This window comes from Papaver somniferum, chromosome 3 (assembly GCF_003573695.1).
Source record: "Papaver somniferum cultivar HN1 chromosome 3, ASM357369v1, whole genome shotgun sequence".
Lineage (NCBI taxonomy): Eukaryota > Viridiplantae > Streptophyta > Magnoliopsida > Ranunculales > Papaveraceae > Papaver > Papaver somniferum.
In genome coordinates this window covers 37,157,024-37,229,112 of record NC_039360.1, presented here as the reverse complement: position 1 = coordinate 37,229,112, position 72,089 = coordinate 37,157,024, and the positions used below count along the sequence as shown (strand labels likewise).

General features: G+C 39.4%; 4 protein-coding genes across 4 annotated transcripts; 2 read left to right on the top strand and 2 right to left on the bottom strand.

Annotated features, from left to right (window-relative positions):
• The first annotated feature begins 36,366 nt into the window (after positions 1-36,366).
• LOC113361149 (VQ motif-containing protein 11-like) lies at positions 36,367-37,599 on the top strand. The gene has a single exon (XM_026604489.1). It carries the CDS (start codon positions 36,507-36,509, stop codon positions 37,194-37,196), a length of 690 nt encoding a protein of 229 aa, XP_026460274.1. The 5' UTR covers positions 36,367-36,506; the 3' UTR covers positions 37,197-37,599.
• A 23,479-nt stretch (positions 37,600-61,078) lies between these two features.
• Positions 61,079-64,757, top strand: LOC113355883 (translocase of chloroplast 90, chloroplastic-like). The gene is made up of 3 exons (XM_026598857.1): positions 61,079-61,239; positions 61,397-61,518; positions 62,207-64,757. The coding sequence occupies exons 1-3, from the start codon at positions 61,232-61,234 to the stop codon at positions 64,456-64,458; spliced, it is 2,382 nt and encodes a 793-aa protein (XP_026454642.1). The 5' UTR covers positions 61,079-61,231; the 3' UTR covers positions 64,459-64,757.
• Positions 64,758-64,840: 83 nt separating this feature from the next.
• On the bottom strand, positions 64,841-66,504 carry LOC113355884 (7-deoxyloganetin glucosyltransferase-like). Its single transcript, XM_026598858.1, has 2 exons — positions 65,927-66,504; positions 64,841-65,814 (listed from the first exon to the last, which is right to left on the bottom strand). Exons 1-2 carry the CDS (start codon positions 66,432-66,434, stop codon positions 64,862-64,864), a joined length of 1,461 nt encoding a protein of 486 aa, XP_026454643.1. The 5' UTR covers positions 66,435-66,504; the 3' UTR covers positions 64,841-64,861.
• A 1,562-nt stretch (positions 66,505-68,066) lies between these two features.
• LOC113359308 lies at positions 68,067-68,588 on the bottom strand. The gene has a single exon (XM_026602965.1). The coding sequence runs from the start codon at positions 68,586-68,588 to the stop codon at positions 68,067-68,069; it is 522 nt and encodes a 173-aa protein (XP_026458750.1).
• Between the last annotated feature and the right edge of the window lie 3,501 nt (positions 68,589-72,089).

Below are 72,089 nucleotides of genomic sequence, written 5' to 3'. Positions count from 1 at the left end.
GTTATCGACCACTGGTACCCTTGTATATGCCAGTGTGTTGATATTAGTCAGACTAGTATCTCAATCCATTAGGATAGGTTCATTTTGGCGGAGGCCTTCAGACAGATATGGGAAACGTCGTTCACTTAGTAAACATCAAAACCATACATGTTTTTCTATATCCATCTTCTTGATCTATCCATGTGATTAGTTTTGACTCCGAATATGATGTCCATAGTGCAACTATCTGAGTAGAGCTCTGTCACTTTATATGAATTTTAGTATGCTTGAGTGCAAACTCGTGTACAGCAATTGGAATTTCGCATCAGGGTACTTCTTCCTGTAGTCAATAAGTATGCCAACCAAGGAGATTCTGTAGTGCCTTCCAAGGTTCTGCGTAGATAGCTAAGGTCTGGAGCACAGGTTTTGTGGGTATATCTCTGGTAAGCCCTCCCGAGACTATAACTCGGCCACTAGGGCCACCTAGGGGTTTAAAGGCTTATTGCATACGCTAAATGCAATCGACGATGCCTGCGACAGTGAGTTAGGATTTTATTTTGTAGTTTTGATTTGCTCGAGACTAGCAAATAATAAGTTTGGGGGTTTTGATAGACGCATTTATGTGTCTAATATAGCTCATTTGTATATATTGTTAGTACTCGATATTGTACTTATTCGGTTATTTTATGTATTTGTAGGTGTTTTTGGAAGAATAAAGCTTTTGCGGCGAAATTGGCTAAAAGATGGGTTTTGCGCCCGTGGGAGAAAATTACTATACGGACTCTCATTTTGGATAAGGGTTAACCTAATTACTAAGGGGTGACCCATTTCCAGGCATCTGCTAAAGGGAGACCGGAACTGGATAGGGGGAGGTCATCTTCAAAGTTTCAAAACTGGATTTTGGCGGGAAAAAAGGCAGCAGCGTCAACAGTTTTGGATCAAGGATTTGAGCGACCTAGCAGGCGATTCAATGGGCAAATTTGGTACCCACGGACTCTACAAGACATAAGGGACCTGTTAGAAGCGATTAGACCCATCTAATTGGGCTGGATAAGTCAGAAAATCCACACAAAGTCAAGACAGTGCACACGGTCCCTGTTTAGGGTTTTGAATTGGTTTGAAAGATTTGGGAGAGATTCTTGCGTGGGATATACTTCAAAACAGTTGAGTTCAAGTCAGAGAAGATTTTGGGAGCAATAGAATAGCTAACAGACGCATACAAAGATCGACAGATGGAATTATTGTTAAAACTGCACGTGAAGAATAAGAGATTTATTCTCGAATTTGATCGAGTTTCTAGGGAATATGAAGGCTATATATAGTTGGGTTTTTGTCATAGAAGGGTTAGAAACCCTGAGGAGAGAATTAGGAGAGAGTTCAGAGCCGAGACGAAGAACAGAAATCATACCTGCTGCTGCTGCTGCTGCTGCTCGAGGAGGAAGACGAAGAAGGAAGAACGGACTCGCAGAGTCAGTCGTTTTTCCACAGTGCTTACAGCGAAATCAAACTGTCGTTTCTCTACAGCATATCATTATTATCGTATATAAACAGCATCATCTGTTTTGTAACAGCGACGCTGTAACACTTCTCCAGCGTTGCGAATTTCTGTTTCATCTTATTTCTTCAATAAAAACACCTATTCAGCCATGAGTGATTATTTTGTGTGTGTTTTTACCATGAAGAGCTAAACCCATTAGCCAAGGCGACGGAGGAAGCCATTGTTCCACATTAATTGGTATAATTCTAATTTTATTATTTATTTGCAATATTATTATTTGATTATTTGCATGGGATTGAATTGAAATATTAGTTCTTATTGAATAGTTGTGAATTAATTTGATGAAGCATGCTGGGTTTTAAATACTTTTGATGTTTTATACTCTTTGATTACAACTATTACTTCAAGAATATACTTGAGGCAAATATTAGAATTATTTTTAAAGATAAAATTGCATGAATATTATTTAGAGTTTACTATTTATTTGGTCAATGGTGGAATCCTAGTCTTGGTATTTTTCTCCAAAACTTTGAATTATTTTATTTAGTTGCATGTTTAATTTAAATGTATAAAAATTGTTTTCTTCACAAGTCTGAAAAGACCCAGTTTTTACCACTACTACAATCACTATTTGAAAACCATCAGTATGTTCTATTTTACTCATGAAGTATCTCTTTGAGAATTTCATTATGATTTCACTAGTTTTCGTACCTTTTGTTAGAGCACTGCTCGATCGAACTCGCAAGTGTTGCTATCTCAAGCTTGTTTGTCAAGTTTAGTTTCCAAAACTATAAGTCTTGATTTCTAGTCTACTTATAGCTAAGTCTCGAATTAGGATAGAAAGTGTAGTTGAGCATTAGACTTCACGGCGTTCATCGATTGAGTACGAAGAACTACAAAGGGGAGCTTGTTGTTAGGTCTCTAAACAGTACCTACAATGATAATTGCAAGTGCACAGTGTCGATATGCAACACAGGGCAAGCACAGGTCGATCCACAGGAACAAGGTGGGTGTAAGTCGAAGCTACGTTCTTACTATAACTGATTCCAAACAAGAGTAACACGAAGATGGGGTTTGCGTCGATACGACAAAGTTTATGAATGATTATACTACACAAACAAGATTAAAATGCAATTAGAAGGCACTAGGGCAGTCGAATCCACTGCTTAACCTGCGGTACATAATTCAGTTATCGAAATTACTCTTGTCCTTTTAACGAACAACGGTGAAGATTCGAGTCTGCCGCATGTTCAAAGTGATTTGAAGATGGATAATTAATCACAACCAAAGTATTCATCCTAAGCATTAATTGTCTAATTAAAGCACAACTAATCAAAAGATAAATCGATTCATTTAAGCATGAGTTGCAGCACCACAACATATAATTGTTCCAACTACCTAGGTTGCATATAAAAAATAAGGTGAAAGTAATATGTTGTAGTACAAAGATTAAATATACCCTTAAGCAATTAAGAACAACAAGAACAAATTCATAACCAAAATTATCTGATGTTAGATTAAGAGTTTCATCAAAACCGTAGCAAAGATGTTTAGAACGTAATACAAAATGAAATTAAACCTAATTTACTACTGCAAGTTGCACCGGCTACTCCGGGATTGGCTTCAAAATACAAACCCCTCCTCCATTTATACAAGAACCCATACTCATAATTCCCTATATCAAGAAATACCCAAGCATAAATTTAGGATTTGATAGATTACAACTCACCAGTGCATCAGAACTGAAAGTACACAACCACCTTACAACGCCGCTGAATTTGTCTCCATGTCTCCAAACATTGATTTGGACTCCATATGATGCTTCTAACAATAGAGGAGGGGTGATAAAGTTGAATGTTGTAGACTACTATAAATTCAGACCTTGATTGACAACCCATGTTGCTTATATCCACCACAGTCACCTTACAATGCCGCCTGACTTTGTTGGTGTTGCAGAGATAAAATTCAGACCACTCGCTTGTCAATTATGTCGCCTTGAAACCAATCAACCTTGTATTCTTGCACAATTCATAGCCTAGGGTTAGGTTGAAATGGGTATAACAATAAGAGTACGAATTGGTCAACTGATTGATTAGGGAAATATGTAAATATGGCATGGTTTCAACAGAGAGAAATAGAGAGGATACAGCCTTTTAGGGTTAGCCTCTGGATATGGATGGTGATGTTTCTCAGGGAGGTGGCGTCGGGTGTGAGAGACGGTTTTGACATATTGAAAGAGAGGGGGACAGAGGTGGTCGGTTTAGGTATAAAACATGAATACCTTGTTTTTGGTATTTGAGAGTGAAACTTGGACCTGGTTCTCTTCTTTTCCAAAACATGTATAGCATCTGATACTTGAGGTTAGGCCCATTAAGTTGTCATCATCGTTCCTTAGCCCAGCAGCACAATTGCAAACGCTTTCACTCACTGCTAATATTTCTTGTCTTCGCAGCATCTTTATCCATCGACCATACCACTTATTCTCCTACAAATACAAACACAAATTATCAAAATTTATGAACAAAAGGGATTATTGATACCGGACACGCAAAATGCATATTTTGACTTAAAATAAGACATTAAAGCATTTGAGATGTGACAAAAGACAACAGAATGACCAAGAAATATGCATTATTAGGCACTGATCACTTGTGGAACTTCATCAACAAAAGGTATGTGAATACTTGAACTCATCTATCACTCAAAAGTATATCTACTCTATCTCCTATTTGAGACAAAAGTCGTATAGCTATATATACTTCAATTATGCACATTTGATATTACGAGCTGAGTTTAACTCGCTTACATATTTCTCAAAATATGTGCTGGTAAGCTTTAGGTTTAACCAAGTTCATATTATATTCTTGACGAAAGTCAAAAGATGATCATGTGAAAATCGCCTGGTAACATCTTACATGGTTTATGTGAGACAGTCATTTGATGTAGACTCGGAATGTTTCGTATTGATCATTCGATCACTTGAAAATTTCTTTGAAGCTAATAGTTTGCGTGAGACAGTTATTGTCGTCTTCCGAGAATGTTTCAATGGTTTAAATGAGAGTTTATAAAAATTGGATAAAGCATAGTATGCGTACTTGCATATACGTAGTCCAAGTCCGGGAACCATGGTATGCATACCCGTATGCGTACTGGTTGGTTTAGTGAAAGTCCATGAACTAAGCACGCATACCAGTACGCGTACTGGCGTGAGGTTCAAGTTTCGGGACTTTAGTGAGTTTGGCGGTATGCATGTACCCGTTCGCATACTGGCGAACCCAAACTTATTCCGGCCACTAAGGTATGCGTACCCGTTTGCATACTTGAGTGAATTATGTTCTAAAATTGGTTTGTTCATGAACTAATACATTTTTATATATAATAAGGAATGCAATCTTTTGCAAACCGTGGCTATGATGTTCATGACTTGATTCGAGTGAATCAAAATCGATTTTTCTTCAATTGTGTCTTGTATAATATATAGAACTAGTTTCATTTGAGTCATTTGAACTAGTTATGGCTAAGATGAATGAGGTTGATATGAAAGTGTTCATATGGCTAACTTCGGTTAACTATTGTTGAGCCAACAAAGGTGTACACGTTTAGGTATGGTTACTCATATCTAAATGAAGTCACTTTTCATTTATGTGTAACAATCTAAGTTCGATCTAACAGTTGAAAGATATTAGCTTGAGTCTAATCAGGTTTTCATCTAACGGTGAATATTGAATGCTTGCTACCAAGGTAGCATTGATTGCAAAACCTGATTTAAAGACTATATAAAGAAAAACTCTAGCAACTGGGAAACCTAATCCCCACACCTCATGTGTGATACTAGTTGAGACTAGAGTCGATTCTCCTTTAACCTTAGGTTTTTCCAAAACTCGGTTAACGACTTGAAGACTTCATTGGGATTTTGAATCCAGACCCAACTTTTTTCTCTGTAGTTGCATGTTCTGATCTTGTTGTTTTCTATCGTGATTGAGTACTATCTTCTCTAAGATTTGCTCGAGATTTCATCTCCGATAGGCAAGATAAAAAGTAGTCACAAACATCTTCGTCCCATCGTTTGTGATTCCACAATATCTTTTTTTTTGCTAGCATACGATTAATATTATTGTGAGGTGGTTGATATTTCTAGGTTGGTCTTCGGGAATATAAGTCCGGTACATCAATTGATTCATGTTCATCTTGATTTATCAAAAGATGGAACAAAACTCAAAGGTTTATTTGTGGGAGACATATCTATCTATTCAATAGACTTTTCAGTGTGAGACAGGTTGGTTTATCAAGTCTTCGACTTTGGGTCGTAGCAACTATTAGTTTTGGGTGAGATCAGTTAAGGGAATCGAGTGCGCAGAATCCGACGTGGTTCTAGAGGCGTAAGGAACGTGAATGTACCTTGATTAGTGTGAGATTGGTTAGGACTCAACTACATTCCAGTCCGAAGTTAAATTGGAGTAGGCTAGTGTCTGTAGCGGCTTAATACAGTGTGGTGTTCAAATCTGGATTAGGTCCCTGGGTTTTCTGCATCTGTGGTTTCCTCGTTAACAAAACTTCTGGTGTCTGTGTTATTTCTTTTCCGCATTATATTTGTTTATATAATTGAAATATGATAGGTTGTGCGTGAGTTCAATCAATTGTGAATCCAACCTCTGGTTGTTGATTAAATTGATTAACACTTGGATATTGGTTTTTGACACCATCCAAGTTATTTCTTATATTCAATCGGGCTCGCAAATTCCTATTTGTTTGATTGCAGATTGAATTGGGAAATTGAGATATAACTCTTTAATATACTTTTCTTAAGATTGAGTCTGACTGTGTAGTTGATTCTCTTGAAAGTATATTGGAGTTAGTCCATACAGATTGCTAAGCGAAATATTGGGTGTGGTTGTTAGAGCCCCGCTTTTTCAATTGGTATCAGAGCAGGAAAACAAGTTTAAGACCTTATAAGTCTGTGTTTGTAGCGATCTGACTCTATGGACAGTAGTGTTATCTCTGACAACGCAACACTAGTTCAGAAGCTCTCTGATTTGGTTCAAAGTCTTGAGTCTCCTGAGAAATCTCTCATATCTTCTCTATTAACTGAAACTATGTTCAACTGCGAAAACTTCCTAGATAAACAGTTGAATGATCTTTCAGATGAAAGTGATTCCAAATGGGGACAAGATCTTGATGAGGAAGACTCACAATATATCAAGCTTTTTGACCATCTCATAAAGAAAAATAAGTCAACAACTTGCTTGGCTGAATATCTGACTCCTCTCTGTCAAGAAAACAGGAAATTGAGAAAACTCTTTAAGGGATATGATTGTGGTTACAAACTCTTACAATCTGTACTTAAAGATCATGAAGAAGATGTGCGTTCAAAGAATTCTGAATATGATAATCTTCGTCGAAATTACTTTGTGTTGAAAGAAAGACTTGCAGAAACTTAAGAAAGATATGACTCTCAACAAAAATGTTTTAACGACAGAGAAATCGTCCTTCTCGCCAGAGAAAAACAATTGGAGGATGATCTTGCAGCTTCTCTTGATAAAGTCAAATCACTAGAAGAGAATCTGAAAATATTCAGTGCTAGCTCTATAAAATTATCCACTATGCTGGGAGCATGTAAAGAACATCGTGATACATGTGGTCTGGGCTATAAAGGAATAGATGCTCCAGGTACTAGTAATATAAATTTTGTATGTGCTAATGACAAGTTCCAAAGTGAAAAACCTCCTTCAGCAGCTGATGTTCCTATGAACAAACATTGTCCACCTTTGAAAACAGCTCATATGAGAACAGTCAAAAACATTCCCTATAACTGTTATTATTGCGGGAACAAAGGTCACCTTGAAAAGAGATGTCGTTTTCGAATGCGGAATGAAAAACTTCATAACATTCTCGTATGGATATCTAAAGAAGTAATCAAACCTGCCTCTCATTTTGGTGGAGTACAAGGTCTTGTCTGCAATCAAGAAAAGTGTTGTGATGAGCCAATTCTTGATTGTAAATATGATACAATACCTATTTACAATTGTAAAGGGAAGAATGTGATATGGGCAACTGACTCTTCGGGTTACTCTGTGAAGAGAAAAAATCATTGAAGGAAGAAGAAGAGTTCAAACTCCTTGCCTCTCACAGAAGAAAGTCTTGAATCTAAATTGTCTACTCCTGAATACATTCACATCAACAATCATGTCTCGGAGCTCAAGACAAGTATAATTAGACTCAAACGCAGCATTAAGAAGGCAAGGAAGGCGGCAGATTCAGGTATCTCTTTCCCTCCTCTTGTTAATTCTCTTTTGACTAACCATTTCATTTCTTCTGAAAATCTTCAAGAAAGTAAAGGGAAAATGTCAATATCATTAATGAGGAACATGCTCATCAAAATACAACTTCACTGACCGAAAAGAGCATCCTCTTTGAAACTGTGTGAGGATGCTCATAACTCTCAAGAAGTTCTTTTGTCTTGAGAAAGTGATATTTGTTACATTATTTTTGTTATTTTTCTTGTTAAAATGATCATCTTATTGTTCAGCCATGCTCCAGTATATTATTACGTAGAGTAATATTTTGGATAAATAACTCTTGAGAATATTCTCTTTGTTGCTTACCTTGAAAAACTCTTGTTTTCTTCTCATTGACGGGTGAGTTGTTGTTGTTCATCAACAATTATCTTATGTTCTTTTGAGATAAGATCGTCTGTCAATATGTTTAGAATCTGTCTTTGATTCAAAACTACTTCCAAATTAGGCTCCACTTCTCTATTGGTTTAGAACCTGGTTCGCAACCATAAGCATACGTGCACCCGACCCTTACCGAAAGTAAACGAGTAAGCCTTGGGTTTCCCTATTATACACTCATATATATGTATCATGGTTTTTTTCTCCTGATACATACACGTTCCGTAACGTCAAAAGTTCTATGACTCTTTGTGGCGCACACGATGGATGGATGCAAAAAAGAAAACAAAGTTGAACAGGGCAAGGTTATTGAGTTTCACGAGAACCCTGTTTTCATAACTTGCTATCATGTCGTTGATCATGAAAACAAATCACAGTTCAGATGTCATCTCAACTAGCAGTAAATATTCTTCGAGATTTTGAGATCGTACGTGAACAACTTGGAATTGCAACAAAGAATCTTGAATTTCTGAAAAACGAAGTGAAGAAAACAACTGATGAACTTGTTTATGTTCGATCTCTGGTTGCTGGTCATGTATGGTGACTCTTGGTTGCGTTCTTTCTAGGAGTTATTTTTTATTGTCTTTATTTTGTCTAGGAAACTTCTTATGTGAATTTATTCTGTGTTTAAGAAGGATAACTAGGGTTTGGAATAGCAATTATTGTGAGTACACATATCTATTTCCAACGATTTTCATCTTGCAATGTTTTTAGATTTAATTATTTAAATTTTAAGGTTTACTTGGAAGATGATTTTGCAGTATTAATATTTATGGTTTTATATATTGCAACTTGTTATGGGATATGTGTGTTTGTGTCCATGAACTGTGATTGTCCCATATTTTCTCAAAAACTATGTCTATCATATGTCTTTATGCAAATATCGATAAAAGATAGAATGGACTTTTGACAACAAAATTTAAGCATATTATGTCATTATGAAAATATTTATGGAAGATAGGATGAACTTTGTTTTACAAAAATTAAGTATATTACATGTCTTTATGCAAATATTGATGAAAAATGGAATGAATTTTTGAATATTCCGCAGTATTGGTCTTTCCATGATCCACATTGCTAGAGCATAGCTCGGTTGAACCCACCAGGCGTTGGTATGTCAAGTTTGGTTGTCATATTATAGTGAATGAAAACTCATTTTAAGAGTCGCTTCGCATAGGTTAGCTTGAAAGTATTAGGATATGAGACATTACAAGTATTGCGAAGACTTGAAGAAGTGAAGAAGTAAGAAGCTACAACGACAACATCATCCTTCCACTTGATGTTAGTGATATTTGACTTTAACTGTTTCATTCCCTAACGTATCTTTCAAGTCGTGCATATTGAAAACGAAACTGCGAAGCATGAACAATCTAGATAGACATAGTATTAAGGAGTACAATATGAAGTTTATTGCTTAACCATTAAACTTTGTAGATAAGACATCAACATAATCGTTTAAATGCTATCGTGACTATGTATGGGTATGAGGTGAGGATTTCATCCTAGGAAACAATGTTTTTACATGTGTTTTAAGTAAGTAAGTTCATAAACTTGTTTATGAATCGAAAAGGAAATCGCCAGGCGTTATTGGGATTATTATTTATTGCATATCTTGTGAACATCCAATATGTGTGATTTAGTATAACCGCTCACGACTTGTTTGTGTTCTTGGTAAAAAAATTCACAAAGGCCTGAGTTATGTATTGGTATGACTTCTATTAGTGAAACCGATCTTAAGTAATCACCTGAGATGGTATGATCGAGTTTGTGGTTTGTTGAACCGAATCTGGGTAAAGGGGAACCGATCCTATGAAGAGGTGCAACACATCGCAAAGGGGAATCGATCCTTGTATGAGGTGCAGCAAGTTTGTAACAGAAAGGGGAACCGATCCTATGGACATGTGCAACACGTTTTTAGCCAAAGGGGAACCGATCTTATGGACATGTGCAACACATATAAGTTAGATACCATATATATGTGGCGAACCGATCCTAGTACCTAGTCAACCAAATTTTGGAAAGCTAGTGTGACTATGCACAGTTCTCACACGGAGGTAGAACCGAAACTTGTTTTGGTAGAACCGTTAAAACCATGATTTTTGATTGACTTTTTCTTGATCAATCACATAGTTCTTGAAATTCAGATGAACCGATTATAAACTTGTTTGGAAATGTGGCAAATCGGTTTCAAGGTTGTAAGTATGAAAGAGGACTTACAAAGTAAGGATGTCGACATACTTTGAATACGTACAGTAATGTTTATCTTTTATTGTTCAAAGTTATTTCTTAATGGCTACAGGAAGAAAATCCCAGGATCGAAATATAAATAAGTTAAGAATCTTTAAATTAAGGTTGTTAATTTTATTTTAGGAAAATGAGAATTAGTAATGTGCATTTACTAGTTGAGATTTTCCAAAGAGATTTTCGGTCATTATTTTGGACAGAGCATTTCCAGGAATTATGGAAATCGAATTGGAATATATTGAATATCTTTGAGAATATTTTCGGTTTTGGAAATTCCTTGGTGTCCAAACTTCCTTGTCTATAAATACTTGAAGTTTGCATTTCTAGCAAACTAATCCTTCGTGACAGCAAACTTCCTCGGTTGTGTTGTTACTGGTGTAGCCTCCTATTCAGAGAGGAGAGTAGCCTAATTAGGCGAAATGTCTTACGGCCGCTCATTTTAAAGTCTTCTTTGGGATTGAGAAGCTCTACGAGTACCATTGGTGGGAAACTAGATAATTTCGGTTTATCTTGTGTTTTCGATTGATTTGATTAACTAACGGTGGTTGAACTTTGATTGCACCTAGTTTGTTTATGCTTGAGAATCTTCTCTTCTGATATAAGATTCACTCAAACTAGATCGAAGTTTCGACAGGGATCTTTAGACTGTTGTTAGTGCTAAAGACGATCTTGTGATAGTCCATTGTTAACAGACTCAGTTCTGTGCGTGATTGATAACAAGAGATTCAAGTTATTGTGTGCAGTGTTTATTGAAGATCTAAGAAGATTTAAAGACAAAGAAGATATTGAGGATTTCTGATTTGGGGTTCATAATCTTTGGTGTGCACAATACTTGTTTCGGTATAAGAGTATCCAATTATAATCGGTTTATCCTTGTAGTAGATTGGATTGATTAGTTATGTAGATCGGCATCAATATAATTCTTTGTGATTAAAAGTATTGATTGTAAAATCTTAACAACTACTTGGGTGATTGAACATAAGATAGATCTAAGAACCTGACGAAGGAGTTTATGTTAAGATAAACAGAAGAGCCTTTGTCCGACTCATATCACTTGGTTGAAGAGAGTTGATACCAAACATATTTGTTGTTCCTTTACTGTTTGGAATATGAACCAAAGGAATTTTCCCAAGTACGTGACTTTTTCATAAGTTGGAGGCGTGGGAATGCAGACGGAACTAGGTGAACTATAGGTTTATTACTTGGTCTCAACTATACGAAGTTGGTTTAATTTTGTGTAGCGGCTTAATCCTGAGAGTATTCAATTCTGGACAAGGTCCCTGGGTTTTTCAGCATTTGCGGTTTCCTCGTTAACAAAATCTTGTTGTGTTATTTACTTTATATTTCCGCATTATAATTGTTTTATTAAAATTAAAGTAAACTACACAAACGTTAATTCTTATTTATTTGATAAGGAATCCTATTATGTTTGGTTAAGTCCGAACCTTTTTATCAAGTAAACATTCTTCGTTGTTGTGTTGTCTTGATCTCGTATCCATGGAAGATCACACGAAGTGTGAACCGATTAGTTGCATTGTCTCGACTCAGTCCATAGACAATCACTTTCGGAGAAAGGACTTATAGGTAGGAAAAGTTTTAGCTTGAGGTATATTTGGGTACCCTCGCCTTTTCAATTGGTATTAGAGCAGGCAAACACGAAAATCTAACAATCTGTGTTTGGTGCGATCCATCCTATAAGGGATGAGTCAAAAATAAGAAAAGCAAGCTAAAATTGTAAAGAACTCAGTTAACGTATGTCAAGATAATGAGAATAATATCTCAGAGAAGGTCAATAGAAATTGGTCTCGAAAGTATTTTCGAAAATCAAAGAAAAAGTCTATGACTAATTACTTGATTGCGAGTCAGGTTACTGATCAGAAAAGAATGAGTCCGAAACTCAAGAAACATGTTTTGGATCTGACTCCAATTCCTAGTGAACAATCGTCTGAAAAGAGATTCGATTTACTAGCCTTCCCAAGTTCTGGATTTCGAAAGATGTTGGAAAGATTTTTCAAACATGCTGAAAAATATTCTGAAAAGGGAAAGACCATTTACAGTCTTGATGATGTCACAGAACTTACTGTTCAACTAAATGTAAGAATATGTGAAGGAAAGAGAGAAACACTCAGTCTTCAAGATAATCTAGCAGATTATATGGAACAAAAACTGTCCTTGTACAATGAGGTTCATCAATAGACTACAGAGTGTGAAATTATTACTCAATCGCTAGAACATTCACAGATAAGGAATAAAGTCCTTATTGAGAAACTTCTAACTGTAACATGTCAAGAGGTATATCTAAACATATGTTTATAAAAAACACTTCCAACAAGGAATGGATACCTTAAGAGGACATATAGAGTGCCTTCAAAAGGAGACATTAGCAAACTGCCGACTGGCAGATCTAGACCATACGGGTTCAAGTTCAAAGAACATAACATCCTGGGCACAAGATGTAATTGAGTATATTGCATCTCACAATTTTCCTAACAAACAGGATGGGTTCAAAACCCACAAAGAAGAACATGATGATGTTCAAAAAGGCGGAAGATCTCCTCATGAGGTATTTGATGAGGAATATCCTCATCCCAGTGCTTAAACCGCATTGGATTGTGCATCCTTAAAATGCCCAATCTTCGGATGTAATGAAGCACATATACCTGGGTTATTAGTATCCTACTGTTGATGATGGTTTTTAGCTTAGGGTTAAAATCGTAAAACCTTGCATCTGACATGACGTCACTACAACCACTAGCGCATTTATTGAATCATTCAACATAACTATGTAAGAATTACCAAGGTACCTTTTTTTTATACATGTGTCATGTTCCATGGAAGAACCCTTAGTATTGGCCGACATCATCTTCGTACATACCAAACCCTAATTTTCAAGCTACCGCGCCAAGGCATGCCAACCATGCCAACCACATCTCCGCGCCAAGGCATGCCAACCATGCCAGCCACATCTCCGCGCCAAGGCATGTCAACCATGCTAGCCGCACCATGCGCCAATGGCATGCCAAAACCTTGGACCCACCATGCCAAGCCAACTGCGCCTTGCCTTGGCCCCAACCATGCGCCAATGGCATGACAAACCCTTGGACACACCATGCCAAGCCAACCGCACCTTGCCTTGGCCCCACTATGCCAAGTTGTTCGTACCAAACCCTTGGCCCCACTATGCCAAGCAATCCGCGCCATTGGCCTTGGCCCCACCATGTCGGTCTTCCCTATGCGTCTATCAAAACGAAGGCGTGCGACGATCAACGGCCACCCTTCCATCCTGGATGCAAATCCTAGCCTTCCAAGGTCGCCAAACAACGCAAGGTAACCTTTGGCCCAAAACCCTAGTTTTGGTCACGCTAAACCGCGCCAAGGCATGCCATGCCACATGTGCCAATGGCATGCCGACCGCCTTGCCGCACCACACCATGCCGGCCTTCCCTATGCGGCTACCAAAACGAAGGCGTGGGATGATCAACGGCCACCCTTCCATCCTGGATGCAAATCCTATCCGTCCAAGGTCGCCAAACAACGCATGGTAACCTTTGGCCCAAAACCCTAGTTTTTTCCACACCAAGGCATGCCATGCCACATGTGCCAATGACATTCCAACCACCTTGCCGCGCCACACCATGCCGGCCTTCCCCATGCGGCTACCAAAGCGAAGGTGTGTGACGATCAACGACCACCCTTCCATCCTAGATGCAAATCCTAGCCGTCCAAGGTCGCCAAACAACGCATGGTAACCTTTGGCCCAAAACCCTAGTTTTGGCCACGCCAAACCGCACCAAGGCATGCCATGCCACATGTGCCAATGGCATGCCAACCACCTTGTCGCGCTATACCATGCCGGCCTTCCCCATGCGGCTACTAAAATGAAGACGTGCGACGATCAACGGTCACCCTTCCATCCTAGATGCAAATCCTAGTCGTCCAAGGTCACCAAAAAACGCATGGTAACCTTTGGCCCAAAACCCTAGTTTTGGCCACGCCAAACCGCTCCAAGGCGTGCCATGCCACATGTGCCAATGGCATGCCAACCACCTTGCCGCGTCATACCATGCCGGCCTTCCCCATGCGGCTACTAAAACAAAGACGTGTGACGATCAACGACCACCCTTCCCTCCTAGATGCAAATCCTAGCCGTCCAAGGTCGCCAAACAACGCATGGTAACCTTTGGCCCAAAACCCTAGTTTTAGCCATGCAAAACCGCGCCAAGGCATGCCATGCCACATGTTCCAATGGCATGCCAACCACCTTGCCGCGTCATACCATGTCGACCTTCCCTATGCGGCTACCAAAACGAAGGCCTGCAACAATCAACGGCCACTTTTTTATCTAAGATGCAGATCTTAGCCGTCCAAGTTTACCAGCTAACGCATGGCAACCTTTGGCCCTAGTTTGGTCGCGCCTAAACAAATCCAAAACCCTAACTTTTGGTCGCGCCTAAACTGGGCCATATTAAAGCCATACTAAAGCCATACTAATCATACTTTCATGCCACTAGATGCCTTCCTATTAAGATGCAAAATCTCGACCGTCAAAGGTCACCACCGAGCCGGCAAGTCTCTCAAGCTCAACTTTCCAAACAACAACAACATGCTACATGTTTTCCACGAAAACACTCGAGACAATAACACATGTCAAAAACTACGGGATGCTCATTGGGTATTGGTTTGGAGGTTTACAGCGTGCGGGGTACACTATGCTCATTATTAGAAAGTGGCATAAGAATGAGGCGGTTAGTAAATACAGGGAGTTATGGTGAAACGCTTTCTTTTATGGAACATCAATTCCAAGCTTTACCGGTTACCACCTCCTCCCATTTACTCACCCGTTTTCCATTTCTTAATAAGACCAGAGTACGTTTCACTTCGACTTGTATAAATAGGCATTACCTATTTCCACGGAACAACAAGTTCTGGTCAGGAGCATACAACACTCAGAAAATATTTGCTAGATTTTCCATCTGTTAGCTTCCAACTTTATGATACAAGTCACAAAACAACTACTCTTCCAGAATCAACTATTCTGGTCTCAACACTCTCTTCGCTTCCCTTCCCAAAACCAACCTTTCTCCTCCACTTTGTGACCGAAGCAAGTCTGGAACGACCATTTCTTGGTTTAGGCCGGACTTGTACAGATTGATCTCTCGAATCTAAAGTACTCCCTTGCAGTACATTGTTTAGGGTTTAGATTTGTTTCTCACCCACATCACACGAAATTACTGAAACCAGTAGAAACTGTTTTCACCCTCAAACAATTGACGACCACAGTGGGAGATTGGTCTTTCGGTTACAATGTCAATTTTCAATCCCCGATATCATACTTCGACCCAGACGTCAGGACGGTAGAGGCAAACGATCCGCTCAGAGATCGACGACTCAGCTACCAGACGGCCCGGTATGATCCGCTCAGGGATCGATGACTCAGTTACCAGACGACCCGATTACCAGTCATGACACGGCAAGGGGCGACTAGGGACTTCTCAGAGGTTAAAAGCAAACGATCCGCCCAGGATTGACGACTCGATTATCAAGTGACTCAGGGACAACTGGGGACTTTCCAAAATTGCGGTGCTTCTCACAAAACTCGTACTTGCACCTGACTCATTTTTCGTTAGCAGATCCAAAAAATCGAGTAAGTCTTGCCTAGACAAAATACATGGTTTACTAGTTCAAGTTTTCATGGGAATGATAAAACCGATAGCCATGTTATGCTTCATCCCATGTCATCTACCGACACGCAACGTTCACGGTTCCATATCTTCCCTGGGATTTTTGTGTCACTTATAATCATAACCAAAAACGGCATCATCCTGAAACAGTCCATCCCGAATAATAATCCAAAACCCTAATAGGTAACACTTGTCTATTAACCCAAAAATCCAGAAAATCAAAACCATAAAGCCAGGTTTTCATTTTCCTTTCAAAAAAAAAAACGAAACAGAAGAATTTAAGAAGACAGAAGTGCATTCAAAGGAAGCCATTCAACGGTGTTTTGCTCTTCTCGAAGAAGGCGTCCTTCGTCATTTGGAGGACCGCCTGTTTCAGCTCCAACTCTTTGGAAAGCCTTTCGACCTCCGCTTCTTGTTGTTTGACCACGTCCGCAGAAGGACCTTCGGTCACCTTGGCCTGCAACTTTTGGATCTCAGAGAAACCCTAATGCCCATTTCCTCGTGGAATCAGTCACCTACCCGTACGTACCTACTTTGCATAATAACGATTACCAGTCACTATTCATGAGGTAGCCGACGCTACTACAGTGATATTCGAAAAGAAGAACAATATTTCTACAGATTCATAAAAGGCATACCTATGGCTAGGATTTGCCCCAAAACAAGAAAAAAAATGAAAGAGAAACTCTGGAGTACATAGCTGGAATACGCTTGCCCACTTTATTATTACCGCGCTACCGCTAACACCAGGACGTGAGAACAAAGATACGAGATACAAAGGAGAGCCAACCCCTTTCATACGCATAACACTTTTGGAATTTGAATAAGGAAATGATTTCCTATTTGAGATACATATGGAAAGAGGCAACTGGGCCCGCAAGTACAAGTCCGCGCCACGTCAAGCCAGCGCCGCGCCAAGCCAACGTCGTGCAAAGCCAACAGTCTGCGCCATGCCCAGCCAACAGTCCGCACTATACCAAATCCAAGCCAGCGTCCACGCCAAGCCAGCGCCCATTCCAAGCCTATCCAACGCTAACAGCTTGCATCTTTCCAGTGCCAGCAGCTTGCATCCTTCCAGCGCTAACAACTTGCATCTTCCCAGCGCCAGCAGCTTGCATCTTTCCAGCGCCAGCAGCTTGCATCCTTTCCAGCGCTAACAGCTTGCATATTTACAACAACTTGCATCTTTCCAGCGCTAACAGCTTGTATCTTCCCAGTGCCAGCAGCTTGCATCCTTCCAGCGTTTCCTTTTGAACGCCCAGTAGAAGGGAATCAGTAATCTAATTTCATCACACGTAAATATCAGGTACAACTTCTCCAAAATCGAAGCAAAGAAATCAGCAACCCCCCTGAGTTCACAAAGCTCTCTTCCTGTCAGGAGCTGCATGATTTCCCGGGACTTCGCCCGCAAAATCGTGCAGTCTATGATGAAACACTTATGTGAGATTCTGTAGGCGCAGCGTCAAGACATATTCGCAGCCCTCAACCGCACTGCATCAGGGAAGCAGCTGTTTCCAACCAGAGAAGTCGTTCCCAAACCCCAACCTCTCCTGGAAAGCACGATTGATAGATGGAACTGGGGACTCCTAACCATTGTTCGCTTTAAGGGTGTCCAGTTTGACATCACACTGATTAACGTAGCCGCTCCGCTTCAACATTCGCTCCAACAGCCGCTTCGCTTCAACGTCCTCCATCAGCGGCTCTGCTTCAACGTTCGCTCTGACAGCCGCTCTGCTTCAATGCTCGCTCAAGCAGCCGCTCCGCTTCAGCATTCTCTCCATAAGCTGTTCCAGAATCCAAAGCCGAAGCTTCAGCGTTTGGCTCCTTAAGTTTCAACATCCTTTCCAAGAGCCGAAGCTGCTTCAACACTGTTTCTTCCTGCAAAGGGTCATACCACCACGCTCCCCATGTCAAGAATCATGATCACAGGCAGACAACCTTCGTAGTCATGACCGCTTTTTGATCCATCTCGCCAAAACTCGTGATCATGGACAGTTTGCTCGCTTACGCGTCCAGCCAATCCTTTTACTTCCATGGATGCCCATACAATTCCATCCAACCTACTTTGTTACCACGACAATGTAGTCTCTTCTGATTACATATGCTACCAAGAACTGTTGCCGCTCACTTATTGATACCAGCCAGAGCTTCACCACATCAGTAATTACTACAAAAGTAACTTGTACTCCTCCATATTTTAAGTTCCACGTGGAGAAGTAACAAAATCACCAGTACAAACACACGATGGTGATGTCTTTATCATGGTCAACCCACTGACCATACAAGATGGAAACATGTAAACCATACTTGGGGACTGAGGATATAAACGGAATCCCTTCACTGTCAAAGCTCAGGAGATACGTTAAACCAAAAGGTCGTAGCCACAACAAGGTCATCTACTCTTCAAGGGTGCAACGCAAGAAAATTATCACCTATCTGTCTAGAAGACGCCTTCAACACTTTACAAGGCCGCGGAGGATCCCAAGCCTGCTCAGAGGAAAACAACTTCAAAAACTGAAGAAAAATGCGACTGGGGACTGCTCATCGCATTCCATCCCGACAACCATCAAAGACTCATGAGATAACTCCATAGACGCAGCTGAAACATTTTCTTGAAGAAACAGAGGGAGCCATGATAAACAACATAACTCTCTCATTCCTACCACTTCACTATCCAGGATATTTCATCATGTGATATTCTGATCACCCCAGCGTCACATCCAGAAGAGTACAATAAGCTTATATCAAATCCCGTGGACGTGGATTCAAGGCAATACAATGAAAGTAGGATACACATGGGGACTACCAACATGGGACGCTTTCACTCCCCTCAATCAGGTATTCTGATTTCAACATCATCACTGTCGAAGTTTTACGAGCCGCGGGAATTTCTCAACATGAAGCCGTACATGTGCACCGAAGACTCCAAATGCACGCCACAAAGATACATTCACATATTCGGCCAAGCCATCGGATCTAACAGAAGCATAACTGGGGACTGCTCACCACATCCCATTTCACACGATAATCCAAGATTCGGAAGATGGTTCGAAGGATGCCACTTGGAACCAATTCCTTGAAGACTTGATAGTAGCACATCGTCAACGAAACGTCTCCCAACTCACCTATTTCATCCGGTGTATCCGGAAGATTTCTACCAATACAAGCATCCACAACATATTGTCATCGCGATCAGAGGGTCCAGGAACTGAACAACCTAAAATCAAGGATGGACCGAAAACGCAACCACATCCATCTGTCCCAAGAATGCAATGGAGTTTGATAAATTTTAGAATCCACTGGAGAGACACTGCAGACGAAAGCACGGATCCGGACGAGCAACAGAAAACAGAATAAGGTCAATATCTCTTTTCATGCGGACAGAGTTTCTAGAGTTTGAACAAAATAAAGATTCCTTATTGCTCCATGAAACAGATGACTGGGCGCGAATATGCCACCTCGGGCCCGCAACTTCCTGAATTTTACTGTCGAGCTGTTTTCACCTCCCGAACGAACTCAAAACCTAAATATTCCCGCGTTGGGAGATAGAAATTCTTTTCCGTTCAGAATGGAGGGGCGGACCGTCAAAATCCGAGTTCGTACGAGAATTATACAACGATTCTAGTCTGGGGCGCTAATTAGGGTTGCAGCATGCTAAAATCTGAAGCAAGTTGTTACCTTCCTGAAGCCAGTCGTCACCTTCCCAGGGAACTGAAGCAAGTTGTTATCTTCCTGAAGCCAGTCGTCACTTTCCCAGGGAACTGAAGCAAGTTGTTACCTTCCCGAAGCCTTTCGTCACCTTCCCAAGGAACTGAAGCAAGTTGTTATCTTCCAAAAGCCAGTCGTCACCTTCCCAGAGAACTGAAGCAAGTTTTTATCTTCCCAAAGCAAGTCGTCATCTTCCCACGGAACTAAAGCAAGCTGCCATCATTCCACGGGCCCGCAATTCTTCCTGAATTTTACTGTAGAGATGTTTTCACCTCCCGAACGAGATCAAAACCTAAATATTCCCTACAGGGAAGATAGGAAATTCTTTTCCGTTCAGAATGGAGGGTCGGACCGTCAAAATCCGAGTTTGTAGGAGAATTCTACAGCGATTCTAGTAAAGGGCGCTAATTAGGGTTTCGGCATGCCAAACCCTAATTCAGACAAAGTTTCCATCATCCCATGAAACTGAAGCCGGTCGTCATCCTTCCACGGAACTGAAGCCAGTCGTCATCCTTCCAAGGAACTCAAGCTAGCTCCACTCCAAGACGAGCAACACAAGCAGCTTCATTCCAAGCCGACCAACGCCTGCGGCTCCCATTCCAAGCCGACCAATGCCAACGGCTTCTCTCAAGACGCACCAACACCGACAACTCGCTAATCCAGCACCTCCGCATTCTCTAGCCCAGCCAAGATGACGCGTGACCAAGCCAAGCCGACAGTCTGCATCTCAACCAGCAACCGCCTCTACCATTTCAAGGTCTAGCCAGCAACACCACGAGTAGAATTTACGCAAGGCCGCCAACACAAGAATCACGAATTCTCCTTACCTCTCGAAAAAGGTTAGTCGGGTCTTCCTGACCATCTTTTCATGACTTTCCGTTTCGATTTTGTCCTGACCTCTCACCATCTTATGCTTACCTCGCAACAATGCTCATGTTCCGAACTAAGCAGGAGACTTAATATTGATGGTGGTTTTTAGCTTAGGGTTAAAATCGTAAAACCTTACATCTGATATGACGTCACTACAACCACTTGCGCATTTATTGAATCATTCAACATAACTACGGAAGAATTACCAGGGTACCTTTTTTTAATACATGTGTCATGTTCCACAACAGAACCCTTAGTATTGACCGACATCATCTTCGTACATACCAAACCCTAATTCTCATGCTACCGCGCCAAGGCATGCCAACCATGCCAGCCGCACCACTGTGCCAATGGAAAACCATGCCAGCCACACCACTGTGTCAATGGCAAACCATGCCAGCCACATCTACGCGCCAAGGCAGGCCAACCATGCCAGCCACATCTCCGCGCCAAGGCATGCCAACCATGCTAGCCGCACCACTGTGCCAATGACAAACCATGCCAACCACATCTCGGCGCCAAGGCATGCCAACCATGCCAGCCGCAGCACTGTGCCAATGGCAAACCATGCCAACCACACCACTGTGTCAATGGCAAACCATGCCAGCCACATCTCCGCTCCATGGCATGCCAACCATGCCAGCCGCACCACTGTTCCAATGACAAACCATGTCAGCCACATCTCCGAGCGAAGGCATGCCAACCATGCCAGCCGCACCACTGTGCCACTGGAAAACCATGCCAGCCACATCTTCGCGCCAAGGCATGCCAACCATGCCAGCCGCACCACTGTTCCAATGGCAAACCATCCCAGCCACGTCTATCGCGCCAAGGCATGCCAACCATGCTAGCCGCACCATGCGCCAATGAATGCCAAACCCTTGGCCCCGCCATGCCAAGCCAACCGCGCTTCGCCTTGGCCCCTACCATGCTAGACGCACCATGCGCCAATCGCATGCCAAACCCTTGGCCCCAACCATACTAGCCGCACCATGCGCCAATGGCATGCCAAAACCTTGGCCCCACCATGCCAAGCCAACCGCACCTTGCCTTGGCCCCACCATGCCAAGCCAACCACACCTTGTGTTGGCCCCACCATGCAAAGCCGTCCGTACCAAACCCTTGGCCCCATTATGCCAAGCCATTGGTCTTGGCCCCACCATGCCGGCCTTCCATATGCGGCTATCAAAACGAAGGCGTGCGACGATCAACGACCACCCTTCCATCCTGGATACAAATCCTAGTCTTCTAAGGTCGCCAAACAACGCATGGTAACCTTTGGCCCAAAACCCTAGTTTTGTCCATGCCAAACCGCGCCAAGGCATGCCATGCCACAAGTGTCAATGGCATGCCGACCACCTTGTCGCGCCACACCATGCTGGCCTTCCCTATGCGGCTACCAAAACGAAGGCGTGCGACGATCAACGGCCACCCTTCCATCCTAGATGCACATCCTAGCCGTCCAAGGTTGCCAAACAACGCATGGTAACCTTTGGCCCAAAACCCTAGTTTTGGCCACGCCAAACCGCGCCAAGGCATGCCATGCCACATGTTCTAATGGCATGCCAACCACCTTGTCGCGCCACACCATGCCGGCCTTCCCTATGCGGCTACTAAAACGAAGGCGTGCGACGATCAACGGCCACCCTTCCATCCTAGATGCAAATCCTAGCCGTCCAAGGTCGTCAAACAACGCATGGTAACCTTTGGCCCAAAACCCTAGTTTTGGCCACGCCAAACCGCGCCAAGGCATGCCATACCACATGTGCCAATGGCATTCCAACCACCTTGTCGCGCCATACCATGCCGGCCTTCCCAATGCGGCTACCAAAACGAAGGCCTACAACAATGAACGACCACGTTTTCATCTAAGATGCAGATTTTAGCTGTCCAAGGTTACCAGCTAACGCATGGAAACCTTTGGCCTAGTTTGGTCGCGCCTAACCAAAGCCGAAACCCTAACTTTTGGCCGCGCCTAAACTGAGCCATATTAAAGCCATACTGATCATACTTTCATGCCACTGGCTACCAAACGAAAGGTTGCAACAATCAACGGCTACCTTCCTCTTAAGATGCAAAATCTCGACCGTTGAAGCTCACCACAGAGTCGGCAAGTCTCTCAAGCTCAACTTGCCAGACAATAACAACATACTACATGTTTTCCACGAAAACACTCGAGACATCAACACATGTTACAAACTGGGGGATGCTCATTGGGTATTGGTTTGGAGGTTTACAGCGTGCGGCGTACACTACGCTCGTTATTAGAAAGTGTCATAAGGATGAGGCAGTTAGTAAATACAGGGAGTAATGGTGAAATGCTTTCTTTTATGGAACATCAATTCCAAGCGTTACCGGTTACCACCTCCTCCCATTTACCCACCCGTTTTCCATTTCTTAATGAGACCAGAGTACGTTTCACTTCGACTTGTATAAATATGCATTACCTATTTCCACCGAACAACAAGTTCTGGTCAGGAGCATACAACACTCAAAAAACATTTGCTAGCTTTTCCATCTGTTAGCTTCCAACTTTCTGATACAAGTCACAAAACAGCTAATCTTCCAGAATCAACTATTCTGGTCTCAACACTCTTTTCGCTTCCCTCCTCAAAACCAACCCTTCTCCTCCACTTTGTGACCGAAGCAAGTATGGAACAACCATTTCTTGGTTTAGGCCGGACTTGTACAGATTGATCTCTCGAATCTAAAGTACTCCCTTGCAATACATTGTTTAAGGTTTAGATTTGTTTCTCACCCACATCACATGAAATTACCGAAACCAGCAGAAACTGTTTTCACCTTCAAACACATACTAATATCTCTTATTCAACATAAAGAGATTACAAAATGTACCCTAAGGATATTTTAAACATCTTTATGTGTATAAAGGTTGTCTTACAACAGCTTGTTCAAAAGGGATAAGTGTAAGTGTTTGAGGTATCTCTTGATGGAGATCTTGAAGATAATCTCTTTTTGGAGAATGTTGTGTTCCAATAACACATAAGATGTGAAAATCTTTTCAAATCTTGTCAGAATTATTTATTTAAGGATGATACCTATGTTTGGTATGTGTTAAAGGTATTTATAGTATATGTACTCAACGTGTCTGAGAACTTATGCTAAAGGATGTATTCTCAAACCAGATCTCAAGCAAAACTTCTGAAAGCCTTGAGTGGAATGACTTCTAAGGAAACCATTCATATTGATGATACCTTCAAGAAATCTGGTGTTAAAGATATAGAAAATGAAAAGGAAGATGTCACTAATCTCCTTGTCCAAAACAGTTTGGATGCTAAGATTGATATTATCAATCTTCGTCAAGTCCTCCTCAGTACTATTGAAACTCATCATAGACATGCGACACTACTAAGAACTATTATCCGTAACCAAAGAAAGCTGATTAAACTTGGAATCGGTAACAGGGAGTTTGCTCGAAATATTAATCGAAAGATTAATGCATTAGCCTATGAATATAATCATGGTACTGTGTGCAGAATCAGAGATATCAGTCGAGATGTTGCTGATGAAGATCCTGAAAAGTTTGAGAAAATTGAAGATGATCTTTGAAAAGATCTGCAGAAAAATAGACATCAATTTTTGATTTGTTTCAATGATTGTATTAAGTCTATTATGAATAAAACTATCTTATATGAATAAAATTGTTTGATTTATAATTTTTCTTGTGATGGTTTTTGATTTACATAGCCTGTGCTTGAATGCTTTATTATTGTTATGGATGTTTATGGGATGTTTGATTTCGGTTTTATTACCTTGATAATTCGATCTCATAATATTGTGAACCCTTATGGTTTGGGTGACTTTTTGATTTAGCAGGATTAAGTTCTAGCTCATGTTGGTAGGCTTTATCAAAGAATCATGAGTGGTTCTGGTTGAAAAAATATGTGAAAAAGTCACAATATGTTGAATCGGTTTTGGTTTAGCATAAAAGCATATGTGTTTCGATGGTTTTCAACTTTTGCTTTCAATTGTTAAAACCGATTTTCAACCTTTCTCTGGTAAAGGTTGGTTGTTGTTATTCTTTTGTTTTGCATAAGGATGACAACATAATAATATTTCGATATCAATCTTCCCTGGAAGAAGATGCAAACATATTGGAGAAGTGGATGCGAAATTTGAGGTAACAATATTGTTAGTTAATTGTTTTCCTGTTTAAGAAAAGCCTGATTTTTATTCCATATATATTTTCCTTTTGCTTAACAAAATTTCGGTACAATTGATGTTTTATTCCATTATGTGTGTATGGATGTGTGTGTGATTCAATTGGTTCCGTTTAAGAAAAACTATTGTTATCTTGCTTTATTGTGTGGTATTAATTGTTTAGGCTTACAAAATTTCGGTGAAATTGCGGTGTTTTAATGCTTATGTTGATTCAATTGCTTCCGGTTGAGGTGAATAATTATGCAAGTTGATTTATTTGGTTTGTATGAATTATTTATGGATCAACGAAAGAAAAGGTTTACGGTATGGATTGTTAAGTCCAATTCGATTTTGGATAAGAGAAGCTAAGTTTATCTTAGTTAAACTTATCAAAGTGGAGGTTTCGGTTATTCAAGTCTAATCGAATGCTTTAACAAGAAATGCTAGTTAAATAACCTAGTACTTGTCTTGTTTAAAACTTAAAGGTCTAAGTTATATGGATAATTAGAACGTGATGAGAAAAATAGAGTTACCTTTATTTTGGTCTTATCGAATGAAGCGGTTGTATTTGTACAATCGGTTTATCAAAGGGACAAAGTTGCTTAGATGATTTTTGGTTTGCTAAACTAAATTGGGAAAATTTCTTCGGGCAATTGTTTCCTTGATAACATATCAAAACAAATTACTTTGTATTTTCGGTTTTGATATTGGTTATCAAAAATGGTGTGTGGAACCCTCGTGCTTAATTCTATAGGTTTGCAAGTCTATTTTGAGATTTGTAAGATTCTTTTCGTGTTATCCTTTAGTTTTTCGTTTCTTTTTCATTTTGTGACAAAAAGGGGGAGAAATATATGGAGTAAACAAGTGATACTGGTATTGATTGGTATCACTAAGAAAAAGAACATTTGTGCTTAAACGTTTATCTAACGAAAGATTGAAAGCATAGACTAAGGGGGAGTAGCATATCATATTAATTGGTATACAAAGACGTGAGGATTGATGAAATCTACCTATCTCACCTTTAGGGGGAGTATTAGCTTTGTTATTATAATGTCAACAACGGCATTTAAGGATTGAATAAGCAGGTTATTGTGTTGTTGAATTCGGGAATCAAGCGTATGTGTAATGAATTCTTGTAATTTGTTTATCCATATGATTGTAAGAGTTTTTTCATTAAAATTGAAAAAGGGGAAGATTGTTAGAGCATAGCTCGGTTGAACCCACCAAGCGTTGGTATGTCAAGTTTGGTTGTCATATTTTAGTGAATCAAAACTCATTTTAAGAGTCGCTTGATTATGTACTAGAGTCAACTTCGTATAGGTTAGCTTGAAAGTATTAGGATATGAGACATTACAAGTATTGCGAAGACTTGAAGAAGTGAAGAAGTAAGAAGCCACAACGACAACATCATCCTTCCACTTGATGTTAGTGATATTTGACTTGAACTGTTTCATTCCCTGACGTATCTTTCAAGTCGTGCATATTGAAAACGAAACTGCGAAGCATGAACACTCTAGATAGACATAGTATTAAGGAATAAAATATGAAGTTTATTGCTTAACCATTAAACTTTGTAGATAAGACATCAACATAATCGTTTAAATGCTATCGTGACTATGTATGGGTATGAGGTGAGGATTTCATCCTAGGAAACAATGTTTTTACATGTGTTTTAAGTAAGTAAGTTCATAAACTTGTTTATGAATCGAAAAGGAAATCGCCAGGCGTTATTGGGATTATTATTTATTGCATATCTTGTGAACATCCAATATGTGTGATTTAGTATAACCGCTCACGACTTGTTTGTGTTCTTGGTAAAAAAATTCACAAAGGCCTGAGTTATGTATTGGTATGACTTCTATTAGTGAAACCGATCTTAAGTAATCACCTGAGATGGTATGATCGAGTTTGTGATTTTTTGAACCGAATCTGGGTAAAGGGGAACCGATCATATGAAGAGGTGCAACACATCACAAAGGGGAATTGATCCTTGTATAAGGTGCATCAATTTTGTAACAGAAAGGGGAACCGATCCTATGGACATGTGTAACACGTTTTTAGCCAAAGGGGAACTGATCCTATGGACATGTGCAACATATATAAGTTAGATACCATATATATGTGGGGAACCGATCCTAGTACCTAGTCAACCAAATTTTGGAAAGCTAGTGTGATTATGCACAATACGAACATGGAAGTAGAACCGAAACTTGTTTTGGTAGAACCGTTAAACCCATGATTTGTGATTGAGTGTTTCTTGATCAATCACATAGTTCTTCAAAGTCAGATGAACCAATTCTAAAATTGTTTGGAAGTGTGGCAAATCGGTTTCAAGGTTGTAAATATGAAAGAGGACTTACAAAGTAAGGATGTCGACGTACTTTGAACACGTACAGTAATGTTTGTCTTTTATTGTTCAATGTTATTCCTTAATAGCTACAGGGAAAAAATCCCAGGATCGAAAATGAGAATTAGTAATGTGCATTTACTAGTTGAGATTTTCCAAAGAGATTTTCGGTCATTATTTTGGACAAAGCATTTCCAGGAATTATAGAAACCGAATTGGAATATATTGAATATCTTTGAGAATATTTTCGGTTTTGGAAATTCCTTGGTGTCCAAACTTCCTTGTCTATAAATACTTGAAGTTTGCATTTCTAGCAAACTAATCCTTCGTGACACCAAACTTCCTCGGTTGTGTTGTTACTGGTGTAGCCGCCTATTCAGAGAGGAGAGTAGCCTAATTAGGAGAAATATCTTACGGCCGCTCAGTTTAAAGTCTTATTCGGGATTGAGAAGCTCTACGAGTACCGTTGGTGGAAAACTAGATAATTGCGGTTTATCTTGTGTTTTCGATTGATTTGATTGACTAACGGTGGTTGAACTTTGATTGCACCTAGTTTGTTTATGCTTGAGAATTTTCTCTTCTGATATAAGATTCACTCAAACTAGATCGAAGTTTCGACAGAGATCTTTAGACTGTTGTTAGTGCTAAAGACGATCTTGTGATAATCCATTGTTAACAGACTCCGTTCTGTGCGTGATTGATAACAAGAGATTCAAGTTGTTGTATGCAGGTGTTTATTAATGATCTAAAAAGATTTGAAGACAAAGAAGATATTGAAGATTTCTGATTTGGGGTTCATAATCTTTGGTGTGCACAATACTTGTTTCGGTATAAGAGGATCCAACTATAATCGGTTTATCCTTATGGTAGATTGGATTGATTAGTTGTGTAGATAGGCATCAGTACAATTCTTTGTGATTAAAAGTAATGATTGAAAAATCTTAAAAATTACTTCGGTGATTGAACATAAGATAGATCTAAGAACATGACGAAGGAGTTTATGTTAAGATAAACAGAAGAGCCTTTGTCCGACTCATATCACTTGGTTGGAGAGAGTTGATACCAAACAGATTTGTTATTACTTTACTGTTTGGAATACGAACAAAAGGAATTCTTCCAAGTACATGACTTATTCATAAGTTGGAGGTGTGGAAATACAGAAGGAACTAGGTGAACTATAGTTTTGGTTACTTGGTCTTAACTATACGAAGTTGGTTTAATTTTGTGTAGCGGCTTAATCCTGAGAGTATTCAATTTTGGACAAAGTCCCGGGGTTTTTCTGCATTTGCAGTTTCCCCGTTAACAAAATCTTGCCGTGTCATTTACTTTATATTTCTGTCTTATAATTGTTTTATTATAATTAAATTAAATTACACAAAAATCAATTCCTATTTACTTGATAAGCAATCCTATTGTGTTTGGTTAAGTACGAACCTTTTTATCAAGTAAACATTCTTCGTTGTTGTATTGTCTTGATCTCGTATCCATAGACGATCACACGAAGTGTGAACCGATTAGTTGCATTGTATCGATTCAGTCCATAGACAATCACTTTCGGAGAAAGGACTTATAGGTAGGAAAAGTTTTAGCTTGAGGTATATTTGGGTACCCTCGCCTTTTCACACATCCTTGTGTAAATACTGTGCGGCTTCGTAAGTTCTCTTATGTGAGCATTTCCGATTAAATTAATCATGGGTTCTCTTGTGGTTAATTTAATTGAGTATTTTGGATACAAATTCATGTTTCATGCGATTTGCTAATGTCCAAAGAAATCTTTCTTTTCTTGTGACAGTAAGATCGCTCTTGTTATTCATTCGGGAATAAAATTTTATGTGGGAGAGTTCTTAATTAAACTTGTGCTTAATTGCCAAATCTTTGTGGGGAGTGCGGCTGTGGAGTATTTTAGGAGTTTTCTTGTATCTTTATAAACTCCTTGATGAATACACTGGTTCGGCTATGTGAAATCATCGAAACAAAGTTGATATGTTATCTTTTGGTCTTGAAGTATGTGGATGGAAATTTCATTAGGATCCCACTAGTTTTCGTACCTTTTCCAATTTATATTGGCAAAAAGGGGGAGAATTAATGTGTAGTTCACACTACAAATACATATGGTTTACGGATCATTATGTAAGGGGGAGTGGTTTTCATGTGAGATGAAGTATTGACTAAGAGGGAGTGATACATATCACCATAGTATTGTTGTCAAAGATGTGATACAATTGGACTTTGATGATGTGTAATGATACTATGACACAGTATAACAATGATTGGGAGCAACTGTTTTCTCATTGTTATAGCTACGGATCTGATTAACAACTATGATGCTGAGTTGAACACATTCAGAATTACTGGAGTCCTTGGAAGTGACGAAGATTTCGAGTAATGTTGAAGAACCAAGGAAATCAAGCATTTGGATGAGAAGCTACAAAGTTACAAGTTTATTTATTTTGTAATCCATATGTATTGATAGTTCTGTCACTAAAATTGAAAAAGGGGGAGATTGTTAGACCACTGATCGGTTGAACTCGCAAGTTTTGCTATCTCAAGCTTGTTTGTCAAGTTTAGTTGTCAAAACTATAAGTCTTGATTTCTAGTCTACTTATAGCTATGTCTCGGATTAGTATAGAATGTGTAGTTGAGCTTTAGACTTCACGATGTTCATCGATTGAAGACGAAGAACTACTAAGGGGAGCTTGTGGAACTTCATCAACAAAAGGTATGTGGAGACCTGAACTCATCTATCACTCAGAAGGTTATTTCTATTCTATCTCCTATTGAGACAAAAGTCGTATAGCTATATAGACTTTACGTTATACACATTTGATATTTCGAGCTGAGTTTAACTCGCTTACATATTTCTCGAAATATGTGTTGGTAAGCTTTCGCTTTAACCAAGTTCATCTTTTATTATTGACGATAGTCAAAAGATGATGAAAATCTCCTAGTAACATCTTACATGATTTGTGTGAGACAGTCATTTGATGTAGACTCGGAATGTTTTGTATTGATCAATCAATCACTTGAAAATTTCTTTGAAGCTAATAGTTTGTGTGAGATAGCTATTCTCGTCTTCCAAGAATGTTTCAATGATTGAAATGGGAGTTTAGAACAATTAACCTTTGATTGGATACAACACAGTATGCGTACTTGTATGCTAACTGTTATATGTGTATTCCAAGTCCGGGAATTTAGGATGCATACCCGTATGCATACTGATTCAATAGTTGAAATCCGGGGACTATAGTATGCATACCCGTATGCGTACTAATTCAACTGAGTTCGGTCATGAACGACAATATGCGTACCTATTTGCATACTGGCGAACAAGACCAAGTCCGGGAACTTAGGTATGCGTACCAGTTTGCATACCTGAGTGGGTTAAGTTCTAAAATCGCATATGTATGTTTACATACTCATGAACAAGACCAAGTCCGGGAACTTAGGTATGCATACCCGTTTGCATACCCGAGTGGGTTAAGTTCTAAAATCGGTTATGTATGTTTACATACTCATGAAGAAATACATTTATATAATAAGGAATGCAATCTTTGCAAACCATGGCTTTAATGTTCATGAATCGGTTCGAGTGAATCAAAACTGATTTTGCTTGAATTGTGTCTTGTATACTTCTATCAGAATATAAACAATTGAACAACTCTATAACTAGTTTCATTTGAATCATTTGAACTAGTTGTAAAAAAAGATGAACAAGGTTGATATGAAAGTGTTCATATGGCTAACTTCGGTTAAATATTATTGAGCCAACCAAGTGTACACGTTTAGGTACGGTTGCCCATATCTAAATGAAGTCACATTTCATGTGTGTATAACAAGCTAAGTCAATCTAAAAGTTTAAAGATATTAGCTTGACTCTAATCAGGTTTTCATCTAACAGTGAATATTGAATGCTTTATTACCAAGGTAGCATTGATTGCAAACCTTGATTTGAAGACTATATAAGGGAGAACTCTAGCAACTGGGAAACCTAATCCCCACACCTCATGTTTCATACTAGTTGCGACTAGAGTCGATTCTTCTTTAACCTAGGTTTTTCTAAAACCATTATAGGTTAACGACTTAAAGACTTCATTGGGATTCTGAAGCTAGGCGCAACTATTTTCTCTGTAGTTACGTGTTCTGATCTTACTTTTTTCTATCGTATTGAGTACTATCTTCTCTAAGATTTTCTCGAGATTTAATCTCCTATAGGTAAGATAAAAGTAATCACAAATCTCTTCGTCTCATTCTTTGTGATTCCACAATATTTGGTTCCGCTACCATACAAGTAAAGATAATTGTGAGGTGATTGATATTAATAGGCTGTTCTTCGGGAATATAAGACCGGTGTATCAATTAGTTCCTCTTCACCTTGATTTATCAAAAGACGGAACAAAAACTCGTAGGTATTTCTGAGGGAGACAGATTTATCTATTCAATAGACTTTTCTGTGTGAGACAGATTTACCATATGTTGGGTCGTAGCAACTCTTAGTTGCGGGTGAGATCAACTAAGGGAATCAAGTGCGCAAAATCCGGCTGGTTCAAGAGGAGTAAGGAACGCGACTGTACCTTAATCAGTGTGAGATTGGTTAGGGCTCAACTACATTCCAGTCTGAAGTTAACTTGTAGTAGGCTAGAGTCTGTAGCGTCTTAATACAGTGTGGTGTTCAAATCTGGGCTAGGTCCCGGGGTTTTTCTACATTTGCGGTTTCCTCGTTAACAAAATTTCTGGTGTCTGTGTTATTTCTTTTCCGCATTATATTTTTATATAATTGAAATATCACAGGTTGTGCATAATTCAATCAATTCGATAATCCAACCTTTGGTTGTGTGTAGTTCAATCAATTAGATAATCCAACCACCGTGGTCTTCAGTGTAGCTTAAATATAGTGATATCCCTTAGCTATATTTCAAAGTTGATCACATTTGATGAGCTTTGTAGAGTAGATAAATCACACGGAAACTGAATTTCCGTGGGATTCACTATTTTACGCTAATACTTCTCTTTTTTACTGTTTTTATTTTACTAAAGTTCTTTTTTTTATTTAACGGAACCGTTTTGCACTATTTGCACGGAATATATGTTTCCGTGTTGCTTGGCTAGGGGGTGCCTTTATCCCATCGTGGGATGACTTTTGGATACATTACGCCATGCCTCAAATAAAGAATAACTAAGAAATATCCCTTATCATTGTGCTTGGCCAGAAGGATCTTAAGTCAGACCCTTCAATCAACATACAAGGCCTTCTCATTTTTTCATGAGACAATTTTCTGCAAGACTGCGGGGGCACTGTTTTATTTGGGGGTGTACCAATATGGGATTGGTACACCCCCAAGCAAAATGATACCCCCATTAACAGCCTTGAATTTTCTGCTCGACAAAATCCACAGGGAAAAGCTTGGAGTGGAATACACTGAAGAAAACAACCCTGTTATAGGGGCGGCATCTTCCATTAGATGGGCCGCAAGTGTGATAGCAATGTCCCTCTTATTGGTTAGGGGGTGTCCTATATGGGGTGTAAATTTGACTAGATTACCCTCTACAATTTTAACCTAATGGAATCAGAAAAATCAAAAAACTTTTTTGATTTTTTCATCTTCGCTTCTCTTCTCCTCCTCCGTTAAAATTGAAATTTCATCGTCCTCGGTTAATCAGCGATTTGAAAAATTGATAATCGTTGATTGAAAACTATATTTCGAAAAGACCCAGTTAGGGTTTAGTTTATTGTGTTTGATTTAAGTTAGTTTTGCATAAAAAATTAGGGTTTTGGATTAAAATTGAAATTTCTGTGTTGCATGTGAGTTACGGTTGGTAATAACTCCAATTGGAACCGTAACTATTGATTTGGTTGATGTTACGGTTCATTTAACTCAAATACCAACCGTAAGTTCTTGATTTTGAGATATAATGTTCAGTTACGAATTTTTTTTGCAACCGTAAATTACTTACGGTTGGTCTCATTAGTTAAGTTACGAACCGTAAGTTGTCCTGGATGTTTCATTTTCTTTTTACGGTTTGTAATTGCATCACTGTTATCAACCGTATTTGAGTTACGACTTGTAACTCAAATAACCTTACCAACCGTAGGTTAGTTACGGTTGATCTCGATTCATTAGTTACCAACCGTAATTTGTTACGGTTGCTATATGTTGTCATTCTACCAACCGTAACTGGTATTACGATTGGGTTTTCCCCAAATTGAACCAGTTACGGTTGGTATTCGATACTTTTGGAACCGTAACTGAGAGTTACGGTTGGTAACGAGCTAAATTCCAACCGTAAGTTCTTCCGAAATTTTAAAAATTTCGGTTTTTTTACGTACTTTAAATAATTTTGAGCGACAAAAAGCTAATGGGAACTAATTTAGAGATTCACCCATCTCAAATTTGTCACTGGAATCACTCATTTTGGTAGAGTGAATCAAAATCTAGGGTTTCACAAATATCACAAAAGTTTTTCTTTTCTTCTCCTATAAACTTTTTTTTAAACTCTAAAAATCTGATTTTGATTTGTTTTAGAGTTAATATAAGTAAAATTTGATTATCAACACTAAACTATGTAAGGGTTAATTAATCATTTTCAGTTTTTTTTTTATAAATGACACTTCGAATTACCATGTAATGACCCTTTTTGTCCTATTCACTGCCGCCCCTCCGATGAAATCCGCCTCCCTTTAACAGGATTGAAAGAAAAAGCATGCACCTTATCACGGCTCACTTCCAAAGTCCGCAAGAATATTTTGAAAAGCACAAAGAGCAGCTAGTGCTTTTTTTTGTCTCCTGTTCTCCCAATATTTGTCTCATCTATGATTAACTAAGAAAAATTCCAAACTAATGTTGACTTTAATCTCCCACTAATCCAAATTAATACTCTAAAGTGAACACCATGAGCATCACACTGACCAGGACTACTAAACTGTCGTTGTACGTTTGGAATTATGGGCATTTTTGGTAAGAATACGTAGTTTTATAAGAAAAACGTATCATCAAAAATGTTAAATTTGAATTTATCTTCATTTAATTTCTTTGCAAAAGAAAAATGACTGAAATCATATGTGATAGTGTGGATATAAGAGTGTCCACAGATGCTCTCTGTATATTGTGATAATTAACAGCTTCTCGATCTATCACTAGTTCTTGATAACTTGATGCATTTATTCTCTCAAATACTAGTCTAAATTTCTTTGTTTTCTTGGATAATATGCTACCGTTTTTGGCTTTTATGTTTTTTCTTCTTTTTGGAAGGTTTATGAGGTTAGGCACACTAACGAAATGGCATTTGTTTTTGTTAGTCAAAGAAGCACCTTATTCTCTCCTTCCCTGCTTAGTAAGCTTATTCTACTATGCAATGATGTTGTCTTCCACAAAATAACATAGCTAGAATCATTGAATGTCTACTTATCGTTTTCCATTATTGTCAAAAAAAAAAAAATGTACTATGCTCACAAGTCACACCACCATAAAAAAAAAAAAAAAAAGTAGAATTCAATACTTTTAGGACCATTTTTTCATTGGTAAAGCTTTTCACAGTTCAAAAAAATATATAAAGAATAGCCGGTGGCTAGTGCATTTTGTTATATCCTTGAGCATAACTTACTGTTGGTTTTTCTCCTAACGCGCATTAGGGAAGTCTTGCTAACTCTAGTGCATGGTTGTTCTGATTTTAAGGGTGCTATAGCGGGTTAGAAGAGTTAATTTGTTTTCCTCAGTACTGATAACTCTGTCTTGTTTATGATCCTAAATCGCAAACCAAAAAGAGTTTACAAAACAGGATGAAAGCCTAAAATCACGAGTTGTAAATTATTGACTTGTTTGTTTTCTTGTTGTTCATGGAGCATATGTAAAAGACAAAGAACCGAGTTGACAAAACAGAAAAACAAAAGAAACCCATCATACAGGTACAAAAAACACTCGAGAGAATCACAAGAAATAATGAACATAGAACGCAACAAAAGCAAAGGTCTAAGTCTACAGGCTGCTAGGCCTTGTAAGCGTTTCACGTGAATAGGTATCAGCCCTCGTGGCCCAGGGATACTCCAAAACTGGGACATGAGGTAGCACAATCTTAATGGTTGAGAGGGGAATGATTCTAACATAACATCGGGATTAGCAACAGGGTGAAGAGGGGAATGATTAAAGGTCCAGATTCATTCATTGTTTCATATCTGGACAATGATAGTTGTCCCGGTTTTAGAGTTTTCGAGGGATAACTGATTATCTCAGTAACTTGCCCTGGTGTGCCTGGCTGTAAGGACTTAGCTCATATGATGAAGCAATTAAGAAATTACTACTCTGCAGCTCTACTCTGTACAATGAGTGAGTAGGCATAAATATTGTAGCTGTATTCTCGTATTTATTACACCGAAAATTTGAAACAACGAGATGGCGACAAGTCCAGTAAGAATCTGATGATAAATTTACGGCCCTCCTTGTGATTGAATCTAACATGAAACTCACTGCCATACTCCTCCAAACATGAATTGGCAAAAAAAAAAGTGCCGTGGACAGGTTTCATTTCCGTACAAACACTATTTTTCAAGTTGTAAATATTAACGACAACAAATTTTTGCAGCTGCTTACCAAAGCACCGCAACATTTTCCTATTATCATATGAATCATCGTACCAGATATATGGCCGTAACCTCAAAAGTGCATTTGCTTTCTAATGCATGCTTATATGTGCATGGATATCCTAATTATTTTTGAGCAGAATATTTATCCGGCGAAATTTGAATTGTAACCAAGAACATGCTTATTCATGCGTGGATATCAAATGTGGATATCCTAATTATTTTTGACCAAAACATCCATTTTGCATCTTTACTGGACTTTTTCTTTTTCTTCTTTTGTCAGAGTTTTTTATTTTCCATGAGAATCACACCAATAACTTCTTCGCCTACTACGCAGATCAACCCCCAATTCTTGAAATAATCTGTAACTCGATTCCTGGCCAACTGGGCGATTGGTTAAAGGCAAACTTAGTTATAGTTCAACATGAATTAAACAAGTTTAATGTCCCAATTAGGAGATTAAACAAACAGCTTAGGACCATCTCAAAAATCAACGTAATAGTATAAGGATCATGTCAGCAAAATAGAAAAGAAAAAAGTTTGAATTTTTAAAAGCTCGAGTAATTTTTATTTCCTATCACTCTCATCTCTGTTCCGTGTATCTGACATTTCTCAATAATAATAATAATAAAGCCCTGAGCTACACACTCTGCTCTAAAAATACTAGAATAACACTCCACACCTCCACTCTATAAACTCAAGCTCTCTCCTTTTCTTCTTCACACTTTCATTATCACTCTGTTTCTCTTAGTAACAATCTTGATCGATCTCTTTCATGGCTACCACCACCAACAACAACAGCGACAAGCATAAAAAAGAGCCCGTTTCTGGTGCTGGTTCAACTGTTATTATCGAACCAATGAATATAAACAACAATACAACATTTGTTCAAGCTGATCCATCAACATTCAGAGCTGTTGTTCAGAAATTAACTGGGGTTACTGAAAACCCATTAGTTGAAAAACTTCCTGTAACTACTGGTAATAATAATCATAACAATCTTCCATCTCCAAGATCATCATCAGCAGCAGCAGGACAGAGTAATGGCAGCAGAAACACAAGTTTTAAGCTTCATGAAAGAAGACAATATCACAATAGTAGTATGAGAAAACTTGAGATAACCAGTAGTTTTATTCATCAACATCATCAAGGGTTGATCAATTATCATCAGCATCAGTTTAGAAGCTCATCATCATTGTCACCATCATGTTGCTTTAATGGTGATCATCAGAAGGTTTTAATATCCCCTGTTTCAACACTTGATCATTATCATTTCTTAATCCCAAGTCCAAGAACACCAAGATCACCTCAAGAAGAAGAAGAGAAAGCAATTTCTGAAAAAGGGTTTTATTTTCATCCTTCTCCTCGTTCAAAAACTAATAATAACCATCATCATAATCCTCCTCAACTATTACCTCTGTTCCCACTCACTTCTCCCAGAGATTCTTCTTCTTCCTCTTCTTAATTAAATCTTATTATGAATTACCATTATCTTTTCTTTGATCTTGATAATGTACTATTAATAATCTTAATTAATTGATGTTTGAAATGTAATTTAAGTTTAAATTATGTGTGTCTGTGTCTGGTCTTTTCTGAAATGACTGAATCTCTGAAGCTATCATGGACTTTCACTGCTACGGCTGAGGGTGACACAGAAGTTTCCTGTGAGTACTGTATTAGATATTTGGACAAGTAATTTTAACGTGGGTTAAGGAAACTCTAATACGATATTAGTTCAGGGATTGGATCGTTATAACTGTAATGTTTTGGATAACGGTGATGTTTTGGGGAGTACATTTACTGCAGTAATTTAATGAGGGGAAAATTTTCCTTTGGTCCCTTTTTAAGTGGGTCCATGTCTGTTTGGTCCTTTGGTCAAACGCCTTTACTATTTGGTCCATAATTAAATAAAAATATCCTTTCGTGTTAATTTTTATTTATTTTCTTGTAACAGTTCATTCCAGAAATGAAGTCCATACAAAAACCTAAAAAAAACGGACTTCATTCCAGAAATGAAGTCCATATAACAACCTAAATAAACAGACTTCATTCCAGAAATGAACTCCATATAAAAACATAAATAAACAGAGTTCATTCCAGAAATGAACTCCATACAAAATCCTAAAAGAACAGAGTTCATTCCAGAAATGAAGTCCATATAACAACCTAAACAAACAGACTTCATTCCAGAAATGAACTCTATATAAAAACCTAAAAAGACATAGTTCATTCCAGAAATGAAGTCCATATAAAAACAGAGTTCATTTCTGGAATGAACTCCATATAAAAGCAGAGTTCATTTCTGGAATGAACTGCAGCATCATCATCTTCATCATCTTCGTCGTCTTCAATAACAGCAGCAATATCTTCGTCTTCAAAAACACCACCGTCTTCATCATCAACGGCAGTAGCAGTAGCAGATCTTTATCTTTTTCATCATCATCATCAAAATCAAGATTAACACCATCGTCTTCATCGTCAACAGCAGCAGCAACAACATATCTTCATCTTCTTCATCATTTTCATCGTCAACAGCAGCAGAAAAAAGAAAATCAAGATTAACACCATCGTCTTCATCATTATCATCAAAATCAAGATTGACACCATCGTCTTCATCGTCAACAGCAGCAGCAACAACATATCTTCATCTTCTTCATCATCTTCATCGTCAACAGCAGCAGAAAAAAGAAAAAAAAAAACCTAAAAAATCGTATTCAACAGTACCAACATCATCGTCTACAACTACCGATCTAAATATCTAAATTGATTTTCACCTTCATCACCATCGTTTAAAGTAGCAGGAAGAAAAATAGAAGAAAAAAAATGGAGACGACATTAACAGGAGAAAAAAGAAGAAGAAAGAAAAAGAGAGAGATTAGATCTGGAAAGATGAGAGAGAAAGTAAATTCGAGAATGATTTATTATCTCTTACTTTTTGACTATATATATGGTCCTTATCCAAAAGGGTATTTCTGCCACTACAAGGTGACATTTACATCATCCATGACATCATCCTAGGACCAAACTATAATTTTTAGGACCAAATTATAATTTATATTACCAAATAGGACCAAACAGACAATTGACTAGGTCCACTGGACTTGACTGTCTCTAATATATTATTTGTAGGACCAATTGGTATTTCCTTGTTTAATGAGACTGTTTAGTCAACAGTTTGAGCTGCATATTTTATTTTAAAGTGTTGAGATGCATATTTTATTTTAACGAGAGTGTCATTATTGATTGGAAATATGCAAAGAGAAAAGTCAAATTCTCAGTTCAAGAATCAGGCGAATTTTCCTTCTTTTCTGATGTTCCGTTCACACGACAAACATAATGCAAGAACTCTTTGTCATCTCAAAGATATATGCAACTATAAAACGAATTTTCGCAAAGAGTTGCTCATGTTGTTTACATAAAAAAGAAGAAAAGTTGCTCTTTCTCCTGCTTTTACGGCGCGTTTGGATACAAATTTGTTTCTGAGTTCTACTTCTCCATAAGTAGAAATCAGAAGCAAAACTATTTTGCTTCAAAAAAAGCTGATTTTTCTGCTTCTTAAGTCGTTCTGAAATATTATTGTCAAACTGACTTCTAATTTTTTGTCTTCCAGAAGTCGAAAAGCAACTTTTGAGTATATCAGTTCAACGGTAAAAAGAATATGATTGTAACGGATAATGTTATTGCTTTGATTGTTACTTTGAAAAGTTTGTTTGGCTCGTACTTTTAGAAGTTGCTTTCATTGTTACTTTGAAAAGTATGTATGGATGTACTCTTAGAAGTTGTTTTTCGATTTCTGAAAGTCGAAATGTCAGAAGTCAGTTTAGCAAAAACTTTTCAGAATGATTTCTAGAAGCAGAAAAATCAGCTTTTTATAAAGCAAAATAGTTTTGTTCTGACTTCTACTTCTAGAGAAGCAGGAACGTTTTTGTTTCTGGTATTCAAGCGCGCATGTTCTGTATAGATACAGGTTGGATATGATCTAATCACAAGTTCATGCAGTTGTACAAATTATTTTTGCTTTGAAATTAGTTTGCCCCTTTATGTGGCATGGTCTTATTGGAAGATTAAAATAATTTTTAGGTCCGTGCCGATAGCATTGTTAGTCAAGAATTAAAGATTTTTCTTTTTTTTTGGTAAGTTCAAGAATTAGAGAACATACTACAACTATGATGAATTTACTATAATCTTGAAAACTTTATATAATGTTTTCGATTTTCAAAAATGGCATTATTAATGTCTTTTAAGGTTCCTCTTTTTGCCGAGGAAAAAAATAATCAAAAAGTATGGGAAAACAAATCATTTAGATGGAGAGATATTTCTACATATAATGCTCAAATGAATTTCAGTTGTAAATTCTTCGAATTAAGATCCTTTTAAGGTACATTTTCAAGGCAAAGTTTCAACCCATTCATTTGATTTGTCTTTTTTTTTGTATTAGGAATTGTTGAATTTACTTTATTTATCCATATTAATATTAATAAATCATGAGTGGTCCCTACTAGTGTAAAAATTAGTTGGCTAAAATATTTAGGAACTCCTCTTATATGTTTTTCCAAAGGAAAAGATACAGTTTGGTGTTTCCGATTTTACTATGTTACTGTAAGTGATTTAGGTTATTCATGTTACATATGTTATAGAAACTGTTAACTTTGTTACCTATCTTCTGATCTTAGCATTTTTACTATTAGTAGAATTGTTATCTGGTTTGGATGAGTTTTTTTTTGGATCCAAACCAGCCTTGTTACTTTGGAATAAGATTAGCATGGCTAGGTTTCTTTTTCATCATATAACTATGATGCTGAGTCATATGAATGTCTTTGTTATATGTTTAAAATTTCTTTAACTGTAGGAAATTTCAAGTCAGTTCTGTATTCGATCTGGATCTCGAATCAAAGTATTACTATCAATAGAATTGAGGCATGCCTCTTTTCGGGGAAAAAAAGAAGGATTCACTATATCCAATATTTCAAACAACTCCATAAAATCGAATTTTTTTACCAAAAGAGAGGTAAATCCTCATGCATTGATTCAAATATGCGACTCCCTCGCTGAAGTGAGTAACAATGTTAGTTACATTGGCGTACCAAAATTGAAATCCAACATCATGTAACATGACTGTTAAGTTTTCTCCTGGCCGAGAGTTGTTTATTAAATCTAACTGATATATGAGATGCTTACGGTATATGGAATTTACTCTTCAAAATAGAGCATATTTTGAAATTAATACGGGTTGTTGCTTTTTAGTTAAAGTCTTCACTAGTAGTGTATCTTTTCTCCTTTGGTTTGGCATACATTTCTGATAACATGAGAGTAGGTTCAGAACAATTTTGGACTATGACATTCTGGCCGCTTCATTTTGTTGCCCATCGGAAGGCAGCTTACACTCTTCCGTAAAAACGATTAAGTATAACGATTTCTTATTTAGTTTCTTTATTTTCTTCCAATTCCCAATATCTTCAGAATTCAGATATCTATCAAAAAATTTCAAAATTAGTATCTTCTAATTTCACTGCAAACTCATATTAATTTGTTTCATTTCCGCTATAATTTCTTCTAATGATGATCGAATTTGCTGAAGGTCATTATGCATTTTTTTCGTTGGCCTCCCAATTGCCATGTTGAAAGTTGTCATTCTTATTCTTAATGCTACAGTTAAGTTATGATTTAAATGATACTTATGTTTATTGATATTTTAGTTTTAGTTTAATTTTAGTTCTGGATCAACTAGCTGGATTAGATTCAATTTTTAATTCCTTCAATATAATCATCCTTTCCTATTGTGATTTGTTTGTTTTGTGAAGTCCCAACTCTTCGAAACACGTGTTGCGAATATTTGTTTCTATTCACCTTAGGTTCCTTGTGATTAATGAAGATTATTTGAAACCTGTGTTTTCCATGTAATAAAGCTTTTTTTTTAAATAACATATTAGGGATTTTCTAAAAGTTTTTCTTGAGGTTCAAAAGATATAATAGAGTAATATTTTTTATTTTATCTTTACAAATTGTTAAGTTGCTATATTGCAGAAAATTGTATAAGATTTTTACTCCCCAGAAAAGGTTAAATTCATATAAGTTCTAAATAATTTTTCAGAAATAGAGCTCAACATGTTAAGAGAATATGAAACATACGATTTTACTCAATAAAATCGTACCACAAACCAATATCATTGTGAAATTAAATTATATAGTTTCTTTTATTTTCTTTTTCCTCTAAAACTGTATTTTACCTATACAACCTATAATAATTGGTGTCGTATTCGTGATTGGTAATCAGGCAGCAACAAGAATACTCTTGGGCAAAAGAAACCTCACCTCTCGTGCTTCCTGGATTTCCACCAGCTAGTATCCCGACAAGTAACCAACAACAATAACCATTCAGTAGGACAGCTGTTTGAGGGTGAAAACAGTTTCTGCTGATTTTGGTAATTTCGGGTATGTGGGTGAGAAACGAATTTAAACCCTAAACAATGTAATGCAAGGGAGTACTTTAGATTCGAGAGATCAATCTGTACAAATCCGGTCTAAACCAAGAAATGGTCGTTCCACATTTGCTTCGGTCACAAAGTGAAGTAGAAGGGTTGGTTTTGGGGACGGAAGCGAAGAAAGTGTTAAGACCAGAATAGTTGATTCTGGAAGAGTAGTTGTTTCATGACTTGTATCAGAAAGTGGGAAGCTAACAGATGGAAAGCTAGAAAATATTTTCTGAGTGTTGTATCCTCCTGACCTGAACTTGTTATTCGATGGAAATAGGTAATGCCTATTTATACAAGTCGAAGTCAAACGTACTCTGGTCTCATTAAGAAATGGGAAACGGGTGAGTAAATGGGATTAGGTGGTAACCGGTAGTGCTTGGAATTGATGTTCCATAAAAGAAAGTGTTTCACCATTACTCCCTGTATTTACTAACCGCCTCATCCTTATGACACTTTCTTATAAAGAGCGTAGTGTACGCCGCACGCTGTAAACCGCCAAACCAATACCCAATGAGCATCCCCCAGTTTGTGACATGTGTTGATGTCTCGAGTGTTTTCGTGGAAAACATGTAGCATGTTGTTGTTGTCTGGTAAGTTGATCTTGGGAGACTTGCCGGCTCGGTGGTGACCTTCAACGGTCGAGATTTTGCATCTTAAGAGGAAGGTATCCGTTGATTATTGCAACCTTTCGTTTGGTATCCAGTGGCATATAAGTATGATCAGTATGGCTTTAATATGGCCCAGTTTAGCCGCAGCCAAAAGTTAGGGTTTTGGCTTTGTTTAGGCGCGACCAAACTAGGGCCAAAGGTTGCCATGTGTTAGCTGGTAACCTTGGACGGCTAAGATCTGCATGTTAGATGAAAAAGTGGCCTTTGATTGTTGCAGGCCTTCGTTTTGGTAGCCGCATAGGGAAGGCCGGCATGATATGGCGCGAAAAGGTGGTTGGCATGCCATTGGTGCGGTTTGGTGTGGCCAAAACTAGGGTTTCGGGCCAAAGGTTACCATGCGTTGTTTGGTGACCTTGGACGGCTAGGATTTGCATCCAGGATGGAAGGGTGGCCATTGATCGTCGCATGCCTTCGTTTTGTTAGCCGCATGGGGAAGTCCGACATGGTATGGCGCGGCAAGGTGGTTGGCATGCCATTGGCACATATGGCATGGCATGCCTTGGCGCGGTTTGGCGTGACCAAAACTAGGGTTTCGGGCCAAAGGTTACCTTGCGTTGTTTGGCGACCTTGGACAACTAGGATTTGCATATAGGATGGAAGGGTGGCCGTTGATCGTCGCACACCTTCGTTTTGGTAGCTGTATGGTGAAGGCCGGCATGGTGGGGCCAAGGCCAATGGCGCGGATGGCTTGGAATAGTGGGGCTAAGGGTTTGGTACGGACAGCTTGGCATGGTGGGGCCAAGGCAAGGTGCGGTTGGATTGACATGGTGGGGCCAAGGGTTTGGTACGTACGGCTTGGCATGGTGGGGCCAAGGAAAGGTGCGGTTGGCTTGGCATGCCATTGGCGCATGATGCGGCTAGCATGGTTGGGGCCAAGGCAAGGTGCGGTTGGCTTGGCATGATGGGACCAAGGGTTTGGCATGCCATTGGCGCATGGTGCGGCTAGCATGGTTGGCATGCCTTGGCGCAGTAGACGTGGCTGGCATGGTTTGCCACTGGCACAGCGGTGCGGCTGGCATGGTTGGCATGCCTTGGCGCGGAGATGTGGCTGGCATGGTTTCCCATTGGTACAGTGGTGCGTCTGGCATGGTTGGAATGCCTTAGCGCGGAGATGTGGCTGGCATGGTTTGCCATTGGCACAGTGGTGCGGATGGCATGGTTGGCATACCTTGGCGCGGAGATGTGGCTGGCATGGTTTTCCATTGGCACAATGGTGCGGCTGGCATGGTTGGCATGCCTTGGCGCGGAGATGTGGCTTGCATGTTTTGCTATTGGCACAGTGGTGCGGCTGGCATGGTTGGCATGCCTTGGCGCGGAGATGTGGCTGGCATGGTTTTCCATTGGAACGGTGGTGCGGTTGGCATGCCTTGGCACGTAGATGTGGTTGTCATGGTTTTCCATTGGCACAGTGGTGCGGCTGGCATGGTTGGCATGCCTTGGCGCGATAACATGAGAATTAGGGTTTGGCATAGATGATGTCGGTCAATGTTAAGTGTTCTGTCGTGGAACATGACACATAAAAAAAAGGTACCCTGGTAATTCTTACGTAGGCATGCTGATCGATTCAATAAATGTGCTAATGGTCATAGTGACGTCATGTCAGTTGTACGGTTTTACGATTTTAACCCTAAGCTAAAAACCACCATCAACATTAAGTCCCCAGCTTAGCTTGGAACAAGAGCATTGTTGCGAGGTAAGCATAAGATGGTGACGGGCAAGGACAAAAATCGAAACGACAAGTTGTGGATAGATGGTCAGGAAGGTCCGACTAACCTTTTTCGAGAGGTAAGGAGAGTCCATGATCCTCGTGTTTTGCGGCCTTGCGTAGATTCTATTCATGGTGTAGACCGTGAACTGGTGAGATGAAGATCGTCGTCTTAGTCTGGCTATGCATCACCTTGGATGGGTTAGGGAACATCATGACGCTGGCTTGGAGAGTTGTCGGTGTTGGTGCGGCAAGTCATGGCGCGGAAGGCTTGGCAGTTTGGTGAGGCAAAGCATGCGCGGACGACTTGGCATGTGGGGCCAAGGCATGGCGCGGTCCTGGCGAGGCAAGCATGGCGGACGGCTTGGTGTGGTGGGGCCAAGGCAATGGCGCGGACGGTCTTGGCATGGTGATTGGTCTTCACGGGCCCGGTTGCCTCTTTTCCTTACTTGACTCAAATAGGAAGTCCTTTCCTTATTCAAACTCCCAAGTATCACGCCTATAAAAGGAGGACCGACCTCTCCTTTTACTTCACACCTATATTTTTTTTATTCTGGTCGTGTGGTAACAGTAAAGCGGACGACCGAATCCCAGGTATGTCTTCCAACACTTCCTATTTAACTTGCTTTTCTTGTTTTTTTTTGTGTGTGTTAGTGCAAACCCTAGCTGTCTTGTAGAAATGTTGTCCTTCTGCGTTGGTATGAATCCTAGCCGTAGGTATGCTTTGCACGAACTTGTAGCAACATTTAGGCGTGAATACCATAGTGATGTTGGCCGCCTCAATTACCGTGCAAAGTATGCATGCATGAGCTGGTAAGTGTCATTCCCTTCCCGCGAAAACCTAGCTTCTAGGGTTTACTCCTTTTTCCTGGTGTGACCGTGTGTATGGTTCCCGTGGTGGGGCGCGCCTCCTCGGCCGGGCGCAAATTTCCCGCTGCAGGGTACGGTCTTGGCATGAGGTGGTGATGCAAGGTCTGTCAGTCCCCATTTCTTTGCATATGCGCATTATGACTTTGAAACAAATTGGCCTGCGTCCATGATGGATCTCTATGTCTGATAAAATAATTTCCATGCACTTTCCGTAATAATTTCTCTTCGTATTGTTCCATTGTAGTTATTTCGAAGGTGGAAGTAGCGTGAGAGAATTTTCGTTAGGATGTCATTTGAGAAAAGTCCTGCCGTACCGAAAGATGTTGGCAATTCCAAGCCAAACATAGATGTTGAGTTCTTTACAACATCCACCACGATTAGGAGAAATCATCCCAAGTATGTGTCAATTCTTCAGAATGGTCCGGAAAGTGAAGGAGAGGCCCGGTCGGTTCGGCCAGGAGGTGTAATAAGGTTTTATCTTCAGAGGAAAGAGTATCATGCTTCTCCTATTTACTTTAAAATCTCTGTGAGTCCACTGCGTCCCTTTGAGAAATGGATGCGATTCATGATGAGCCAGGAATGTGTAAAAGCCAGTTTGACCAAGGCGCAGATCATTGATGCTGTCGCGGCTTCCGCAGTGCTTCAAATTAGGAAAGATATTCCAGGCTTGGTTGCTTTTATTTACAGATGGTGTCCAGACACTCACACGGCCATATGCAGGTGGGGTGAAATGACTATCTCCTCAGAGAGCATGGCCGTGTTGCTGAACCTTCCTGTAATAGGAAACCTCGATGTCAAATTGTCTGTAGATGAAGAAGAAATGTGCGCCGCTCTGGTTGAGAAATCAAAAGGATTCGTTCGGAAAGAAAACGAGACGAGGTGCTTCTATGGATGGTGGGTGTCTCAGTGGTTTCCCGATGAGTTGGAGCTGAATCAGAAGAATAGTACGCTTCATGTCGCGGCGTTCTTGGCTCTTTGGTTATCCAGATATATTTTCAATGACGGCTCGGGTAAGAAGAATATAAGACAGGAAATTATCAAGTTTGACATAAAATTGGAAAAAGGTATCGTTCTCCCTATTGGCGGCTTGTTTCTTGGTTCTCTGTACACACACTTGGATCAGCTGGTCGCAGATATGTGCGCTTCAAATGGTTACATGAAAGTGGATTCGTATATTCATGCCGCAATTTTCCAAGCGTGGTTGTGGGAGCACTTCGAAAGGTATGCTCCAAAACCGTTGGTCGTACTTCCCGAGTCTTGGGGTGGCTCTAGGGTACTGTGATGGTCGAATAGGTGCCCAAAGATTGGTTCGAATCTGGTTGGATTCCTTGATAACTCGCACACGGTCAATTTTCATCCATGGGCTCCGGTGCATGCGTCCATAACTCAGATCAGTATCTTTGCTCCTGCTCCGAGCATGTCTTTGTCTTCTGATAAAGAGGATATGAGTGTTGGAGAGATGCTATTCATGCGAAGCTGCACGCCCAGTTATGTATCGTCTTTATTTCGAGGATCTTGCAAAGCAGTCTCTTACAATATCGATAGGGCGGCTCGTCATATGGGTTTTGACCAAGGGGTCCCACTTGTTCGTCAGCCGGTTGTTCCAGAAGTCTCGTTGCCAACTGTTCTCGATGCTACTGTTCTTGTATCGGGTAAAAGTTTCCCTTTCCTGCTTGTGGAATGAAATCCATCAACAACCTCCAAATATAACATATTTGGGCAGGATGAGTTTCTCGTTTTCCGTGGATTCGTGAATGATATGGTAGAAAACCGTCGCGGTAAGCCTTCTCCTGCAGTTTTAGCGGAGCATCCACTACTGAGCGATCCTTCTTCTCCCAAGTGAAAATCCGTTAGCCCGAATGCAGATAGTACCCAAGTGAAGGAGCGAAGATCTAAAAGCCGTGCAGATGGTTCCCAGTCAGTTTCGAAATCCCTACCGACTTTCAGTTCGTCCAATATGCGGGTACGTATGATTTTCCTCTTGACTTTAGTTGGATCGTGTATATCCTTGTTTCTTTCCTGAGTATCCATATTTGTATCTTGCCTAGGGTCTCAGCAGCGTGAACGCCTTTACCAAACTTGCAAGTAGTCAGAAAACATCTCTTCTCGAGACGGAGGATGGCGGTGTTGAGCCTATCCGTGGCGATGGGGAACCCGGGAAGGATGAAAGCTCAGAGTTCAGTGATGGCGAGAGTAGTTCTTCCGACAGCAGTGCTAAATCTTCCTCTAGACAGCCTGAAAGCGAATCAGTGAGTCTCCCGTATGTTTTTTTTTCTCTTTGAAAAATATCTAATCCGTGATGTTGTAGGGGGAAACCGTTTCTGAAGATGGCCCTGAGGCGGAGACTGGTGGTGATACAACTTTGTCTCCAATTGTGGCAGCCGCAACGGGCGACCTTGGAATGGATGTTGATCGAGATGAAAATGTCGTTGTGACTCAGACAATGGAGAGTACTCCAGTGGCCGCAGGTGCAATTGTCATTAGAAATCCCTTGCCGGTTGCTGATGTAGACGCGGGCGCCACTTTCAACCCTCCATACCTGGTTCCTTATCCGGATCATGTGTTGATCGGGTGATTTAGCGTGCCAGCCAAACATGCAGCGCTATACACCAAGATATGGGAAAGCTACGGACATATCTCCACGACCAAGAAGGTTACTAGTCGATTTGCGTTGGTTAAGCGTGTGGAGGAAGCTTTGTCTTCGATTGACGACATGTGCAACGTGATCGGTAATACTGTTTCTGAGGATGTAATCTCGAGCTGGAGGTTCCATCGTGACATGTGTGTAAACTTCGAGTTCAATGTTCCTTGGTTGGTTGAAGGTTTCTCTGACGTTGAAAAGTTGCTGGTCGAAACAGTCGAAGGTCTTTCTGCGAATATGGTGAAGAAGCAGGAAGCGGAAGTCGAAAAATTGTCCCGGAAGCTGAAGTTGAAGAGGGAGGCTCTCCAAAGCACGAAGGAGGCTCTTGCTAAGAAGATCAAGCCATTGTTGAAAAAATTTCTTTGAATGTTTTTCTGTCTTCTGAACTTCTTATTTTTAGGTTTTTTTTTTGAAAGGAAAATGAAACGCCTAGTTTATGGTTTTGATTTCCTGGATTTTTGGGTTGATAGACAAATGTTACCTTGAGGGTTTTGGATTATTCTTTTGGAATGAATTATTTTTGGAATGATGTTGTCTTGGTTACGGTTGCAAGTGACGCAAACATCCCAGGAAAACCATGGAACCATCAGCGTTGCATGTCGGTAGATGACATGGGGTGAAACATAACATGGCTATCGGTTTCATCATTCCCGTGAAAACTTGAAATAGCAAACCATGTATTTTGTCTAGGTAAGACTTACTCGGTTTTTCAGGTCTGATGATGAAAAGGGAATCTTCCGGGTGTAAGACCGAGTTTTACGGGAGGCACCGCCGTGATTGAGGAAAGTCCACAGTCGTCTCATCTGATAATCGAGTCGTCGATCCCTGGTTCGATCGTTCACTTTTAACCTCTAGGCAGTCCCCAATCATCTCTCGTCATGTCAAGACTGATAATCGGGTCGTCTGGTAACTGAGTCGTCGATCCCTGAGCGGATCGCCTGCTTCAACCGCCTTGATGTCTGGGTCGAAGCATGAGATCGATGGTCGAAATTTGACATTGTAACCGAAAGATCAATCTTCCACTATGGTCGCCAATTGTTTCAGGGTGAAAACGGTTTCTGCTGATTTTGGTAATTTCGGGTGTATGGGTGAGAAACGAATTTAAACCCTAAACAATGTACTACAAGGGAGTACTTTAGATTCGAGAGATCAATCTGTACAAATCCGTCCTAAACCAAGAAATGGCCATTCCAGACTTGCTTCGGTCACAAAGTGAAGGAGAAGGGTTGGTTTGGGGAGGGAAGCGAAGAAAGTGTTGAGACCAGAATAGTTGATTCTGGAAGAGTAGTTGTTTCACGACTTGTATCAGAAAGAGGGAAGTTAACAGATGGAAATCTAAAAAATGTTTTCTGAGTGTTGTATCCTCCTGACCTGAACTTGTTGTTCGGTGAATATAGGTAATGCCTATTTATACAAGTCGAAGTGAAACGTACTCTGGTCTCATTAAGAAATGGAAAACAGGTGAGTAAATGGGAGGAGGTGGTAACCGGTAACGCTTGGAATTGATGTTCCATAAAAGAAAGCGTTTCACCATTACTCCCTGTATTTACCAACCGCCTCATCCTTATGACACTTTCTTATAACGGGCGTAGTGTACGCCGCACGCTGTAAACCGCCAAACCAATACCCAATGAGCATCCCCCAGTTTGTGACATGTGTTGATGTCTCGAGTGTTTTCGTGGAAAACATGTAGCATGTTGTTGTTGTCTGGAAAGTTGAGCTTGGGAGACTTTCCATCTCGGTGGTGACCTTCAACGGTCGAGATTTTGCATCTTATGAGGAAGGTAGCCGTTGATTATTGCAACCTTTCGTTAAGTAGCCAGTGGCATGAAAGTATGATCAGTATGGATTTAATATGGCCCAGTTTAGGCGCGGCCAAAAGTTAGGGTTTTGGCTTTGTTTAGGCGCGACCAAACTAGGGCCAAAGGTTGCCACGTGTTAGATGGTAACCTTGGACGGCTAAGATCTGCATCTTAGATGAAAAAGTGGCCGTTTATTGTTGCAGGCCTTCGTTTTGGTATCCGCATAGGGAAGGCCGGCATGGTATGGCGCGGCAAGGTGGTTGGCATGCCACTGGCACATGTAGCATGGCATGCCTTGGCGCGTTTTGGTGTGGCCAAAACTAGGGTTTTGGGCCAAAGGTTACCATGCATTGTTTGGCGACCTTGGACGGCTAGGATTTGCATCCAGGATGGAAGGGTGGCCGTTGATCGTCGCACGCCTTCGTTTTGGTATCCGCATGGGGAAGGCCGGCATGGTATGGCGCGGCAAGGTGGTTGGCATGCCATTGGAACATGTGGCATGGCATGCCTTGGCACGGTTTGGCGTGGCCAAAACTAGGGTTTTAGGCCAAAGGTTACCATGCGTTGTTTGGCGACCTTGGATGACTAGGATATGTATCTAGGATGAAAGGGTGGCCGTTGATCGTCGCACACCTTCGTTTTGGTAGCCGCATGGGGAAAGCCGGCATGGTGGGGTCAAGGCCAATGGTGCGAATGGCTTGGCATAGTGGGGCCAAGGGTTTGGTACAGACGGCTTGGCATGGTGGGTCCAAGGAAACGTGCGGTTGGCTTGGCATGGTGGGGCAAAGGGTTTGGTATGGACGGCTTGGCATGGTGGGGCCAAGGCAAGGTACGGTTGGCTTGGCATGGTGGGGCCAAGGGTTTGGCATGCCATTGGCGCATGGTGCGGGTAGCATGGTTGGGGCCAAGGCAAGGTGCGGTTGGCTTGGCATGGTGGGGCCAAGGGTTTGGCATGCCATTGGAGCATAGTTGGCATGCCTTGGCGCGGTAGACGTGGCTGGCATGGTTTGCCATTGGAACAGTGGTGCGGCTGGCATGGTTGGCATGCCTTGGCGCGGAGATGTGGCTGGCATGGTTTGCTATTTGTACAGTGGTGCGGCTGGCATGGTTGGCATGCCTTGGCGCAGAGATGTGGCTGGTATGGTCTGCCATTGGCACAGTGGTGCGGCTGGCATGGTTGGCATGCCTTGGCGCGGAGATGTGGCTGGCATGGTTTGACATTGGCACAGTGGTGCGGCTGGCATGGTTGGCATGCCTTGGCGCGGAGATGTGGCTGGCATGGTTTGCCATTGGCACAGTGGTGCGGCTGGCATGGTTGGAATTCCTTGGCGCAGAGATGTGGTTGATATGGTTTTCCATTGGCACAGTGGTGCGGCCGACATGGTTGGCATGCTTTGGCGCGATAGCATGAGAATCAGGGTTTGGCATAGATGATGTGGTCAATGTTAAGGGTTCTGCCGTGGAACATGACACATAAAAAAAAAGGTACCTGGTAATTATTACGTAGGCATGCTGATCGATTCAATAAAAGTGCTAATGGTCATAGTGACGTCATATCAGTTGTACGGTTTTACGATTTTAACCCTAAGCTAAAAACCACCATCAACACCAGCCTAACCCTAGTGGATTAAGAACAACACAGATGGGGGCTTCCAGGGGACACCCAAGAATTACAGGTGCATGGATTTGAAGGTGAGAATCGTGATGGCTCTAGCGCAACCATTGGAGATAACAATCACTTTGAGAACTGTAACCAGATAAATGCTAATGGTATCCAAAACCGCGACAGAGAGACACTGGCCAAAAGTACTTTTCGAGACCGATTCATAAATCTCATGTGTTTCATAAGCTCTCTTGCTGAACCGGGTTGGTATATATCAAGAATTATCACTGAATCAAAGAAGAAACTGCGTCGAATACCACATTACTTTATGCAACACAATTTAGGGAAGGAACTAGGAAGCATATGACCTAGCCAATCAAGCGATGGATAGAAAACAATCAAGAAATCTTTCAATAACAATCTGGGACCAGGCAATCCTATATTTTCTTTACCAGATTATTTTGAATGACTCTATGCCTCTACGGGTACTACGTATCCACATGTAATTGTTCTTTATTTGAAGTAATCAGGCAGTTAACAAAATTCTTTTTTTTTTTGATACCCTGGACTAGTGGTCTCTAGACTACATCCGAACTCCTTAAATTAGAGTGATTTATGGCAATTACACGGTTCGAATCCCTACCTCCGCATTGGGAGGGAGCATGACAACCACCTGACCACTTGGTGATTGGCTGGATTATTATATCCTCCTCCTTAAAAAATTGAAAATTGTTTTAGGAGAATTAGAGGTGAATATAGAAGATGTGGAGACAAGGAGAAGGATCTGTATTTAGAGAGATAAGGTTACATGGATATAATACATGTATATACATGGAGATGGAAAAACCAAAAGGTATCTGTTTTGGGCCGCATATCTATGGGTTGTAAGCCCTACAACACTCCCCCTTGTGCGGTTCAATAAAACTTCATATGCAGTGCTTCACATAAAGTGCTTCGAATGTAGTTCTTCAAATGTCGTCCTCTTCTTGATGACTTGTGCCGAAATCAATTGCCTTATTAAAACTTTGACAAGGAAAACCCCAGTGGGATAAAACCTTGGCACAACTCTTCACATGTAGTTAGAGCTGGAAAACGGGCGGGCCGGGGCTTGCCCGTTGCGGGTTCCACGGGTTCGGGTTAGTACGGGTTGAAACCCGCGGGTTGAAATTCTTCACGGGTTGTCATTTCTTCAACCCGTATCCGTAACGGGTTTAACCCGCGGGTTCACGGGTTAGCCCGCCCGTTTCAGCTACATACTCTCAAATTCTTTCCTCATGGTCACAACACACCACTACTCCAGCTGCAACCATTTAACACCTGCTCTAGTCCAGTACCACTAACTCGTTCAAACTTCAAATAATTCCTGAAACTGTTCTTCACTGAAACCCTAACTTCAATTCCTTAATCTTCGTTTGTTGAGCAGCGACAACAACTCTTTTCTCTGTTCTTCATTTCTCTTCTCGATTATGCTCAAACCCCATATAAATTCGCATCAATCTTCGCCCAATTTTAGATCTGAATAAAACCCTGTATACATCTTTCCTGTCTTCCTAAAGCAGAAAACCCCACAGATCCAAAACTGCACCACCATCTTCTTCTCAAACATTAACAACACCACAACTACACCAATTTACATCGTCCTCTTTGCAAACCCAATTTCTTATTCAAACCCTCGATTCCAACAGATTCATAATCACTCCCCTGAAATTCCAATTATTGATCTCCTTCACTACTTCCATCATCACCAGAAACTTAACTGCAGCAATAATTTTAACTTCATCCGTTTGATTGGCTCAACACCCATCTTTAATTATCGTAGACAGTTCAATTTCTACGGAAAACCCTAAATCCTCTTTTGGGGAAGAACAAAACGGAAAACTAATTTCTTGTAAAATCGAATTTAAACTTCATACAGCATCTCTACCCCACATTTGATTAAATTCCATCACTAATTACCTGATCTCATCTCCAATCTCTCATAAATTTCAAAACAAAACCCACAAACCCTAATTCTAATACCTGAGTTCTGAATTACCTTCTTCTTTGAGTCTGGAATATGGATCGACTACTCACATCCACGGCATCATTATCAACCCTTACTTGATCTAATATTATTCTCTTGATGTCAACCTTATAAATTATAATCGTCGACCCACAGAGAAAACCCTAACCTCGATTTTTCTGATTTATTATCTTCAATCAACCCAAACCCAATCAACGCTATCCTTGATTCATCTGGTTCACTAATGTCTTCATAATTATCATGCATGAATCTCAGCTCAAGGAGCAACAGAAGAACTTGAGACCAGAAGAAAAAGAAGGAGAAAGAAGAAGAGAGAATAAGAATGAATTACTCTCGAGTCTCGATCAGTTTTTGGGAGATATGGAATATGGATATGGGGCAGACAAGTTAACGGGTTAAACCCGCGGGTTTACGGGCCGGGACGGGTTTACCCGTATTTGCACAAGCCGAGATTTCTCCAACCCGAACCCGGCTTGTTTTAAAACCATCCAAGCCGGGTTCGGGTTTTCACGGGCCGGGCACGGGTTAACCCGCGGGTTTCGGCTTGTTTGCCAGCTCTACATGTAGTACTTCACATGTTGTCTCTTACTTTACATGTAGTTCATCACATGCAATACGATCTTCACAGATCGATGAGTCTAAGTTAATTTCCTCGTTAAAACTTCGCCAGGGAAACCCAGAGGGACAAAACCTGAACTAAAGAAAAAGAGTACAATATTAAGCAAACTTAGAACATAGTTGGACTCGAACATGTTGCCTCATTAGAACCTTGACAAGGAAAACCCAGTGGGATAAAACCTTGACGAAGGGAAAAGAGTACAACGTGACAGATGCAAGCAAATGTGATATGTTGCCGATGATCACTTTGTTCCGCTGAAGTTGACTAGTTGCTTCACAACTCCTAAGGCAAAAAATCCTTGTGGGAAATAAAATATCCTTAGTTGGGAAATTACTTCCTGGTGTTTATTGTTGTCTCATTAAAAACCTTGCCGAGCAACAAAAACCTGTGGGAAAAGTAACCTCGGTGAAGAAAAAGAGTTCAACACACCATTAGATGCTCTCCCTGATGTCAGACAATTTTTATTGGTTTAACGCAGTCAAAAGGAGTTTATCACACTTTACTTTGGTGACTTGGATGTTTATAGAACCATGTTGTTGATTTTGGAAGTTATGTTGCTTAACCGACTATCGTGTTTCATTTCTTTGATTCAGATATTTTCAATAATATCAACGTGATCTTTATGTCTTCAACGTTCAATATACTTGATGTTTTTAGTGTTGTCCCGCTAAAAAAAACCTTGTCGAGTAACAAAACCCTTTGGGAAAAAATATTCTCGATCGAAGGGAAAAAGAGCACAACACGGCTTCAATTTCGAAGTAAAATATGTCGACATCATATCCTTGGATCCTCCCCCTGATGTCGGCATCTCCCCCTGATTACTTTCAGAGTTGTTCCAGACAGTTCCTTTAGTCATGTACTTTTCGAAACTGAATATCGATAATGACCTAGAAAATATTCTACCATATCTCCCCCTGATTACTTTCGTTGGAGAAGAGATTATTGTTCCTTCATAATTAACAACTTTTGGATTGCAGTTCCTTTAGCATTCCTTTTTATGTCTTTGCAGGGATAAAACAAACTCATGTCAAAGGTTACTTTTAAGTACATGATTACTTTCATTGTACGATTCTAATGACGTTGCGTTGGCGCTGAGATATATCTAGCTAACAAGTTCCCTGAGGATGTAAAATTTAATTGAGTACAACAATGCGTCTATTGTACTTAGATATGGGAATTTCATCTCCCAACACAACTTCGTCATCTTCCTTTAGACGAAATAGTCACTTACTTACATTTGAACCTCTACTAATCATGGGAGTGCTATCAGCATGCATGTCTTTGTTAAATTGCCTGACAACTTTAGACATATGCAAACTGGTGGAATAATATACCACAATCTCAGTATTCGGTCGAGCTTTACCCAGATTTTTCATCTCAAATTCGGATTTTAAATAGCTTTTAAGGTCTCTTATTACATCAAGAGTACCCATCATGTCTGTATCATCGACATAAATGGCTATAATTCCGAATCAGGAACTTTCTTGTGAATACGCAAGAAAAAAAATAACTTATACTTGTCTATCCCCTCCAAATCAAATAGCCACTTAGACGGGTATACCACATCCGCCTGATTGCTTGAATCTATAAGTGAGCGTTCTATCTAACTGTAAACGCACTCTGTGGTTTGAAGTCATTTGATTTGGGAAACAAAAGTCTATCAAGTACTTTTGTAAATATCTTCTATCTCTTGATTCTTTCAGAAATACATAACAACCACATACATATGCTGCATTTCAAGTCCTTTTGAAATTACCAAGCTAACTAAGTAGCGGAACTCTATAACGTTCATTACAAGAGAACAATTCCAGGGCTTTGTGAGAAACCTCGCGCTACAAGGAGAGTCTTTGTACTTCAATACTACTTTCTTCTCATTATGCTTTATGACAAATTAATTATGTATGTCCAATAGGCTTTACACTTGGTTGGTTAGCACTACCACACCAAATACCCGTATATTTGCCAAAGAAATAAGTTCTACCTGGATTGTGTAGGCCAAATATGCTATTTATTTGAAATCAATCAAAATAAAGCATGGTTCGATCTTATTGTGCTATACTTCTGGAGCAACTATTTATGGATTACATCATCACTATGCACGCATGATCCTTCTATTGACTCATGTGCATTCTCATAATCCGTACAGGATTTCATTTTTCTCTAGAATCATTAAAACTTCGGAGAGTCCTCCATTATTGATTCATGGACATAGTCAGAGACAATCAAATGAGATGGTTTCATTAATGATACAAATTAGGTTGTGCCTTACTCATCTACTTCCTTTCTAGGTGAGCATTGATCGAACCTGGTGGTATCTCCATCTTCCTTTATGAATCCACGGCCTCAACTACACTTCCACCAAGTGTAGTTGCAACACCTTAGTCTATGATGTACCCCATACTGAGGATTTCTAACCTTGCAGGAATATTTGCAGCTGGTATGTGTGATCTTGTCACTTTAGCGACATCAGTGTACATTTGAAAATTGATTATTCTTTGTCACTTCACATTTATATTTTTGGAGTACAATAATCAATATGAGACACGGTGGGAACGCACCGCGACAATTCATGTCGTTCCCTTAGAAAATAATTTTTCTTGTCTCCCCCTAACGACGGGAAGACTGTCTCATTAAAGTGATAACCTTCAAATCTAGCAGTAAGAGACCTCCTGCCAAAGGTTTTAAAATGCAGATAATTATTGAGAGCAAATATCCAACAAAGTTATTTAATCATTTTTGTGACCCATCATAGTACGATGTGGACTCGTTATGGAACATATACAGTGCAACCAAAAATGGGTAATAACACAAATGTCAGGCTTAAATTCAGTTACCAACTGGTACACAAAAAAAAGGTTGACTAATATTGGATTCTTAAACGAATTAAGTAAATATGCGCGTAATATTGCATATCCCCAAAGTAATAAAAGGTAGGTTGGTACGCATAACCTATTCCTTAGACACCATCTGTAACCTTTGATGGTAGCCTCTGCGAGACCATTGGGTATAAGATGTTCTATATTGATCTTATTAAACATGCAATATTTATCAAGTCCTTTTGATGTAAATTGTCTATCATTAACAAGGGTGGTGAGCCTTTACACTTTGATTTGTGTAATATGTGCTAGGAATTCTACAAAAATTAAACGCATCGTTTGTTATGAACAACAACTTATTCAATGCGTCGAATCATCCACTAGAGCCATAAATCACTTTGAATTTTCTGCATTATGCGTGGATATACGTTCATTAACAACACTTTATTTCTTTGGAGAATGAGTTATTTATCATTTGCATCTAAGTAAAACAGGATGGTCTCAATCATGTTTCACTAAAGAGAGACTTTGTAAGATGAGTGACGTGCTTTCTTACTCTAAAGTATAATGGGGAGATGCAGTGCAAATCTAGTAACTTTAGAAATCACTGATTATGATAGATGTCGTAACTTCGCATTCTATCAGTTCATTTTCTTATACACTCAAATGAAGTGATGCTCGTGTTAGTACTTTCAAAACGGAACATCGTGTCACAACCAATGTGCCTTATGGTTATGTCATCAATCCCAATCATTTCATTGTTGGGGCTAATAAGGATTCAATAACTCAAGTTCTAGTGATCTATAATTCACTAGATTGACACATTAATTTTTCTAAGAATATGCTTCCTTCCACATTCATTAGAAATAATTTATAGATGCAATCAAATCCATTCTCACTATAAGGGAAGACATATGATCTAGTTCAATTAAATAGTCAATTGGCCAGGCAAAGTTCTTGTTGCCATTAAAGTTGATGTGAAAATTGGTTGCTACTATGATACACATTATATTGTATATATCAACACCTATGACCAGGTGCATTTCCAACTATTTCATTTATGATGGGAGCTAGAATTACATCTTAGCTTCATCCCATATTCAGCTGATACCGGTACTTTGGTGTCATTAACTATTACTGGGAAAAAAAAAATACATTTCCGTCTCATGATATATATGTCCCTTTACACATGATTTATATGAGTACGTCTAACCCTTATCACTTCGGGGTCCTTCCATTTTCAATTTTGCTACATTTAGCTTAATTTGAGAAATTTCTTTATCTCAATAGGCCAAGAGAATCTCACTACACATGTCAACCACTTACTTTAGGTTGAATATATTATTAAAAATAATTAATTCTCTTGTTTTCATACTTCAACATATACCGGTTCGTTAGTATTATGGATGAAGTAGAGAAATGAAAACTTTCGGACTCATATCATCTTTTGCGAGTTCTTCCACAAAAATTGGAATACATGTGATTTTATTTGAATGTATGTTTTGAAACAACTGACATATTAATAGTCAAGCAAGTGGATACATTTCAAGGAACATTCAAATTTTGGTAGAAAAATATCAAGTACACAATAATGGTGCTTAAGTCATTTTAAACCCCAAATGAATACATTGAAATAGAATTGGTTCAACCAATTGAACAAAAGACATCATTTAATTATCGTCAATATCATTTTCAAGAGAACTAAAAAACATTCACTAAAATTCTTAAAGAGCGAGGTCAACAGTCATAATTTAAACTGACTATTTATATAATGTGGACTTATATTAAGACCAAATAAATAAAAATAGGCATGTTCTAAAAAAATTAATAGGCCTAACAATTACTTAACGCAAAAACCCACATTATAGTTACATACCTCGAATTTTGGTTCCCGACGTATATAGACAAAACTGGAGCGGTTTTGTTCGCGCACGGACAACACTGGAACAGACATGGTTGCCACATTCCAAAGTAATGGAAATAGAACAGAACATGCCACGGATAGAACGGGATCGGGACAGAACAATCCACATGATGGAACAGGGTCGGTACAGAACATGTTCGAGTTGGACAGGATCGGTTCGGTTTGAACCGGACCGGTCGGTTGGATCAGACCGGCTTTGGTTGGACCGAGCAGAATTGGCTGGACCGAACCTGGTTGGCTGGACCAGAATGGGATAGGACAAGAGCCGGATCGGAACGAGACAGGATAAGGACGGCTGTTCTTTTCCACTGTTTTTCCTTTCGCATACAGATCCCAGATTCGCCGAAAAAAAATTCCTTCCTCTTTTTCCCGAGGATGACAACAGCTGAATCCAACTATCAAAGGGATTGCTGCATCCTATTTCTTGATTCCCATTCATAAGCATATATTTGATTAGTAATACATCGACAATATGAGAAAGAGTAGTACCAAATAATTACAGATTACAAAGATTAATCAATCAAACTAATTCATAATTCATAATCAAATTAATTTTCACCTAAAAACGGATTAGTTAAATCAAAATAATCCTTAACTCATAATCAAATCAATTTTCAGCTACAATTTTAACATCCCAATGTTTATGCCAAAAACAAAAAAAAATGGGAAAAGAGAAAGAATAAGAAATAAATCCAACTTAGATTGTTTGATTCCGGCGTTGATGGAAATCATCCATGTTGGGGAAAAAAATCAATCGCTCTGCGGTATAGCATCGGGCATGATAACGTGTTTTAGGAGAATTAGAGGTGAAGATAGAAGATGTAGAGACAGGGAGAAGGATCTATATTTAGAGAGATAAGGTTACATGGATATAGGGGTGTGCAACGGACGGACAGTTGTGGATTAGGGGTCACCCGCAACCAAACCGTCAAAGTTGCGGATTTGGAAAATTGAACCGTGACCGGCCCAATCACCCGCGGATTTGACCTCTACGGATCAGCGGATTGTACGGGCCGGATGCGGATTAACGACGGATTTAGTCAAAAAAAAAGTAAAATAAAATAAAATACAAATATAAAAACCAGAATTTAATACAGACGACTCTTAATACGAAAGAGTAATAATTTTAATGGAGCACCTCCATTCATGTCCTTGCTGCTGTAGCATTTGCACATCGATGACAAGTCGACACTCTATCAAGTGTGTTTGGTTTTCATCACCTCTTACACGACCTCTACCTCATCCAACCATGGTATTGGGTGAGGTTTTGGAATCATTGTGTCCTAGCAATTTATGCAATATCAAGGAAGCACCATAATGATAAACTTACCGAAAAAGAAATAAAGAGCATAAAACACAAGAATTGAACTGCAGAATATAGGATAACCAGATTCCACGGTAAAAACCGAAATTCTCTGCCAAATTTGTTTCACTGTTCGGTTATCGTTGCCAGGTCGGTTTAGGTATACTCTTTCTCTTACTTCATGGTTGTTGCTTACAAACTGTATAAGAAAGTTCAGGTAGGTTAGATTTTGCTAGCATGTAAGCTCTGTGTACTGTTTTTTTTAATGGTATGACCTTGTGTTGTTCGTATGTGCTTTCTCCATACATTCGAAACTAATTACCCTTCTTGACTACTTTTTACCTTTGTGTTATATATGATTTCCTTATTTGTATCTTAGATACTTTTTTGTTTTATGAAATTTCTTCAATACCCTACGGTGCGGATAAATCAGTGGATTTACAAAACCAACCGCAACCAAACCGCTAAATCTTGCGGATTTGAAAATTCACCCGTGAACGGTCCATAGACTCTTGTGGATTGGTTTTCACCCGCAATTTTGCGGAAGGTTGTGGATGAAATCCGCGGTTCCGGATTGTATGCACCCCTACATGGATATAATACATGGAGATGGGAAAACCAAAAAATATCTGTTTTGGGCCGCACATCTATGGGCTGTAAGCCCTACAACAAAAACATCAGTTTTCCTTTTCGTGAAACGGAGTAACAGCGTACCTTGATGATGAACGAAAATTGAATTTTTATACAACTTTTCATCCTTCCAGGATCCAACCTCAGCCTACTCCAACTTTGTTTTGCCAACATGCCCCTAAGACCCGCTGAACCATAGTTTATAGTTATACAGTACTTTTGTTTGTTTGGTTGGTAAGAAAATAAGTAGTTTGCAAAAAATGAAAAGTAAAATCGAATCCTAGACAAAATCTTATCCAAGCAAGCAAAACACAAAGACAAGTCTTCTATTGAACGAGCTCCATGAATTCTCCTCCTCCTTCCCTTCCTCCCTCCATATAAAACCCATCAACCTTTTGGGCGAAATCTCGGATCATCGATTTCATGTTCAGGTACTTTTTCACTCATTCTGTTCATAGATTAGGAAAAAAAAAACCCTAGAATAATTGTTATTACCGAAAACTATTATGAATCTATTTGTGTTTTTCCATGGTATTTATTAAGATTGGGAGCTAGAATTTACTAACCTTACGAACTTATTTGATATAGGATGAATGCTGTCAAGGACTGGATTTCATCTCAGTTAGCATCCAATAACTTGTCAAGAACATTACCAGGGAATGATAATTTTATTGATGACGAAACTCAGGATGAAGAATATGAAGATAGAGGTATGAATATGATGATGCTCTTTGCTTTCTTTTGCTCAGTCGAATTCCTTATAGTTTTGAGTATGAATTTATTCCTTGAAATTGAAGCTAATAGGGACCATACACATGGTCAAATAGATCTATGCTGTATGCTTATACTGAATTGAAATTATAATTTGTCTGTTAGAAGCTAGTAGAATAATTTTCTTTTTGTATAGAAGTGGGGAAAAAAGCAAATTGCAGAAATTATCTGCAACTTCGAATTTTGTGGGAAAGTATATATAAATCAAGAACTTTTGTGCTAGGGAGAATTTAGGCAATGGGTTATGCATTTTATTGTACTGAAGGTAAACGATTAAAATACATTTACGCAAGTTTCTGTTCCAAAGGTTTTACTGTCCACATTGTTTGCACACCGGAACACTAACAGTAGCTTTGAACTGCCTCTTTTTCCTCTGAAATATCAACAGACCTTGTCAAGGGTTTCAGGATCACTGCGCGTATTTACAACATGGTCTAGTCTGCAGCATGTAAACTTAAAGTTGCACATTCATTTGACTGACTGTAACATACAGTTAAATATGGTAGTTCGATAGCTAATTGTCTAATGCTTTAGTGTTACCCAATTTTCGAACGCTTGACGCCTTCCCCTATCCATTTCTTATGCTTTTGGTGTCCTTTTAACGATTTTGTTTCATGAAAATTTCAGGTGCAAATCTCATAGGAAGTTTACCAGATCCCCATGTTTCTCCTGATACCTCTCTTCAATCTCCCACAGCCAATTCAGATAATCAACCTCCTCCACAACGTGCTCTAGTAGATGATTGTCATTTCTCCAAGTATAACATTAATGAGAAAGATCCATTGTCTAAGATCAAAGCTCTCCAAATTAAGTTCCTACGTCTCGTCCGTCGTATAGGGCAGTCATCTGATAACCTCCTTGTGGCACAAGTCTTGTATCGATTGCATCTAGCTACTCTTATACGAGTTGGAGAATCTGATTTAAAGAAATCTTCTCTTCCGAATGATAAGTTAAGAGCAATAGCGGCAGAACAAGAAGTTACTGGCTCTCCTACTTTGGATTTTTCTTTGAGGATACTGGTCTTGGGGAAAACAGGAGTTGGGAAGAGTGCTACTATAAATTCAGTTTTCGAGCAAATGAAGACAACAACAGATGCATTCCAACCTTCCACTGATCAAATTCGAGAAGTTACGGGGAGCATACATGGCATTAAAGTCACATTCATTGATACCCCTGGGCTTTTGCCTTCATCTACAAGTAATCTGTGCAGGAATAGGAAAATCCTGCTCTCAGTGAAGAGGTATATCAAAAGATTCCCTCCGGATATTGTTTTATATGTTGAACGCCTTGATCTTATAAACATGGGTTACAGTGATTCCCCCCTTCTGAAGCTTATAACTAATATTTTTGGATCTGCAATTTGGTTTAATACTATCCTTGTTATGACCCATTCTTCTTCAGCTCTCCCAGAAGGACCTAGTGGAAATCAAGTTAACTACGATTCATATGTGACCAATTGCTCAAATCTGGTTCAACACTACGTACACCAGGCTCTTTCGGATTCACAACTAGAAATCCCTGTCCTATTGGTGGAGAATCATTCTCATTGCAGAAAGAATATCTTAGGGGAGAAAATTCTCCCAAATGGGCAGGTTTGGAGGCCTCGGTTTTTCCTGTTGTGCATTTGCACAAAAGTCTTGGGAGATGCTAATGCGCTCCTGAAATTTCGTGATGACTTTCAAATGGGACCTGCTGGTAATACCCGGTTACCATCGTTGCTGCATCTCCTCTCCACTCTTCTACGGCCGCGTTCCGAATCAAGTACGGTAGAAATGGATGATGAGACTGATGTGATGTTAGAAACAGAGGAAGAAGAGTATGATCAATTGCCTCCAATTCGGATCCTGACAAAATTGCAATTTGAAAAGTTAACTGACTCTCAGAAGAATGAATATCTTGATGAACTTGATTATAGGGAGACCCTTTATCTCAAGAAGCAGTTGAAGGCTGATATTCGCAGACAAAAAGAGAAAATTCTTTCTAACAACGTAATCTTGGCTGGTGATGATAATCCTGATAACCAAGAAGGAACTCCAGAGGCTGTTCAATTGCCAGATATAGCTTTCCCATCTAGTTTCGATTCAGACCACCCTACACACAGATACCGCTGCCTAATAACCAGTGATCAGTGGCTTGTTCGACCTGTTCTTGATCTTCAAGGTTGGGATCATGATGTAGGGTTTGATGGCATTAACTTGGAGACGTCTGTGGAAATAAAAAGAAATCTACATGCATCTGTTATGGGTCAACTGAGCAAGGACAAGCAGGATTTTAATATGCAAACTGAATGTTCTGCAACTTGCACAAACTTCAAAGGGTCCTCTGCTTCTGCAGGTTTTGATGTTCAAACATCTGGTAAGGATCTGGTATGCACAGTTCGTGGGGATACAAGCCTGAGGAACTTCAAGCACAACACAACTGGATGCGGGATTTCTGCAACTTCTTTTGGGAATAGGTTTTATGCTGGTGCTAAAATTGATAACTCCATTTTGATTGGGAATAGAGTGAAGCTTGTTGTGAATGGTGGGGGCCTGGGAAGCACAGGTCAGGTAGCGTATGGTGGGAGCGTAGAAACGATAATTAGAGGGAGAGACTTCCCAGTAAGAAATGATAAAGTTAGTTTTCTTCTGACAGTGCTCTCGTTCAAAAAAGAAATGGTTTTAGGGGGTACTTTAAATTCTGATTTTCGACTTGGGCGAGGTACAAGTATGTCAGTTAAGGCAAATCTTAACAGCAGAAATATGGGACAAATTTGTTTAAAAACAAATAGTTCTGATCATATGGAGATTGGGTTGATTGCCGTTATCACAATGTTAAGATTCCTTTGGAAAAAGGTATCTGGGGATTTTGGAAATGTAGAAGCTGATGATATGGGGTGAATTTGCTCTTACACTGATTTTTTTTTTATTTGTTTGGTATTTTTAAGATTTAGTCTTAAAAAGCCTTGCATTTTGCGGCGATCATATTTTTCTGCAAGATTTGCCACAAGCTTACCACCAGCAATCAGTTTGGGCCTTTTCTGGCTGCTCATCTTTAGCAGTGCGCAGTGCGCGAGCATCTCTTCTTTTCCTGTTTGCCATTGCCCAACAAAACTGAATGAGCAGTGCGCGAGCATAATTGTACCCACTTTCATGTATGATTCTATCATTCATAGGTGAAATAAAGATAAAATTTTACATTTACAATGAACAATTTTATGACTATAAACAGACCACTCTTTCACAAGTCGGAAAAACAGCAGAAGAACCAAAACATTTGGAGATTGGTCGGTAGAATCCAAGCTCAACTGATAATTTTACTACTAGCATGTAGTATTTCGTCAACGATCTTGTTCAGATTAACATAAGATGAGCCACCAGGTGCAACGGCTTCCATGCCTTTCCTCTTCCATACCATGGCTTTGCTCTTCATTTCCTTGCCCTTGTCACCTTCCATCAATTCTTTAACTAATTCCTCGACTTCATCCCTCTTTACATTATTATCAATCTCCATGCCAATTCCCCAATGCTTACATGCATATCTACAATTTGTTTGTTGTTCGGCAAAAAAAGGCCAGCATATCATAGGAACACCACCGTAAATACTCTCTAGAGTTGAATTCCAACCACAGTGCGTTAAGAAGCCACCTATGGCAGGGTGGTTCAATACCTCCTCCTGTGGACACCAATTTGGAAACAGACTTCTTTCTTTTGTTTCTTCAAGGAACTCTATAGGTAACTTTGCAGAATCTTGTTGGACTAAATCAGGTCGAATGACCCACAAGAAAGTTTGCTTACTATTAGCTAGTCCCCAAGCGAACTCGATCAATTGTTGTGTTGTCATGACAGTGATACTGCCAAAATTCACGTAAACGACGGAGTTGGGTTCTTTTGTATTGAGCCATCGTAGACATTCTGGTTCTTCTTTCCATAGATTAGAGCCTACGGACTTTAACTCATCTGTTTGCTGAATTTGGTCGATAAGTATATGAAGAGCACCAAGTGTGAAAAGAGGAGGTAATGACAAGTTCCCGGACCGCATTGCTTCTACAACTTCATTCTCTAACTCATCAAATGTGTTCAAGATGATACCCGAAGCTTTTGTTGCATTCTCTGTTTCTCCAAGAATGTACTCGATCATTTTATCATTAGGGTCTGTTATTCGTGCAAAAGCAGGGAAATCCATAAGTCGGATATTATCAAATCCAGGAATGTCAACTACTGTTTCAAGGAACCCAATTGTTCGGCAACCCTCATCTGCAAGAACAAAATATATCATGTAAAGTTGTTGTTAACATTGTACTTCTCTATATATGAACTCAAAATCAGTCCTAGAAAATGTGTGTTTTCGATGATATGTATTGCGTACCTTTGTGCAGAATGAGACCTTTTTCGAGGAGATGTCGGTAATGGAGATAACCCATGAAACCACAAGCACTAGTAGTCCAAAACAGGTACTCTGGAAGACCAAATTCTTTAGCAACTGCAAGTGTAAAACTCATATGGCCATCAGAAACCACACAAGTAACACGAGGAATATCTGGCGTTTCATCAAGTTTAGTCAGGAGATTTCGAAATGGAGCTCCACAGTTTTTCTTGGTGGAAAAACAAAGAGAATCAATATCTTGTGTTGAATCAACATCACTTGGTGGTAGTCCATCTGGAATTGTATGGAACTGAAAATCAGGTAAGCCTTTAACAGAATCAACTCCTCTCGACTTGATTAAACGTTTATGATTAAATTCTGTATTGACAAATGTGATATAGATGCCTTTGTTATGAAGAAGTTTTGCTAGTTTCAGCATTGGATTTATATGACCTTGAGCTGGAAATGGAATGCATACAACATGTCGTGTAACTTGAATCGTAGAACTCATTTCTCTAACTATAATATTTCTCTGACAAGATATATCCAGTCACTGTAATTCTCTTTGTTTCTCTCTTCAAAAAGTTTTAAAATTGTGTTGGGTTCAAGTGTTGAAGAGATGCTTCTTATATTAGATAATGCACAAAATATCTCTATCTAGCCTCATTACAACTAGCTTGAATCGCGTTTGAGATTTTTGAACACAACTAGTAGTCACAACTCTTGGGAATGACAGTTATTGGGAAAACAACGTACAACCAATTAAGTTGGCCATGCATAAAAAGCTTCATGCGCGTAGCCCACGTTGAAAATATGTTGCATTACCCACCGCCAAGCACACTCATTTAAGACACATCCAAAGCAATGAGGACATTAAGCTAGTTGATTCCCTACGTGAGGGTTCTAAAATAATTAATTGTTGATGACCAAATTGAAAGGTACAGGATTTACTAGTATTTAAGGCTGTTAAGCCGCGGGGTCGTTCTTTTGTGTGCAAAAGTCTTTCATCTATTTGGTTTCTTTGGGTTTTTTTTTACGGTCTCTTCCAAGCAAGTTAAGCTTCATTGATTTCAAAAATTCAAGATTCTACCAAAAAAGTTTTTGAGAAAAATATTAGAACAAAAATTAACGGCAGTGGTTATAATTATTTGCTGGAAATTGAGATAATGAGTAGGCTTCCCGTAAAAACACTTATGCGGTTCAAATACGTCTGCAAATGTTTGGTGGTCGACGACTCAAGAAGATCAGTTGTCAATAGATTTACACGAAGTCATTCATTGGAAAAACGTCAATATCTCTTGATCATCGAGCTAAGCCTTAGCCATATGCCCACTATACGTTATTTGCTTTTTCTTTCAACTCATTCATTGATATCTAAAACAGTGTCATTTTCTTTCAGTCCTAGTCGATTGAAGTTAAACAATACATGTAAAATATTCAAGAGTCACTTCATGATGATGGGTTCTCCGCAGCTCTTGGGAGTTGTCAATTGTCTGTACCTGCCTTCACAAATATTTGCAACTCGATTAAAACTTAAAATTTAGAGCCCAGCTGCAAATAATACCACACTTATGCCATTCAATAGGTCATTATGACACTAGAAATCCCACCAGGGAGGCCTCACAATAGCTGCATACCACAGTAACCAGTATCATATAATTAAGAAATTTCGACGGCAATCATAGCAAGAAATGCACAACAACCTATAAAGTTAGCCATGCATAAAAAGCTTCATGCAGCCGACCATGCGCATTGAAAACAAGCTGAGAACTAGCATGTAGTGACAGGACGCACCCACTTGCATGCAGTAGTGCGCTCTACATGATGCTTGCAAGTTGGGCATCTAGTCCATGCGTTTTGCCTAGCAGATCATCAGATGATCGTTTTTCTCTATCATGATGATTCTGCCTCCGTTCATCGGTCGACTACACATATGAAACATCAAAGCTTTACAAATTAGGAAAATACTGAAAACATAAACAAAAAAATTATAAGCTGTGCAGGAGTGCATATAATATGACTGTTAGCATGGACACATTAATAAACACGACTATATAATATTGTTAAAGCTTCAACAATCAAAATAAAAAATGAAGGGAAAAAAATATATCATGTTCCTACAATTTCATTTCTTTGGGCGAGCTTAAGTACCCGAGTTGAGTGAAACTAGACTTTCCACATATTCAACTGCATCAAGAAGCCTTAAACAACTTGAAATCCTGTGTTTTCTACCACTTGAATGCTTTGGGTCGTATAGAAACAACTCATAGACGGTCTTTAGTAGAATCTGGCCATTCCTAAAAGTCGACATAAACTTCAATGCATAGTCCTTCGTAATTAGTTCACGGGCAAAGGCATAACATTGGATCCATGATTCTTGAACTCCATAATCTTGCATCACCCAAACTTTAAAACAAACCTCAAAAACCGTAACAAATACACCGAGGCGCCCTTCCAGAACTCCAATGGTCATCCTCAAATGGTTCATCTGTAAGAGTTCCTCTGGAAGTTGCAACTCACCGCACTTCTCGTTACTGAAATCAACAACGACAATTAGTTTAGGTGAGTTTATTCCTAATGTATAAACGTCGAGGGTTCCATCATATCCATTCATGATTATTAACTTGTAATCAGCCTTGCGATCATAACCAAAAGCATTAACCATGGTATAACTATGTTGTGATTCGGCTATTATTCTTTTGTACTCTTTAGTTGCTGGGTTATAGAAAAAAGAAAGAATTTCTGAGCATTAGTACCAGTCCATATGCAAACCAGACCATTACATGAACCTAAAAACCGAAGAATCGAATAAGACCTGAATGGGAGGTAATCCACCATTTTAACAAGTTCACTTTCAGTGTACTTCTACTTAGCGACGGTAATGAGTCCTGACTTATAGATTTGACTGACCAACGTTGTTTTTTCTTGTCATAGCTTTCGAACATGAGATTACTGTGTTTTCTTTGTGAAGTAGTAGTATCCAAGTGCATCTTAACAAAATTAGGGTTTGGAATATATCCAGACCAAGACTTGCTAACGCACTTACATACACATGTTGATTTCGGTGGTACCTGTAGAAGGATCTCAAAGTGGATATCTTCGGGAAGGCTCGACATTGTGGTAGTATTCAACGCCTAAAACTATAAAATTCCTGAAAAGTTAACTTTGATCAATTGATCGGAGAACAACCAGTCAAATCCTTGGAATCTTGGACTAGATGATAATAAAGTTCTGAAACAAACTAAGTATTTATAGAAGGATACACTGGGTTGGGCCGATACCTGACGGGAAAGTCTACATTACAGCAATTTGTCCAGCCTAAACGCATAGAATCTGTCAGTGACTGAGCGGCCTTGTTTAAATAACATACGACGGGACAAACTTTCTAGCATATCCTACGTTGGGGGTAAACATGTCGGTGGTGAGTCTACCAACTTGTGCAGTTTTATATCTTAACGTGGGAGAAATTCCTTGACGCTTCAAAGCTGAGAAATCTGAAAGACAAAGATGAAAATTGAGCTACTAAGCTCATTATGTTGAGCGCATACACCAAATTGATAAAAGCAATACCTTCATTTAATGCAGATCAAGTTCTTTATGTTGCCGCGCAATGTGTTAAAAAAAAAAAAAAAACTTTATGTCATACATGTGCATCCATTTCACACACCCATCTGTCCCAAGAAGAAGAAAAAAAAAATGAAGCTTAATTTAATTTCTATGGAAGCATAGTACACAGCAGAGGAGACTCAGGAGAGTAGTCTTTTAGCAATCTAGATTGGGAAGGATATTTATTTCTTAATTTATCTCTCTTCTTCGGTGGTTGTGGAAACAAAACGCCAGGGGAAGTACAAGTTCAATACGAGAATGGAGTCGAGTTATTTTAGGAATTCGTTTATGTTTCCTTATTTGTTATTTGCTTGGGTTTCAAGTATTGTTCCCTATAAATAAATAAGAAGTTTCTCTACGCAATTGAATATCAATCATTACAATCAAAAAATAAATAAATGTAAAATCACATAATTGCTATCTAGATTAGATGAGCCTTAGACTCTGATGCTGATAGAAGACGAGTAGGGCTAGAGTTTCCCTAAAGTTCATACAGTTCATACGAGAGTTTTAAACCGAAGAGAGAGACTAATCTGTTCGCTACCAAACACCATCCGAAAAGAAATCAGGAGCTATATCAATTAACACATAAACCATTAGATATAAAGGATCCAACGATGAATAAGTTTTGTTAAAACCTTTTGTTGGCGGAACCCGGTCCATATATATATAGTCATAGTTTATTCTCGTTTTTATGCATTCACAATCCTTTATTTGGTGGGTTCGAAGGATTAAGGTGGTTGATCGCCCAATTAAACAATCAACTTATCTTAATTCCGGTTTTAGTATCTTATCAAAATACCTGTTGTTTAATTTTGCGTACCGATGCAGAAATCGCAGCATGGAGTTCATGGAGAAGAAATGTTTGTAAAGCATTTGCAATTTGGTAGTATTGATTGGAGTAAGATTCGTCTTCCTGCATCTTGTCATGAAACTGAAGTCGATTCCCTCTCTACTACGAGTACTATAGACTATGGTTCTGATTACACAGAAGAAGAATATTCAACTGAAACCGAAGTTGAAGATCCGATTGTGAGTGTTAGAAAAACATGAATCAAAGTAATTGGATTCGGATAGGAACTTACCTGCGGAAGATCCGAAAACCCCAGGTTCGAATGATTGCTGTTACAAGCCTTGTATTTGAGAATCCTTCTTCAATCTTTGATTGCTGCGAAGTCTTGAATATAATCTACCAGAGACTGTATTACTAGTTCACACCCTAATCTCCTAGAGAAGTAATGGAAGAGAAGATACTTTCTGTGTAAACCCTAAACCTTGCGGCAGTTCACTTCACCAAATAAGAGTAACTTATACTCTTATATATGCCGTTTAGGGAAGTGGAAGTAGTCATCCGAGTACTTCTCAGTCAAAACTGATTAGAGAAATTGATTCTCCCACATCTCCCACGTTCAACTATTCAACCCAATATATGCGGGTATACAAGATGGATTTGGTCATGGGTCAAGGTACATAACTTGACCGACCAAATACTAACATCTTCCACTTGCACACATATAATATTGTACTCTCCGTGTCACATTAGAAAATTCTTCATACTGGATATAGTGTGTGCGACCTCACGAGCATTACACAAACAGCAGGAGCACAATGATTAAGTTTTTAACAAACTAACCAAAGTACATCACTTACTAATTTCTCGTTTTCACCTCAGATAATTTGACTACACCCGATCCAATACTCTTAAATCCCTCTAAAAAGCAGTATTGAACCCACAAAAATAAATTGTATTCATGATTTTCGACAGACGAAAAACGCTGGCCAGCAATGAATCACAATTTGTGGCGTATCATCAAATTTTCTTCCAAGAAATTCATATCAATCCAATTCAACTTAATAGCTTTCCTAGACATGTATCATATTACGGAAATATGCATCGTATTAGAAAACATGCTAAAGTAGCATCATTAAGTATCCTATTCATGATATAAACCCATGTCAAAGGGGTAAAAGAATTGGATATTAATCCAGTGGCTCACACAACAATGAAACAAGGAATCATTCATTTCTCCCACATTTGGTCGACTTAGCACATACAATATGTGTATGCTATGGTGTTCTCCCACTTAAGTGGGCATGTCTTACGTTAAGAAAATATACACCATACAGATCTTAGATTAGTCGCTAAAAAGCACCTAACACCTGAATTTCTAAACCCAGTCATACACATAGAGACTTTTTAGAAAATCACATCTGGCTTTATAAAATGCTTCATTAAGTGGTGGTCAAACTTAATGATTGATCTCTTTAAGATCCCATCTTAGACATACTTAGGCGACTTATAGTTTAGAAAAGATTCAAAAGATTGTTACAAAAACAGGTTGTTTTTGAAATACAAATTCCCAATAACTTCTTTTCTCTTGTCTCATCTTGCTCGCTATACTAAGCGCCAAGGCGAATCACCTGTGTGAGTAGGCCGATTCTTGCCTATAGACAACTTCAAATATATGTACACATGAATAGTATATTTGGATTCTATAAAAAGTATTTAATCAAGAAAACAATCAATACTCATTCATTCACTCAAAAATAATAATAATGT

Bases quoted from the DNA above. Each gene is read 5' to 3' on its own strand.
- LOC113359308 (XM_026602965.1), bottom strand. From the start codon at position 68,588: ATGGTTAATGCTTTTGGTTATGATCGCAAGGCTGATTACAAGTTAATA.
- LOC113361149 (XM_026604489.1), top strand. From the start codon at position 36,507: ATGGCTACCACCACCAACAACAACAGCGACAAGCATAAAAAAGAGCCC.
- LOC113355883 (XM_026598857.1), top strand. The intron at 61,519-62,206 runs GTATGAATATGA...TGAAAATTTCAG, and splicing joins TGAAGAATATGAAGATAGAG to GTGCAAATCTCATAGGAAGT.
- LOC113355884 (XM_026598858.1), bottom strand. From the start codon at position 66,434: ATGAGTTCTACGATTCAAGTTACACGACATGTTGTATGCATTCCATTT. The intron at 65,815-65,926 runs GTACGCAATACA...TTGTTCTTGCAG, and splicing joins AGGTCTCATTCTGCACAAAG to ATGAGGGTTGCCGAACAATT.